Source organism: Schistosoma haematobium, chromosome 3 (genome assembly GCF_000699445.3).
Source record: "Schistosoma haematobium chromosome 3, whole genome shotgun sequence".
NCBI classification, from domain to species: Eukaryota; Metazoa; Platyhelminthes; class Trematoda; order Strigeidida; family Schistosomatidae; genus Schistosoma; species Schistosoma haematobium.
In genome coordinates this window covers 5,364,289-5,436,377 of record NC_067198.1, presented here as the reverse complement: position 1 = coordinate 5,436,377, position 72,089 = coordinate 5,364,289, and the positions used below count along the sequence as shown (strand labels likewise).

General features: G+C 37.3%; 4 protein-coding genes across 5 annotated transcripts; 2 read left to right on the top strand and 2 right to left on the bottom strand.

The window, feature by feature from the left end:
- Positions 1 to 26,175: 26,175 nt before the first annotated feature.
- MS3_00004874 (uncharacterized protein) lies at positions 26,176 to 28,649 on the bottom strand. The gene has a single exon (XM_051212850.1). The coding sequence runs from the start codon at positions 26,997 to 26,999 to the stop codon at positions 26,586 to 26,588; it is 414 nt and encodes a 137-aa protein (XP_051068771.1). The 5' UTR covers positions 27,000 to 28,649; the 3' UTR covers positions 26,176 to 26,585.
- Positions 28,650 to 38,967: 10,318 nt separating this feature from the next.
- MS3_00004873 (uncharacterized protein) lies at positions 38,968 to 47,216 on the top strand. The gene is made up of 2 exons (XM_051212849.1): positions 38,968 to 39,634; positions 45,235 to 47,216. The coding sequence occupies exons 1-2, from the start codon at positions 39,371 to 39,373 to the stop codon at positions 45,364 to 45,366; spliced, it is 396 nt and encodes a 131-aa protein (XP_051068770.1). The 5' UTR covers positions 38,968 to 39,370; the 3' UTR covers positions 45,367 to 47,216.
- Positions 47,217 to 52,653: 5,437 nt separating this feature from the next.
- On the bottom strand, positions 52,654 to 69,347 carry ACN9 (acetate non-utilizing protein 9). The gene is made up of 9 exons (XM_051212846.1): positions 69,207 to 69,347; positions 68,964 to 69,151; positions 68,840 to 68,928; positions 67,797 to 68,799; positions 66,439 to 66,632; positions 66,288 to 66,402; positions 66,121 to 66,255; positions 60,548 to 60,824; positions 52,654 to 53,349 (listed from the first exon to the last, which is right to left on the bottom strand). Exons 8-9 carry the CDS (start codon positions 60,737 to 60,739, stop codon positions 53,131 to 53,133), a joined length of 411 nt encoding a protein of 136 aa, XP_051068767.1. The 5' UTR covers positions 60,740 to 60,824; positions 66,121 to 66,255; positions 66,288 to 66,402; positions 66,439 to 66,632; positions 67,797 to 68,799; positions 68,840 to 68,928; positions 68,964 to 69,151; positions 69,207 to 69,347; the 3' UTR covers positions 52,654 to 53,130.
- On the top strand, positions 62,401 to 63,182 carry MS3_00004872 (uncharacterized protein; the record flags this gene model as incomplete). Of its 2 annotated transcripts, XM_051212848.1 has the most annotated exons (4): positions 62,401 to 62,625; positions 62,668 to 62,827; positions 62,857 to 62,993; positions 63,150 to 63,182. In XM_051212848.1, 4 exons carry the CDS (start codon positions 62,401 to 62,403, stop codon positions 63,180 to 63,182), a joined length of 555 nt encoding a protein of 184 aa, XP_051068768.1. The 2 variants fall into 2 exon arrangements, with proteins under 2 accessions (XP_051068768.1, XP_051068769.1); XM_051212847.1 differs by having other exon boundaries at positions 62,857 to 63,162.
- Positions 69,348 to 72,089: the final 2,742 nt, after the last annotated feature.

The window sequence follows — 72,089 nt, the reverse complement described above, 5'->3', positions numbered from 1 at the left end:
AACATGTTTTATAGGATGAATCAATAAATACGTTTGGTTTTATCATCATTTAGTATAGATATGAGTTCATGTTGACATTCAGTCAACATTAAGAGTAGTCAGTTAGTCAGTAACAACGTAGAACTTCATGAGGACGTACGTATATCAGTTCGAGTTACCATACTACATATTAGCACACAGATACAATCATCAATTCAAATCCCATAGTGGTAGAAGTAGTAAAAGTATAAGCAATACGTTTTTGTGTGAGTAAGCCCCTTCTATATGCAGATGATCTTAAAGAAGTGTATTCATTTTCTCCATATGAGCTGAAAAATATGCAAAATTGAATCAGCATGGAGCATAACAAGATAGCACAATGGTACCTAAAGTGGTGACTGGAGCTTAATACAGCTAAATGTGGATGGATAGTCTTCGGCGATACACCACTCAACCTAGACATTACCATAAATGGAGAAGTGTTATCTAGGTTACATACAGTAGTAGCCTTAGGACTTGGATACTTCCAAGACTTGTCGTTTACAAAACAGATATTGAAACAGACCTCCAAGTCTCAACGTCTAGTAGGGTACATAACTCGAAACCTTTATAACAATGAGTCACATATTTTAATGTACAAAGTTTGTGTTCGACCTCTTCTAAAATATTGCACGTTTACTCTTAGCAGTGCGCGCATAAAGGATAAATTAAGGCTGGAATCAGTACAGAGACAATTTACACTTCGTATTCCTGGGGCTGATTGTACCTTGACTTATAATTCTAGATGTAATAAACTTGGGCTCGACCCTTTATGGAAGAGAAGACTCAAACTAAATCTTATCTTTTTCTTCAAACTACTTCATAAACTATCGTTTACATCCAATCACGTGATTCAATATGAAGAAACTTCTCATTATTACATCCGTAATTCCTTGTCACTAGTGAAACAAACGTATTCTAAATCATCTCTCTATATGAATTACTTTACCTGTACATTTTCTAGACTCTAGGATAAACTACCACAATCTATCCGTACGATAAAATCACTTTCATTATTTGTTCGCTGCATCGATGCATACTGCTCATCTGAAAATGTATTGAATGTTCTAGCACTTGTTAATGTATCTCATTCCACAAGTGATATTATAGGAACTTTAAATATTTAGCCATTTTTATTAATGCATTCCTTAAGTAAAACCACCTACCTACTGTCACTTTACATTAATACTGTCTCTAGCAACTTTAACTAATTTGAATAATATCTAACATGAACAGTATATCACTGTGTCAAATGACACATGCATTTTGGTAGACCTGATTGACATATTCAGGTAATTATTGCTTTGTTGTTTCGTGCTCTCCGTTTTTGTTTTAATTTCTCTAGTTGTAGATAATTATCATTAATTCAATCTGGCACAGGAAATGACCTTAATTACACCACTCATAAATCAACAGACTGTCCACTTCAGAAAAATTTAAAAGTTCCTGGCTGATGCATTGGATCGTTGTAATACATGTACGACCTAGCCAATTACTGCACTAGTATACTTAAAACTATCTTCTATCGCATGTTTGTTCTCTATAGAATGTTCTGATTTATATCAAATTGATCATGCCTGTAAACTGGTGTGAACTCTGTAATTATTATTTTCAGAATATATAAATTATTATCAGAATAAGTTTTGTGGAGATTTTTAGGAAATTTCATAGGTTGAAATCATGAGTCAGTTGAAGCTAGATCACCATTGAAAACCTGGAAGCACTGGATAGCCGTTTCGTCCTATTGTGGGACTCCTTAGTAGTGAGCAACCACGATCCTGCCTCCCGAAATTCCAACCTAAGATCTACTGGTCTTGCACGCGATCGCTTAACCACTAGATCACTGAGTTGGCCGGCATCCAACGGTGTTAATGTCTAACTTCAACCAATCCACGAAGTTGCGCCATCGTACACTATTGTCTTCAGTGAGTTCCTACCTCACAACAGACCTGGTTGAACTCCACTGGTAACGACTTCTCACTAGAACTCCAGGAGTGTCTCCTGAAGTCAGTCACTAGTGAGCAGGTGATTATTATTATCAGAATGGGTTTTGTGGAGATTTTATAAATTTCACAGGTTGAAATCATGAGTCAGTTGAAGCTATGATTTCAACCTGTGATATAAATTATTATCATTAATTGGAAAGATTAGGGTATAATCCAAGGAAATGAATTTGGAAAAAAGAAAAAAAGAACAGGGACATGAAGAATTCAGAAGGTATTAAGAGTAACATTCTCAGTAAGAAGTCTTCTTAGAAATCATTACTGAATATAATATTATACAAATCATATATATGAGATAGCCTGTTTGAATATTTTGGCTACTTATTCCTACCATCTGAATATTTCAACAAGTTATCTGTTGTGTTTTGGTTTGGTTGTATTTAACACATTATTATGCCTATTAATCTTAGAACTTATTCAGGTGCTGTAAAAGTTACAAAAGAGTCCAATCAGAGATATCGTAGTTGTTGGTAATATGCATTGAAAAGAATATACATTATTCATATATCGATTCCTGAATTGCTAACATCTAACTGGTGACCAATCAATATTTATTGCAAGGATCGATCGAGAAATAACGAAAGGAAACTTTTGATGGAGTTTTATTCTCTAAGCTGAATGGTTTGGTCATGGAGCTTTCATCATTCTTCTGAACGACATCATCAGCACAAACTTCAGATAGAAGTAAAGTATTCGAATTGTTCCACATTTGAATCACAGCTTATCCTGTAGACTTCGATATTGATTGGTTCTTGTTGACCTTAAGCTTGTCATTATTTACTTCTCCACCATCTTAAAGGAAACTTGTTGAAATACTTTGTGCTGAGAATTCTATATTGTACCGAAAATATAATAATAATGAATATAACCACTAACAATAATGATAATCAATTTGTCACATAATAGTAATAAGTTTATTTTTCTTCCAAAAAGTTATCAGGTCACTCAACAAAGACTATTTACTTGTGACTCATTTTCAAGGTCAAACTGAGGAAATAAGGTCATGTGTGTGTAAATACTAACCAATCATCATCTTAATTGAAAGTGTAAGGTCAAGTAAAAAGGTTGTTCTAATCTTGAAATGATTAAGATTATCTATTCTAAAGGTAAACAAGTGAATGAAATAAGATAATTAAACATTTAATTAGTCTAGATAGTTATGTGCAAATTTCAGTAATCATTTGAAAAAAAGTGGTTAGTTAAAAATGAAGTTGATGGTGTTTTGTTCTCTTAGCTGGATGGTTTGGTTGTGGAGATTTCTGAACGATATCATCAGCACAAACTTCAGATAGATAGATAGATTGTTCAGAAGAACGATGAAATCTCCACGACCAAACCATCTAGCTTAGAGAACAAAACTCCATCAAAATCATCCACGAGAGTTACAAATCTTCTGCATCATCTAAAAATGAAGTTAAATATTACTGGTTTCAAATGATTATAACTGAACTATAGTCATTAGTTTAGAGTTTGACTTAATGTTAATTTTCTGGTTGACTTGACTATCACAAGTCATTTTATCTCTAAAGGAGAATAGAATTGTCGATGAGACTATAATTTATGGACAACCTTTGAGCAACGCTAAAGTGACGTTGAGAGTGTCCACCTACTAATAACTAGGGCCAAATGAGGGTGATAAACCTGTATGAAGAATTAGAATTATGATTTACAGTTGATTCCTGAGGTTAGGAATTAGATTTAAAGTTTTCATCACGAACTGACATCAGCTATAATACCAAAATTCTATTTAGCCAAATGCATAGGTGAATTTCGCGCTAAAATTTGAGACCTGTTATCTTATATCAGATTGGTTCATCTATAAATTATAGTCTCACCGAATTGTCTGTGTTGTGATGGCATACAATTCATTTTCAAAGTGAATGGTTACTATTTTAGCTATTAATCTATCTATTACATAAAATAAATTTATGCAAGATATTGGATGCCGGCTCAGTGGTCTAGCTGGTTAAGCGCCTGACGCGAGAGTGATAGGTAGATACCTGTATCTACCCGACACAGATTAGCTCCACTGGAAACGGCTTCTCACCAGAACTTTGAGAATTGACTCACTAGTGAGCACATGGTAATTATCATTAGAGGGCTGTGGAGATTATTAAGTTACTGATTGAGATCTTCAACCGATTGATGTTACGTTAGGTATTGGCGCGTGAGACTGAAGGCCCTGAGTTCGAATCTCACGTGTGGGATCGTGGATGTGCACTTTCGAGGAGTCTCACAATAAAACGAAACGGGTATGCAGTACTTCCAGATTTTCAATGGTCGTCTAGCATCGATCGGTTCACGATCTCAATCAATAACTTACTAATCTCCACACCCCTAAACTGATAAAAAGAATTATCATTAAATTTACCTAATTGATCGTATCTTATATTATTGACTTCACAAATATGTAAAATGTATATGTTGAAATACGAATACAAAATCATCATCACATATTTATGTACATACATTATAATGAAATTTTTTTTAATGATGAACCATTACTATAGGTTTGCAACTACAGTAAATATGAAATATGTTACGAGTGAATTATTTTTATTCACCTTACCCTGGAAGCTAATATAGCTTCCTAGTAACCGTATATATAAACGAAATAGTATGCGCGGAGTACAGAATTTATAACCAGGATTCTAATTAGCGAAGCTTCGCTAAATATCGATTAAAGTCTCATTCGTGATAAATCAAACCATCGGTAGTGAAAGTACTAAAGAAAGAAAAATGAATAAAGATGGACGAATGAACTCGAAGTAATGAGAGCCCTAGAATGACTCAATATTCAAGAATTATAAAAGTTTAAGAATCAATCCACCTGATTTATGAAAGAGGTGATTATTTTTAGAATAAAAAATTCATCTTGATGCTCGGTAAATCACACATATATGATTTACAATAAGATAGAGAAGTGTTAGCATTATTGAAACGATTTATAGTTGGGAATAAGGGAACAATTTTCTTTTTTTAGGAACAGAAGCAAAATAGATAGAGCAATTGGTATCGAAATTCGAAAGTTGATAAAATGAAATATTAACGGGAATCAGTTGCAAACACGTTACTAAACATAGTAGCTTGGGATTAAGATGATAATAACGGAGTGGTTAAATTTTTAATACATTAATCCCAAAAAAATAAGTTAACCAAACGTCATGTTTTCCACAAAATCAGATTCTGTGGGTTACTAGTAGCCAATTCACTTTTGGGGCTTATTTCACGTTCATTAACAATCTTCCCATAAGCAGCTGAGTTATTCAATGATTTGTGTTACAAACCAACCAAAAAAATATCATCATGCTTAAATAACTTACCTTCAGTAGAGTAGTCAAGATACCAGCAAAACCATGCGCCGCCCCAAGATAACATTCATTACACCATTCAAATATTAACGGTGGCATGCACAAATCTCGTTTCGATGACTGGTACATCAATCGATTATAAAAACCATTCGATTTGTAAGCACCAGCTGTTTGCTGACCAGACTTCAATATAGCATCTGTTATCTAAAGTAAAACTGTTATCATTAATGTTACTATTTTCATATCACGGAAAAACACATAAATTCATAAATCAGATAGTGAAATGCCGCAACTTTATGCACAAACAATCATAAGAAATAATTCTTGAACAGATGAGTAAAATAGTCGGTCAGTCAGTCAGTCAGCTACAACGTAGAACTAGGTACATATATGCATCGGTCCAAGTTGCCACACCTCATTAGCACAACAAGATGAACACCAAATTCATAGAAGTAGTTACTTCAATGGTAATGATATATAAAAACGATTGCATATAATGATATAATACAAGAAGAAAGAATTAGTTGGTAGAAAGAAAGATATGGAGCGATTTCAATCCCACGGTTTAAGGGAAGACAAAGAGTGTATACAACTACGCCATTATGATCGATCCTCAGCCATATCACCAAGAGTCTCCAACCATTGGTTACGATAGTCACGCAGACCCCAACCAAGTAGTCTGCATCTGCAAACATGGCTCAGACTAGAAGTTAGTGACTTCAAGCACTGATGCCACGTTTTGGTTTGGCCGACCCTAACATTCTTCCAACCATCCTCAACGCTAGTCAGCATTACGCGTCGCGGTAATCAGTGTTCAGGCATACGTAAAACGTGGCCCAACCATCTCAGTCGATGAAGATTCACAAACTCATCGACTGATTCACCATCATTCTCTAATACCCTGTGTCTAACCTCACTATTACTTACCCGGTGATCCCAGCAGATGTGATCAGTATTTCTAAAGCATCTGTGGTCAAATACTAGTAGCTTACGAGCATCATTTACTCTTAATGGCCACGTTTCGCAGCCGTAAAATATAACAGATCGAAGTATACTGGCCCTTTAATCGATACACGCATATCTCGTCTTCGCCATAGGTGACATAATTTGGCAAAAGCTAAACGAGCTTTCTGAATCCGTGAGGAGATTTCGTCAGACACCAACCCATTGGGGCTGATCAGACTTTCAAGATAAGTGAAGTTATCGACGCGTCGACTACTTCACTCCCTATCTTTAGTTCAGGTGTTGACGCAGGTCAGTCGTGAAGCAACAACTTGCATTTAGAGGGGGAGAAGAGCATCACAAACATTCTGTTATTGTTGCTTAGTGCTACCGAAAGACTCTGCATTTTATCAGGGTCTTCACCAAACAGGGCTATGTCATCTACGTATCCTAAGTCAATAAGGGGTTGTTTCGGAAAGAGATCAATTCTCGAAAATTGAGACGATGAGGGCGTTGTTTTCAGTAGTACATCTTTAATGAAATAGTACAAAAATGGAGATAGTGCACAGCCTTGACGGACACCATATATACATATGCATAAAGTTTGGTTTAAATGAATATAGTCTACAAACATGTCATATTTATCAAAGGCATTTACAGATGAAATAGTCTTATTATAATTAATGAGTTGATTGTTTAATTAAACTATATGTAGATGTGATATTCACTTAAATTTGTTTTGTGCAACCGAATCGGAGTCATTTTAGATGTTTCTTTAAATTAACCATACCTTAAATTTTGATTATAACATGTAGTCGGTTTATTATTAGAAGACATCTCTGTTAGTTGCGTACTTACTCACTTACGCCTGTTACTCCTCGTGAAGGAGCATAGGCCGACCACCACCAGTATCCATTCAACCCTGTCCTGGGAAATCCTTTCCGGACCCTTCCAGTTTTCATTCATCCTTTTCACATCTGCTTCCACTTCCCGACGTAATGTGTTCTTTGACCTTACAATTTTCCGCTTCCCTTCAGGATTACAAGTTAGTGCTTACCTCGTGATGCAGTTTGATTATTTGCGTAATGTATGTCTTATCCATTCCCATCGTCTTTTCCTAATTTTCTCTTCAGCCGAAAGTTGGTTTGTCCTCTTCCACAGTAGGATTTTGCTGATGATATCCGGCCAACGGATATTGAGTATCTCGCGTAGACAACTATTCATAAATACTTGCACCTTGATGATGGTTGTTGTAGTTCTCCAAGTTTCAGCTCTGTACAGTAGGACTGTCTTGATATTCATATTGAATATTGTGAGTTTGATATTGGTTGACAGACAGTTGTTATGAGTCCCATCTGTTCTTCAATTGTAGGAATGTGGCCCTTGTTTTACCAATCCTCGCCTGTACATCCGTATCTGATCCTCCTTCATCATCGATGATACTAATATACCCTACTGACAAATGCTAATTAACATGAAATCCAATTTCATGATGTACTTCCAATCAACTCAAACTACTTATCAACAAATTCTATTGTAATTTATATTTCGTAAACTTAGTTTTAGTTAAATTCATGAATTTTTTATCATTTTTATCAGTTCAGTTAGATGGAATTAATTTCAAAAAAAACTTTAAGATTATTCAACTACTTATATTCAGTAAGTAGTATAGAAACACCATGATATTTTTTTCTTGAATGTATACATTGTAAAAATGACTACATTTTGTATTTTTTATACTTTTCTTTTTCTATCATCATTATACAAAACTTTGTCTGTGGGAAGGGGGGGAATGTTGAACTAGTTTGATAAGCGATTTGATTTTACAAAAAAAGAACATTTCAATATCATTATGACAAGTTTGAACAGGTAATAATTTACTGGGAAATATTATTCATGTATATGGATGCCTACAATATAGGTGTGTAGCTGTGTGCCAATGTATTATCATAGGAACTAAATACTTATTATTCTGACGTATTATTATTATGTATTTATAGATAAATAGATGCATAGATACTAATGAATGTGATTCTCTCAACTATCTTTAGAAACTTTAAAAATTGACGTAATAATAGTCTGATGATTGTCTATAAATTAGGGTATATGTTAGTGATAACATAGTTCATTTATAGGAACAATAACGGGGTGGATTTCCATGGATATAGTATACAATTCTCTTTGAACTTAGAACACAACAATAGCATCATGCACTGCCCCATTGCCCTTGACAGATCAGACAACGTGAAAGTTAAGAGAACACCATCAGGGCATACGACAGGCTAGGTACCCCTGTCAAGAAAATAATAACCTCTGAAGCCTAGAATAAATACCACTAAATTAGGGCACATGCAGTCCAGTACGGAGCCATGTGTATGCTATATTCAACCGCTGAAGCTTAAGGTAAATACCATTAAGCTTTGTGGTATTTATCCTAGGCTTCAGAGGTTATTATTTTCTTGACCGGGGTGCCTAGCCTATCGTATGCCCTGATAGTGTTCTCATAACTTTCGGGTTGTCTGATCTGTCAAGGGCAATGGGGCAGTGCATGATGCTATTGTTGTGTTCTAGTTTCAAGGAGAATTGTATACTATATTCATGTAAATCCGCCCCGTTATTGTTCCTAATGTTCATTGATCGATAGTGTTACAATTATTATTATTATTATTATTATTATTATTATTATTATCACCTTGTAGTATATTAGATACGGAAGTGATTTGTGATACAACGTACATGCCAGATTGATAGGCAATGATAACTATCAAGAGGTCCTATGTCTACTTTTAAAGATGATTGATATTTGTCAGTATATTATGTCTGAAGTTCTTAAGGAACTGATGGTTTTTCTATCCAAATTCAAATATAAGGCAGTTAATATCAGAGTCAGAGATGTTACCAAATAATTGCAGGCAACACGGAACATGAAGTTTATATGCATTAGTTCAACTTGTCATATTCATGTCAAATTAGTCAGATCAGACTATCAACATAAATCTTAGAACAGTAGATGCAATGATAGAGGTAGTCTGGAAGATAAGTCATATAAGATATGGTCTGAAGAAGAAAAAATGAATTCGTGACATTAAAAATGAAATAATGAAGATCGAAATGTAAAGGAAGAGTGAGTGAATTTGCTCCAGTTCGACTATCTGGAACCATTGGTTAAGATAACCACAAAAATTCTAACTAGGTAGTCGACGCTTGCAAATGGGGCTTAGATAAACAGATAATAACTCTATGAACTGCTCTAATATCTTGATATAGAGATATTATTACTACCCATATATGAATTCTATAGACATGTCATTGTAGCATATTCCACTATGACGGCTGAAGAAGTCAAAAAACGGTGAAAATTAGAGCTTGAAATATAATCTGTGTAATGACCGAACTGCCAATGTTTGGTTTGAATGCAGGGCTAACGAACCAAAATTTATTCCATTAGACCAGACTACGTTCTTCTGTATAGCGTACAAAGCGTTTTTGAGTTACTCGTATTAAATTAGATCAAAACCAATCATTTATGCTCAATTTAAACAATTCTAATTTAATACAGAGAACAAAAATACAAAATATTTCAAACAATACAGTCTGTGCTATACAATCAAGGGTTTCTCTAACATAAATTAGCATGCTAAACAACAACAAAAACAGTTAATATAAAAGAATTCAATACCTGAGAATGAATAGAAGTATTCCCAACAAGATGGGATCAGATATCTATCTGTAGGGATTCCAGTAATCTATCCAAGTAGACAGTCAATAGTTAACAGTCACACACTGAACAACTCCGTGACCTTGAGCTTAATCAAACACTACCTTACTGTCAATAGCCCGTCAACATACAACAGAAAATTGGGAAACAAAAGACAAGTCTTTAATCAAAATCATATAATAAAAGCTCAGACGAGGAAGACTGAAAAACGCAATTATGTGGTTAAAAGAGATTGGAATAAAGTTTAAAATACATGACAGAGAGAAGAAACAAATAAATGACAATATTATCCAACGAAATGCTGTGTAGGGATTCTCAGCGTTTTCTTTCCGTTACATTCTGTAATAATAAGCATGTTCTTATATGTAGTACTCACCGATCAAATAAATGGAAAACTACTCGTAAATGCTAGGATACTTCATATACACTGAACATTTGTTCCTTCAGGATACTGTATCCCACTGGTTTGTAATCAGGGTTTTCCAACTCCTCTAGGTGTACTTTCCGTGCCAACCAACCCGATTAAAGCGCCGAACATTCACTTCTCATTCTCTCAATTTCATAAACAACACACGTACCACGAGAAGGTATAGAGTAGGACTTTCCTGTTCGTGGCTATATGCATGTGGCCATATAAAAGCATTTGGAGAGGGAGAGATGACTCTCACCACCATCGACTTTACCAGGGCATTTTGTTAAGAATTAGATTTAGAGTTTTCATTACGAACTGATATCAGGTATAATGCCAAAATCCTATTAAACCAGACTGATGAATAATGTTCACGTCAAAATCCAAGTCCTATTATCTTATATCTAACTAGTTCATCCATAATATGGAATCTACATTTGTTTTTCTACAGTTAAATAACTTTACCATTTTGCCAACAACAAAAAATTTAAAAAAATTATATGGCATACATAATTGAAATAACAATTTGAATTTCCGCCTAAACAAAATAGAATGATTCACTTGGTATTGTTCTACTTATATCTTCTTATTGTTATTTAGGACTGTAATTGATCAGTCTCTCTTATCGGCATATGTGCATCTTGTGTGGATTGCTTCGATATAGATTCAAGTCATAAGCTTTTTAAGCAAAGATGGATAGTGGCTAGCAATGGAATTCAGTTTCACGGTGCATTTTGTCCTATTTGAGACTTGTCAACTGGATGTACCTGCATCTTAGAGTTAAAGTTTGAGTCCCAGAGTGAATATTAACTCCAGGAAGCAAATAGGTCGAAACTCGCGTCTTAAATGCTTGTGAATCACGGCAATATCGAGGCAATCCCCAAATGATGCACATATGCTAATAAGAGACTAATCATTTGCAGTCCTAAACATCAATAGAAACATTCAAGTAAAAGAATACGATGTGAATTTAAACTTCACCCCGTTGCACAAGCGGGTGACTATTAGGAATCAGTAGCTAAGTGAAGAACGTGATGGTTTTTGAAGCGAATAGTACTGGGTTCGAGTGATAGAGTGAACATCAATTCTGAGATGCATGTACATCCTGCTGACGAGTCCGAAATAGGACGAAACGTGAGTCAAACTGGATTCAACTGCTAGCTACTATCCGTCTCTGCTTAAAATACAATAATAGTTCAAACAATTCTAGTGAGAAGCAGTGAACAAAAACCCACAAAAACCCCTTCTGATACTAATCAACATATGCTCACTAGTGACTGGCTTCAAGAAATCTGATTCACTTGACAATGAATTATAGATTTTAAACAACATTTGTTTATCGTCAATATTACTTATTAAATTTTTTTTTCTTAATAAGTTAAATCTTTATTGATTATTCACATGGTAACAAAATGTTGATAATTTTGTTGCCTTAGTATTTAACATTCAATTGTTCACATGTATAATCATCTTTACACTATTTAGATTTAAAATTTAATATCATAAATCAATATGAGTATATAGTACAATCTGATCATAGTTATGGAAATATTGATACAAAATCACACAATCAAACGAAACAAAAACAAACACATTCACCAGGTTAATTGTATCTAATCATGTTGTTATTAAAAAAAAATTTTCATATCAAAAGGGTTTTTGTGGAGATTGTAGTGATTTCAATAGTTGAGATCATAAGTCAATTGAAGCTAGACCACCATGAAAAACCTGGAAGCATTGGATAGCCGTTTCGTCCTATTGTGGGACTCCTTAGTAGTGAGCATCCACGATCCTGCCTCCCGAAATTCCAACCTAAGATCTACTGGTCTTGCACGCGATCGCTTAACCACTAGATCACTGAGTTGGCCGGCATCCAACGGTGTTAATATCTGACTACAACCAATCCACGAAATTGAGCGATAAATCCACCATTGTCTTCATTGAGTTACTATCTGACAACAGACCTGGTTGAACTCCACTGTTCACTGCTTCTCACTAGAACTCCAGGACGAAACGGCCGTCCAGTGCTTCCAGGTTTTCCATGGTGGTCTAGCTTCGATTGACTCATGATCTCAACTGTTTGAATTATATTTCATTTAATGACTTTTATTTCTTAGAATAGAATTCTTGATGAGACTATAATTTATAAACGATCTTTGAGTGACGGTTAACTGACTTTGAGAGTGTCTACTTAATAACTAGGATCAAATGAAGGTTATAAAGCAGCAGTGTGAGGAATTAGAATTAGAATTTACAGTTGATGATTAAGCTTAAGGATTAGAATTCGAGTTTTCATCATGAACTGACATCAGTTATACTGCCAAGACTCTATTCAGCCAAACGGATGGATGAATTTCGTGCCAAAATCCGAAATCTCTTATACACGATTGGTTTGTTCATAAATTATAGTCTCACCAAGTCCTTAATTTAACACTGAAACTTCAATGAATAATTTCATGGAATGTAACTTTATTTAGGACGAAATCAGGGATTATATTTGAGATTTAAAATAACCTAGTTGAAGATTCTTTGAAGTTATAAACCTATAAATGTTGAATGGATCCCTTTATCCAAATTGTAATAACTGGTAGTAAACACTACACACTATCCAAGTCTTATTAGTTGACTATATGGTTGTTTAGTGTAACATCATCTGAAGAATATAAAGTTTTTGATTTCCTATGAACTTCTTTGAATTCTTTCAACTTGTATTAATTAAAGATAATAAGTTGGTAATACACTATTTAATTGGTTTGGTAAACAAACAACTGATCCTAGAAGCAATTTAACATAACGATTCCTTCATACGGAGTTGTGGATGTGAACAACCGTCCAGAGATTTCAGGTTTCCAATGCTGATCTAACTTATATTGGTTCAGGATTTTAATAAAATTCTATAATTTCTATTACCTTAAGACATTCAAGCCTCTCAGTGAGAGCATTGGAGAGAAATATCATACTAGGAAAAAGCACTGGCGAGACTCTAATTTATGGACGATCTTTCAACGAATCTTAGGTGACCTCGAGAAATATTGGCCAATCAGCAAACAGTCAGTATAGATTAAAAATATATTATACAACAGCAAAGAATTAAAGTGGATACACTTCTTTTACATGGTTCGAAAACTTGTCAAGTTTAGAAAGAGGTTCAGAGGTTCTAAAATCGTAATGCATACAGTAGAAGAAATCATCCATATGGCTACAGAATAGTCGGCATTTGGAGCCATGATAAGGTCTCAAAACTCTTTCAACCTCGATCGGATGAAACGCGTGTCCTGGATTTCACTGCTAGCCACTATTCATCTTTACTTATAAAGCTTGTGAATTATGGCAATATCGAGGCAATCCTCACAGGATACACATATGCCAATAAGAGACTGGTCAACTGCAGTCCTAAATAACAATGGGAAGATACAAATAAAACAACATCAAGTGGATTTAAACCTCACACCATTGCATAATCAGGTGGCTATCAGGACTCAGTAGCTAAGTGGAGAACCTGATGGCGCTTGAAGCGAGCGGTACAGGGTTGGAGTCCCGGAGTGACAATCAAATCTGAGATAAAGGTACGTCCAGCTGACGAGTCTTAAATAGGTAGAAGTGTCGCGCGTTCTGGATTCCACTGCTAGTCACTATCCATCCTTGCTTAAAAAGCTTGTGGCTTGAAGCTATATCGAAGCAATCCTCACAGGATGTATATATGCCAATAAGAGATTGATCCATTGCAGTACTAAATAACAATGGGAAGATACAAGTAAAACAACACCAAGTGAATTTAAAACTAATATTTGTTTATCTTATCAGATGAATATTAAATACCAAATGTAGAAATGTAATGAAAACATTTAACTCTATTACAAATGTTAAGAATAACATTGGTCCATCAGTTTAATAATGTAAATCTAACGAAGAAGTTATGTTTCTTTTTTTTGGGGGGGAGGGAATAGGGGAGGGGAAAATGTATTATATCTGTCATAACTGACAATTGTTAAATGTAATTTGAGGTCAAAACATTTTAAGGACAAGTACAATTTCTTTTTCAAAAGAAATTTATGTAAATTCTTACTGAATATCCCTTAGCAACAACATAAATATAGGTGTAGATAAATTGTAAAGGAGAATAAATTTTTTGTTACCAATGTACACTTCTGAATCATGATAAACATTCAATCAATAAAGATTAATACTATAATCATTGTATAAATCTAGAATCCGGCATTCAGATCATTTAAAATGGTACAATGAACTAGTAATAATGATAAATACGATTAAACTGATAAATAAACCCATCATAGTAATAACTATGTTCTCATTGGAGACAATTTTCAAGAAGTAAATCATGAAGTTCTAATGTGAAACTATGACTATTAGAGTTCAACCATGTTGATTGTGAGGCAGTTACCTCCTGATACTATTGATAGTTGTGCAATATTACGGGTAAATTGAAGTTAAACTTGTAAACCATTGGATTTTAACTATGTGATCTAATGGTGAAGTAATCGCTCCTGGATTCGATCCTTAGTGAAATAGTAAATGCGCGCTGTTAATAATGAGTCTTATACTAGGATGAAACAACTATCTAATGATTCCTAATTTATAATGGTTGTCGAACTAACATCAATTCTTCATTAAAGCCATGAGAATATTCAATTATGACTTTTCATATTCAGACGTTTACCCGCCACATGGGATCCAGATCATTCCACTGAATTAAACAAAAGGCACTTAACACTGAAAGAAAATAATAATGTGTAGTTAAGAATAAATCATTCGAAAATCTTTTTACATTTATAGCATTAAAGAGCAAACGATTGTTATTTTATGTTATAACCGTTTGCCCCCAAATGCCCTGGTACGGCCGAGAGTGGGAAGAGTTCGCTCTCCCTCTCGAAATGCTCTCACATGGCCACGCGTATATAGCCTCTGCCAGGGAAGTCCTACTCACTGCATTCTCGTGGCGGGGGTGTTGTTTACGAAAATGAGAGGACGAAAAGCGAATGTCCGGCGCTTTAACCGGATTCCAAACCAATGGTGTACATGGGCTCCAGTATCCCGAGGGAACAAATGGCGTATGAACCAATTGTTGGTCACCGATTACCATGGGACTGCATCTCCTCACGATGCTCCACTGCCTTGTGGATCAGACCCTCAGGTCGAAGGCTCGGGGTGTGACCCCCTCTGAAAACCACCTGATTCAGTTTGGGCACCCAGGCAGTGTCACAGCCCTCACACATATCGAATGAGATTTGTGTGGCGTATATGTATTTGGTGCCTCTTTGTACCAATATCTATGTGTTGAAATAATAAATATAACCGTTTAGGAAATTCGCAAAGAGAATAAAGCCATCAACCATTGAACAAATTAAGTACAATAGGATATTATATGGATAGAATAATATTAGTAGCTAATCAAGGTTGATGGATACGTCATCTACAAAAGGGATGATAATCAAACCAACAACAAAAAAAACACTAGAACTTGTCCACTTGAATAAAATGGTGCTATGAATAATACTTCGTAAAATTAGAACGTAAATAGAGATCGTACTGAAATGATGAATTAGCTAAATCAATACAGAAACGAAGTCTCACCTGATGAAATACTGACTCTAATACCTTTACACAGATTTATGATTTGTATTTTGTTTGAACGAATCTGTAGATAAATTTACTAGAAACCCCCTATGAGGCTAAGTAACTACAGTTGACATGGTATCTAGAATTATTTCATATCATTTGTAAATTTCTATTTCAGATGAATCGTTTGTTTATAATAAAATCTAAGAGGATGAGTACATCAAACAATGTGACAAAGTATGATAATTAGAATAAACAGCAGTTGATATGAAATCATCCGAATTGTAATCAATATCGAGCTCATTTAGTACTCGTGCTTCGCATTGAACAAGTTTCCCACAAGAAACAAATGCAATATGAGGACAAATAATATTTGATATGACATCAAGATTTGATTCTTCTGAAATAGTTTCCTCGAATTTATTAAGAATGTCATTGCAGAGCAAAGGATCATTAGAAAAATAAGCATCCATCAAAACTACATCAGGTTTTCAATCATAACTAGGTTCATTCAGCATATTTTCCTCAGATTTGCAAGGAACTTCGTCAGAAATAAATGAGTCATTAGGAAAAGCCAAATCTGGTACAATAACATGAGCATTCTGACAAATTGATTGATTAGAAAACGTTGTCTCACAAGGATTCCGAGTTTTATTTAACTCTGAACTGCTATATGACTCTACACTGTCTTTTAAAATCGTTGATAAAGATAAATCATCATTATAAATACTCAACTTAATAGAATCAGAATTACAAGACTTAATATTAGTTGCAGCAAGATGAACAGTAGTATTACAAACTGACTGAATATGTCCAATATCACCACATTTAAAGCACTTAGAATTACGAAATTTACAGAAACTAAAAGAGTGAAACCTGCAACGGGACAAACATTGACCAAACTTATTCCCATCTTCATGAACTGCATCGCAACTCCTCAATGAATTATCTGCATAACCTTGAGTATGAACTGGGTTGAGATGACGTAATGAAGTGGAATTTTCTATATCCTCATGAATCGTTTTACGAAATCTTCCTCCTTTACCACATTCGAAATTTGGATACTTAACATAGTCTAGCAGTAGTTCCCTAAGAGTTGCATAAGGAAGTGAAACAAGCTTTTCCGGCATAACCAGAGTTTTTAATAAGCTATATGCTTCTTTTCCGATGAGTGTGAGGAAATGTGCCACAATATTAACATCCTCATCATCTTCCTTCAAAGCGGAGAACAGCAATCCAATCACACTTGATGGCGAAACTCTGGAAGATGTAGAGTCCTTCACATACCTGGGAAGCATCATCGATGAACAAGGAGGATCCGATGCAGACGTAAAGGCGAGGATCGGCAAAGCAAGGGTCGCATTCCTACAATTGAAGAACATATGGAACTCAAAACAACTTTCAACCAATATCAAAGTGAGAATCTTCAATACGAACGTCAAGGCAGTTCTACTGTATGGAGCTGAAACTTGGAGAAGTACAACAACCACAATCAAGAAAGTACAAGTATTTATAAATAGCTGTCTACGCAAGATACTCAACATCCATTGACCGGATACCATCAGCAATAGCCTTCTGTGGGAGAGAACAAACCAACTTCCAGCTGAAGAAGAAATTAGGAAAAGACGATGGAAATGGATAGGACATACATTACGCAAATCGTCAAACTGCATCACGAGGCAAGCCCTAACTTGGAATCCTGAAGGGAAGCGAAAAAGAGGAAGGTCAAAGAACACATTGCGTCGGATAATAGAAGCAGATATAAAAACGATGAATTACAACTGGACGGAGCTAGAAAGGATTGCCCAGGACAGGGTTGGATGGAGAATGCTGGTGAGCGGCCTATGCTCCTTCACGAGGAGTAACAGGCGTAAGTAAGTAAGTAAGCATCATCTTCCTTGGTCATAGCCCAGATTTCGAACCTTTCAAAATAATCCTTAAAAGTATCAAAATCTGAATGTATGTCCAACTGTTCCATCACAGGGTACATCGCGACGCCAATGTGATAATCAGGAGTATTTGAATTATAGTATGATTTAAGAATCCCAGAAATAACGTAATCGGATCAAGAAGTACTAGATAACCACAAACGAATCTACTGTATTTAGAATTCGAAATCAAGCATTCAACAGGTACCAAGGAATCACTAGTTCATTCAAACACCACACAAAGCTTAGTATCATTAATTTTTTTAAAATTGTAATTCCATTCTAGTGTAAACTACTTAAACATTAGTGTTGAAAACACTTTGATAATTCTCAAACCCTGAGAAATATCGATGAGACTATAAGTTATGGACGAACCAATCAGATTTAGGATGACAGGTCATGGATTTTGGCTCAAAATCCATTCATCCAATTGTCTAAATAGCGTCCTAGCATTTTAGCTGATGTCAGTTCGTGATAAAAACCATCAATCTAATTCCTAACCTTAACCATTAACTGTAAATCATCATTTTAATTCCTCTTACTAGTTTATAATCCTCATTTAGCCCTATTAAGTAGATGGACATTCCCCCAGGTCGCTCAAAAATCGTCCATAAATTATAGGCTCACCGAAATATCTTAAATAAATAAATAATAAACTATTATGATATGGAACTTACTTACTTACTTACGCCTGTTACTCCTCGTGAAGGAGCATAGGCCGCTCACCAGCATTCTCCATCCAACCCTGTCCTGGGCAATCCTTTCTAGCTCCGTCCAGTTGTAATTCATCGTTTTCATATCTGTTTCTATTATCCGACGCAATGTGTTCTTTGGCCTTCCTCTTTTTCGCTTCCCTTCAGGATTCCAAGTTAGGGCTTGCCTGTAGTATTACAATATTAGTAAACGACCAAATTAGAAAAATCAGAACCGTTAGGAATAAAACTTGATTGTGTTGTTTTTTTAGGAAACTGGGGGATTCTATGTTCTCTGAACCGGAGCTCAGACAAACAAAACTTTATCAAAATCATTCACCTGAGCTATAAATCTCCACTATCTCTATGCTAGATGTATACAACTGAACAATACTCAAGTAGACTAGAACAACTTGACAGTATATTTAGACAATTCATTTATTTACTCTCACCCTTTCTCTTTCTCCTTGTGATCGATTGGATCATGAAAACGTCTACATCTGGAGGGAAGCACGGGATGCTGTGGACATCTAGGATGCAGTTGGACGATCTAGACTTTGCAGATGATCTGGCTCTTCTATCGCATACGCAATAACAAATACAGGAGAAAACAGCCAGTGTAGCAGCAGTAGGTCTCAATATACAGAAAGAGAAAAGCAAGATTCTCCGATACAACACAGCATGCAACAATCCAAGCACAATTGACGGAGAAGCTTTGGAAAATTTAAAATCCTTTACATATTAAGGCAGCATCACTGATGAACACGGGGGATCGGATACACATATGAAGGTGCGAATCGGCAAAGCAAGAACAGCATATTTACAATTGAAGAACATCTGGAACTAAAAGCAACTGTCCGTCAACCAACACCAAGGTCAGGATTTTCAATACAAATGTCAAGACAGTTGTACTGTATGGGGCAGAAACCTGGAGAACTACAAAAGCCATCATCCAGAACATACACGTGTTTAATAACAGTTGTCTACACAAAATACTTCGGATCTGTTGGCCAGACATTATTAGCAACAACCTACTGTAGGAGAGAAGAAATCAGATCTCAGAGGCCGGGAAACGGAGATAGACATGAGAAGAATGAACAAAAATTGGGTAGAACTGGAAAGGAAGGTCCAAGACACAGTGGGTTATAGAATGCTAGTCGACGGCCTACGCTACATTAGGAGTAACAGGCGTAAGTAAATAAGTAAGTAAAGAAGTTCATAATAATAAAAATTTACCTTTAAAATGAACAAATCCTCATTGATCAAATGGGATTAATTTACACTTCATTAAACTATGACAACAATAATTCAGTGAGTTTATATCTTTCGGTTGTAACTAATTAACGATTGTTATAGCTTCTTGATACTTTTATAATGGCAATATTTAAAATTGAAGTAATGAGAATATAGGCTGATATCGATTTAATGGGTATGTGATAAGAAACTAGAATAAGTTGATCAGAATTATTCACTTATTGTATTTCTGATAACTGAACTCTTAACATCAGTAGCTTTCTGATCACTGTGTAGCCTCCAAAAATCACCTACGCTTCAATCTCGGACACTAAACAATAGACGGAAACTTATTGAAGTAGTCTCTATCATAGTGTTAATTTCTAAGCACTTTCGGCCAAATATGAAAGTTGCAAATCTATCTATTTATCTTGTCCTCAACCACACCATTTGTTTAACTGGCAGCATACTACTGAAAATCGTCATCCACTTTCTTCCAAACATTCTTTCCTCAAGAAAGTGTCTTCATCGAACAACAAGATTGGACTTTTTGCTGTAAGGTGTTAAAAACCCATCCATTACTTGATTTGACATCCGAACAACATGTGAGATGTTTTAAACGGTACTACCCACAAATGCCCTGGTACGGACGAGGGTGGGGAGAGTACGCTCTCCCTCTCCAAATGCCCTCACATAGCCACGCGTAAACACCCATTGACAGGAACGTTTTACTCACTGCCTTCTCACGACCTGGGTGTTGTTTACAAAGTTGAGAGGACGAAAGCGAATGTCTGGTGCTTTTATCGGTTTGGTGGATCCTCCGTGTTCACCTAGAGGAGTTGGAAAATGCTGATTCCAAACCAATCGGATCCAGAGGGAACAAATGGCGTATCAACCTATTGTTGAACACCGGCTACCATGAGACTGCATCTCTTGACGTCACTTCCTTGTTATTAGGTCAAAGTCTCGGGGTGTAGTCCCCTAAGAAATCCACCTGCTTCGGTCCGGGCACCCAGGCAGTATCATAGCCCTCCCACGAACCAAAGATAACTGCTACTGGTCTCACCGTTATTGTGTGGGACATATGTATTTTGTGCCTCCTTGTACCAAGTTTGCATGTTCAAATAAACAATAATAAAATAGTACTATAATACTTATGGATAATTTTCGTTCAAGTCAAAATTTCATAAGAATAACGATCCTGTCTTATTATAGTTAAACAATTGTAAGAATATTATGTTAAACATACATGTTTCTTCCTGTTAACTATTGCCTTCGTATTATAATTTGTTTAGGGTAATCTTTATTAGATGATGGTTTGAGGTAGTCAACAGGAAACCGTTGACCCGGGTTTTGTGCTACTTGGCACGAGTCAGCAAGGTGTACATGTAATCTTGAGGGAACTGGTGCTCCCTGACAGATTCGATCCCGTGTCACCCAACTTCACAGTCAGAGACGTTACCACTGGGCTATCTGGGCCGCTGCCTACCTCCAGTAGGACTGAGATGTAATCACGATTGATTGATTGATCACTGGGTGGTGATCAATGTCATGTGTGTCAAATCCCTCTTAGTGCAGATCGATTACTATCGACCAAGTTGCAATGTGGCCACTAGTCTAGATGACTCGACATTGAGTGCACTATGTTGAGATAATATGGTGATTTGAAGTAGTCAACGGAAAACGTACGTGTTTTCCCTTGCTTACTATTGCCTTTGTAATGTAATTTGTTTACGGAAATATTTCTTTTAAATTATGATGTATGGGGAAATTATAATCAAGCTTCTAAACTTCTTGTAAATATTACGAATATCTATTGAGCTACTTAATTAAAAGTTAGTAGTCAGCATGTATGTATCTGTTTAGTTTTCAATACGAAAGGTTTGGATTAATTCAATAGAAAACTATCCTCCATTAAAATGTTAACAAGAGTTACTTAATGTGATTGATTGAACAATTACAAACATTAGAAATTTCGTAATTCTCAGTACTGAGTTTAAACCTGAGTTATATTTATTACTTTGGAGTTAATAAAACTCTGTTAGTTTGATTTATACAAGCTACAGTCTTTCTCAGAACAGATTACTGTTAATCAATTGGTTGAATACATGATTTGAGAAACTAAACATTGTAGATACTAAATATCTTGTTTAGTAAGTGTGTTGAAGCCCACATCAACATTATAAGTTTCTTATTTCCTAAACCACGACTTCCTTACTGAACTTTATTCTTTTGGGTATCTGAGATTATCTAAAATGTTGGACTACACTACATTTAACTAATATCTATGTATGTATGCATTATAATGTAAGACTGATAAATAAGCCTGTTTTCAGGCACAGATTTTAAACTTTATTTTATTAATTCATAACAAATATACATGTCCTGCCAAATGTTGCAAGAATATAGTTATGTTAGCTGATAAATAGCAATATTATCAAGGTAACTACGGCAAAAATAAAAGATTCTTGACCAATAAAAGGGCTGAAAATTTTAAGTGCATCTTTATGATCAATGATATGTCGTAGACATTGGTAGAACATTAAACAGCATTGATTAAATTGATGAATGAAATGACAATCAAGGCATAGTTACAACTAGTTACTAAGGCATAAACATTCCGGACAGACAAGCCCGGATATATGTATATATATATATAAATTAGTCACAAAACAATCCGTTGAAAGATTTCTCTATATTTATACATATATATTTCAAATTCTATCTTAACATATTACTAGTGTAAAAGAGAAACAATGTAATTCAATGACTAATTTAACATCAATTCAGTAACTTAGATGAATCTAGCTACTTGATAATATACCCGTATTGCATAATACATTATGATAGATGATGTGTGGTTGAGAATGATAATGATTGGTTGTCTGCTTAGTCAGATATACAGATAGTCCGACAGGTTTTAGGTGGATTGTGTCGGATAATTGTCAGTTTCCGGTGTGGAAATATATATTTACATTTTAGTCAGGCTAATCACATGTTCGTGATCATCTGATTTGTGTTGAATTCCTGTAGAATAGGCACTGGGAGGGAATTTAATGTAGATATTTGTTTAAGGTAACTTAACATCCCATACATATAGACGAAGTAAAACCAAGAATTATAACAATAGATAAGAATAAAATAACCTTTATAATTAAAAACCAAAATAGTTTACAATTATGTTACTTTTAAAATATTAAATTCCATTCTCATTAACTTTGCTTCACAGTCAGTCAACTACAACGTAGGACCAGGCACATATAAGCATCGATTCAAGTTGACAATATCTCATTAGCACAACAAGATGAACACCAGATCTATAGATTATACTCATTGTTTTGCTTTTTTTGTTGCTATAATTCAACAGACAAAATTTCTCTATTTTAATTAAGTTGTAAAATGAATACACGTAATCAATAATTAAATGTTTAATAATAAACCGTGACCAGTGGAGTTATTCCGTGCCGGGTAGAGACAAGTATCTACCTCAGTATAGTGGCGCAATTAAGTGGGTTGGTTGAGGTTAGACATTAACACCATTGGATGCCGGATTAGTGGTAAAGTAGGTTAATCGTTCGTGCACGGGGCTGAAGGCGCTGGGTTCGAATTCCGAGAGCGGGGTCGTGGGTGAGCACTCCTGAGGAGTCCCACAACAGGATGGAACGGCCGTCCAGTGCTTCCAGGTTTTCAATGGTGGTCTAACACCAATTGGTTCAAGATCTCAATTAATAATAAGTGTTAACTACTATATTCAATTTACAAGTTGCATTAACTAAGGGTGGATGGCCTAACTAAGATGTGGTACCAATCACTGAAGTTGTTTAATGTTGGCCTGAACAGTGTAGTAGTCTGTGTAGTTGATTGTAACCAGCAGTTCAAAAAGGGGTTCAGAATCTGTCTCAATGATGTTCGATCTTTGTATTCCCCTAGTTATTGAGTCTTATAATTATCTTATACTTTTGATTCCTTCTTCTCGAATCATACTATTTATTAACTATATTCCCTACATTGATTATGACTGAGTGAATAGAGTCAAAGTCATTATTAGTTGGGTGGTGTTAGGCAGTCGACAAGTAGCGCTGGTCCCAGGTTACGTTTATTATATCAAGCAACTGGCTTTAAAAGGTAGTCAATCCTATCCGACACTAAAATTAGGAAATATTGGGTTTGGATTGTAAAATGGTCGAATATTTTCACAGGATAAAGATTTAATTAGCTTATTATTAACATTTTAGAAAAACTAATTGGTGATAGACCGGTAATTCCTAGATACATCGTGTGCTGTCTCAAACCTAAATGGTAAGTGAGAAGTGAAAACGAGATGTACTATTGGAGTAGGTGAGTTGAGTATATGGCTATGGTCCTAGTCTACACATCGTTGTCCGAGTCACTAAGGATTAAAACAATTTATACGTCAGTTGTTAAGTTTTGGCAATTAAACCTTTCTACTCATTTCAGTTTTTTTTATTTCCGCAGTGAATCTGATAAGTCATTTGGAAAGTATTATTGTAACTAGATCGGGCTGTAGACCAAGATCGTTAGACAAAACGAGTATATATCACAATCAAAACATAGTATTTCAAGATTTCAGGCACTTGTTGTTGAAGGTTAATAAACGGAAATTTCCTCATCCATTTGTAAAGGTTTGAATCCTTTGTAGTTAATGTTATGGACCACAATTAGTCCATACCTTCTGAGATGACTCACTCGATATTGACTACGTAAATAACGCCTAGAGAGTTTGAAGCGGAAGCCACTGGGCTTGAGTCCCAATGTAAACATCAACACTGGGATAGAAGTTCATATGACGAATAACAGATAGGGCGAACCTTGTGTCTTGGATCCCACTACTAGTCACTAACCTTGTATAAGAAATGAGATTTATCTAAAGTAAATAAGCCTCTAAACATTTAGAGGAGAACTGAATAGAAAATTGCGTTAAAATATCTTATTGAGGAATTTCATCTTAATTTCTGGTAGACAGAATTCTTGATTCAATCCATAGACGTTAAAACAAGGTGATACATTTTACAAGAACTGAATGCATTACGTCTGTTTTAATTGCATTTAGAGAACAGACAATTTTCTTGAAATTTTGAGTTAGTTTACAGAAACGTTTTATAAAGATATTTCTATTCCACTAGGAAAAGAAGACTGATACTCTTTGATTGAAGGCAGGCCCAATACTAACTAGCGCCGAACAAAAGATCAATGACCACCAGTCTAAGATCGTTATTACATTTCATACAGACGTACCTTATGTACAAGCAGATCAGACTGCATCACACCATGAAATAGAGAATGATTGTTGTTTCGCGTTCTCTTTTTCTGGTTTTAGATGATTACATGTAAATTTTAACTGGACTGGAATTGGCCTATTTCATACCGTTTATTTCTCCTCTTTGGAAACATGATGTATCAGTCTTCCTATTACGGAAACACCGGTTCCTATACGTTGTAGCATATAACAACTGATAGCCAGAAAATCAATCACAAATCTTAGTTTCGTCAGACCACAGCATCTTCATTAGTTCTAATTCAACAATCCCACCTCTACCCCACAAATTTAGGGTGTTTTATGATCTTACAACCCACTACATGTCTAAACACAGTAACAACGGCCCCCAGTTAGTGCTGAACAAAAGCATGTTGTGAAAAACCGAACTGTAACACTGGAGAAGAAACTGTTTAGTCTATCTTTCTTGGCGTAAACGTAACATCTATCATTTCAAAACGCTCGTGATATTGTAGTTATGGTACTTACTCAGCTTATTTATGCTCTTCATATATTATCTATTTAGAACAACACTGTGTTTACAATGCTTATGGCTTTCAAGGTATGTATTCAGAAAATAATGATGAACTCTAAGATGCCATCTCTGATTATACATTTCGCTTGCACCTCACACCTCACAGTATTAATATATTTATGACATATTTACTGTCAAAACAATTTATCAATCACCTCTCACATAATTTACCCTCGTTTTTTAAATGTTATTACTATTTTCAAAATATATTATTACTATGTCTTGCTGCTTTGATTTTGGCAAATATCTTCGACCAAATGCATATCTACAAAATTGTATATTGTCCTTATCTACTCTCCAAATAGTCATGATTAATAACTATGTGATAAGATTGCCAAATGGTTAGTCTAATACAACTAGTGTCAGTGAAGCTAATATACACCTATATGTACATAGAATACAAAATGTAGCAATCTTGTCATTATAATTTCAAATGGCAATTTTCAATGTATAAGAGTAAATGATATTGTCTACTATTTTAGACTAGGTAAATTTGAAGAAATAACCTTACTGGTTGACAATTTAAGCAGTAAATTTATATTAAGATTAATCTTTATTGAAAAAGAAAATGCCAGTCAAAATGTGTCACAGTAAATTTAACTTCACTTACAGTAGATCAAGCAAACCGAAATAACGAAAAAAAGTTCTTTTTACATGAGTCTATTGTCAAAATGCAACAAAATGTTCTTAGTGTACATTAATTAAGAAAACAGCATTTCACTGGTAATAAACAAGACGTAAATTATTTGTCAGGAAATTAAAATAAAATTTGAATAAATATAAACTAGTAAATGAAGTCATAAACTGAAGATACAAACCGGAAATCAAATAAATTATTTACATTTACCTAAAACCTGGTAGGAAAAGTAGGCAAATTGAAAAGCAGTATTTATTATAAGCTGGAATGTCTTCGAAAAAAAGAACTTATTATCACATAAAAAAGATTACTTCTTCTCATTCTCAACAATATGTAAACCCTCACTTATAACAGATGACCATGAACTATCGTCAATTTTTATGAGAATAATTTCCACAGCATCTTCACGTACAATCAGTTGTGACCGTTTATTATCTAGTGTGCCCGGTAATTTGTTAACATGAAGTCGATAATTACAGTCTTTTAAAGAATCAAGTCCATGAAATTCAAACAGAAAACCATCATTACTTAGATGAAATACTATTTCACCATTTGATGCTTTTTTGTAAAGTTTGGGAATAAGTTTTTTATGAAATTCTAATATAGTTGATGATTTTAAGCCATGAATTTGTATAGTAATACGTAATTTGTTTGTTGCTAGACTTGTATCTAATGCGTAATTTGGTACTACTGAATTATCATCACGACTTGAATATGCCATAATTTGAATAGATCTAAAAGTAAACCGGTGAGATAAGAACAAAAAAGGTGATTACTAACGAGGTTGATCAATGTAATCATGAAACATTCACTTTCGGATACTATTGATACAATGGCGCTGGACATGCCAGAATTTTGAACACGTCATAGATCCTATGTCACCATGAAAAATTCTAATGAGTGAACGTGTTGTTGAACGCATTAGAATGTTTACCCAGAACAAATAAAGTATGATTTAAAAACGAATGAAATAAAATTCCACCTGCTAATAGATGATGTATGTTCGGAATAATAATATTGAATGCAGTGTAAGTTGTTTTTTATGATCGAGAAATTTCATTTAGTCCGTTTCTTAGCATAAACGTACGCCTAACCACGGATGTGTATAGGTTTAAGTTGCCACACACCACATCAGACCAGTTGTAAAGGAAGCTGATAAGATGAGTAAAAGAACTGAACCTCCTTGGACGAGTATCAAAAATTAGAAGATACAGCACTAAGAGATGAAATTAAATCGAAGAATGACGAATGACTAATCAAAATTGACTCAAGATCCATATCATAAGGAATGCCAAAGCACCATTGCGACTGATCTTGCGGTATATCACAGAACGCCTTCAACCGTGGATCCTGAATAACACATGGGCTTCAACTAGAAAGGTCTGAGCACAACAGCACGATTCACACAGATAGTCAGTGACTATATGAATTCATGACAAGTTTCTATCTGCTTGCCCTGGTTTTAAACCTACTACGTTATCAAGAAGCATTAAAACTAGGGGTGAACGGATACTTTAAGTGGACTCCAGGATATGCCAATCGATAAGAATTTTAGGAAAGTCGTTTAGATCCATCTTGAAATATTAACGTAAAAGTGTAATACAGAGAAAGTGGCCACAAAAGACATTTTGTTTAATCGAAGCTTTCACCGACAAAAGACTTATATTCAAGAGCGACAGAGCATTATAATGCTCTGCAAATTTCATAACATTTCCAAGCTCACAATAGGATGTCTTGAAAGTAGTGATAAGAATCCAAGTGGTTATGAATGGAATAAAAGAAGTGGTGAGACTATAATTTATGGAAGACTTTAAAGCGATATTAAGGTGGACTAGAAAAACTTCAACCAATTACTATGACTAGGAAAAGTTTAAAAATAAATGTGAGGAATTACAACTAGCTGTTTGTGCTTAAAGCCAACGATTCAAGTCAGGTTTTCTACCACGAACCGACATCAGCCATAATGCCAAAATGTTATCTATTCAGATGGATTGAGATTCGTGCGAATAATTAAGTAGTTTTAACTTTAACCTCATTAGTCCCTTCATAATTCATAGTCCCACTATATAAGAGGCAAAATAGAAATATCAGACAAGAAGAATGACGTACTATCTTGAATCCTTGGAATGTACCCAATCTCCCTATTTTGGGGTTTTCCCCAAAGCTTGAGTAAATCAACAACGTTTTGGGGATGTAATGCCAAAACTTGCCAAACATCACAACTTAATCAACCTTTAGACACTAAAGCACTTTATACTTGGAGTTAATTGCAGACTAAAAGCAATTTTAAACCAAATTTACGGTATCTCCTCACTGTAACGCCTAACTATATACAATTTGCGTCCCCCAAGGTTAGGTAATTTCAAAATTCAATAATAAACATGTTTGTGACGAGCTTGTATGAAACGATCAAATCCTTTGCGTTCGCTCTTTTGTGTTTCACTACGATTAAACGTCTTCATTAATGCTCAGTTAGAGGTGTTCAGTCACTCAACTTGAATATTTCTAGTCATTTTAGTAGATATTTATGTGTTTGGGTATTATGTTTGTTCCACAACAGTATGGTTCCTGGCACTATCAGCTACCGCATTTTTTGACTGGCTATAGTTTGAAAAAGAAAAAAGAAGAAGTCTGAGTGTAGGAGAGCTAGGCGAAATTGATCGTTTAAAGAAACAAATAAGTGAATCAATTAATTATGCTAAAGATTTGAGAAACCCGAAGTGTAACCACAGGTAGAAGGAGTTGAGGGTTAAAGAGATAAGACTAAAGTGATGATATCTGATTATGATGAAAGCAAATAAGTTACAAGATATTCATTAGGGACCGCTTTTCTGAACAGGAGATGAAATTCCGTGAGCAATCATTATCAAATATCCTCGTGAAGCAATAGCCTTAGGTTGCTGTGATCCTTTCTGCCAGGGCAGCATGCTAAATGATCAAAGCTGTCATCAAAATAGGCGGAAGTATACCCGAGACTGTACTACGTGATATCCGATAATTTAGGGATCGACTCGTCGACCGTGTTGGTGAGGTTTTTGTAGGATATATGTGTTGGGGTGGCTTGGCTTGCTTAGTATGTTGTATGCCGTCGTCAGTTTACGTCTTATCCTCTTACGACTCAGAAAGGATAACCACAAGCATTGAAGCCTATCTTCATAAGATTTCTTTCTCACTATTATCATGAATTTTCCTATTCTTTAGTATAGTCGATCTATGAAAATTATTACTGATTTGAATTTCAGGGTCAGCTGAGCATCAGCTGAGTTGCATAAAACATTGCTCAGGTATGGAAAGGTGAAGTACCTCCTCTGGTACTTTGATGATCTGGAGAGAGAAAATATTATTCTTGATCAATCGAAGTTATTAAGATAAAGCACATCAAATTATTCCAGTGGCATCGAACATAAGAAGAATATTTCATTATATTGAAAAACGTAAGTCAATTTCTCAGTCTAAAAATGCTACAGATACTTTTTTAAGTCCGTAGAGATGAACTTAGTGAGATTTCAAAGTTGCTTAGGAATTATTTCTTAGCTGGACGATCGTAGAGACCCCTAGGAAAGTTTTCATAGTTGGAGTAACTTGAATAAGCTTGTAAACGAACACATGGTCCTCAATTAGCTGTTGATCACCAACGTAGATGATCTATGTCGAATGACTGAGGACCTAGTCGAGTTGGATGGGAATAGCTTGACCAACCAGCTGACTTCAAAATCACATCTCATGACTAGCCCTTGACGTAGATTACCCTTCCGTCGTACCCAGGTTCCCAGCTCAACTGGATCCATCGGAGATCGAGGCGGCACACACAGACCTTCCTATAGATGTCACTCCACCGACGATCGAAGAAATCAGGATGGACATCAGACAAATGAAGTGTGAGGAAGCGGCAGGACCTGACAATATGCCGGCCAAAGCACTAAAGTCAGGCATAGACGAATAGACAGGATTCCGTAAGGATCGGTTATGTACAAAACAAATCGCGACGTTACGTATCATCGTCGAACAATCAGCTGAGTGGAACTCGTCACTAAATATCAAATTCATTGATTATGAGAAGGCGTTTGACACTGTGGATAGAAGAACAGTATAGAAATTTCTTCGGCACCATGATGTACTTGCTATGGCCGTCAATGTCATATGGAATTTACACAACAAACAACACCGCTAAGTTGCACAAGGAGGACAGGTGACAGATGCATTTTAGGTGAGGATCAGTGTCAGACGAGGATGTTTGCTCTCCCCTTTCCCTTTCTTCTGGTGTTTGACTGGATTATGAAACCTCCATATCTGAGAGGAATCACGGAACGCAACGGACAGTCTGGATTCAACTAGAGCATTTGGACTTCGCAGATCACCTAGCCCTTCTATCCCATACACACGAACAAATGCAAATGAAGACAACTGGTGTAACAGCAGTCTCTGCATCAGTAGGCCTTGACACACCAAAGGGAAAAACAAACATCCTCAAATGTAGAACACCAGCCCAATCACACTTTATGAAGAAACAATGGAAGACGTGGAAACGTTCATGTACCTGAGTAGCACCATCGGCAAACAGGGAGGATAGGACGCAGACGTATAGGCGACGATTGACAAAGCAGGGACAGCATTCCTACAGTTGAAGATCATGCGGAACTCAAAGCAACTGTCAACCAACATCAAAGTTAGAATCTTCAACACAAGCATCGAGACAGTTCTGCTGTATGGAAATGAAACTTGAAGAACTGCCACAATGACCATCCAAAAAGTACAGGTATTTACGAACAATTGTCTACTCAAGATACCCGATGTCCGTTGACCGAATACCATCTGCAACAGTCTAATGTGGGAAAGAACAAGCCAGCGGGAAAAGAAAAGACGTTGGAAGTGAATAAAAAATACATTGAGAAAATCACCAAACTACATCACAAGACAAGCACTTACTTGGAATCCTTGAAGGAAACGGAATAAAGGAAGGCCAAAGATTCCACTAAGCCGAGAATTGGAGGTGGAAATGAAAATGATGAAAAGCAACTGAAAACAACTGGAAAGGATTGTTCAGGACAGAAATGGACGGACAATACTGATGGGCAATCTGTGCTTCACTACGAGGAGTGACAGGCGTAATTAAGTTGATTTAGAGGTAGTATTTGAAGATTTTAAGGCTGATGAGCTGGTTATATGAATTCGGAAGAGATTTTTTCACAGTCCATAATGTACTACTTGATTCAGTCTGTTCAGCTAGTAGTGTCAATTGAGAATAATACAATCGTTATCAATACTGAATCACTGTTTAATTTAGGAAGGGCTTTACAATCATGCATACTTTATTATGCCTTAGAAATCTCTCACTTTTTAGTTTAAAGGGAAACATTTCAAGAAACTTTTCCATCAGTACCCAGAATGTTTGACACTCTCATAGTTCACAAGCCAATTCTCGGTTTGAATACTTTAATTACCTTGTTTATCTTAAAAACTCGTTGTGATCAGAAAAACAATAAATATGTTTTTAATAAAACAGCAATATCATCAATCACTTCGAAGTAACTGCCAGTAAATAACCATTGACTCGACCTAAATATTTCACAATTGTCATTGGAATGCGTCTTTAATGATCAACAATTAAATTGAGTATTTACATAGTCGGATTATGAACGACTGCAAAAAGGAATGCCGAACCATCCACAATACCAATGGAGAACCTCCGGGCTCATATGAGACCTTCAGCTCTACATAGCCATATAGTTTACATGAATATGCTGTAGTTAAATTAAAATATGATTGGTCGTTAAGCGTGGACAAACAGACTGCTAAGTGTGTGATTTTCTTTACTTTCATTGATTTCTACTCGGGACCCACTGAAACTGACTGCGTGTAATTGTATTTGATAAATTAATTATCTAGGTTATACTCTGATTTTCTATTCTGAATCATGAATCCTGGATGTGGTATGACTTGACTGGTCTTATTATTGTAGTATACATGAGAGAAAGAAAAAAAATTAACAACGCGTTAAATCAGAATGTAACGTTCACTGTTCAGAAACTATCTCCTAGTTTGCTTCAAAATGTTAACCATTTTGTAGAAAGGTAATAATGAAGTAATGTTATGTTGTTAATTTCCCATTGAGCAGAAATGTGAATTTTCAACATTTTGTGACTTCGTGATGGTTACTTTTTCAGAGCAAATAATCATTCATTTTCTTCTAAGAATTGGCTTACGTGAAGTCATGAAACGTCAAAAACTGAAGTTTCTACTTATTTGGATACTATAAATATATCATTATTTAATTATTAACGATTTCAGAAGGGGATTTTGCGGCGATTTTTAGTAATTTAATGATTGAATTCAAGAGTCAATTAAAGCTAGACCACCATGGAAAATCTGGAAGCACTAGATGGACGTTTCGTCCTAGTATGGGACTCCTCTCGCGGGGCGAGATCGAGGGTACGCACTACGAAGGAGTCCCATACTAGGACGAAACGTCCATCTAGTGCTTTCAGGTTTTCCATGGTGGCCTAGCTTCAACTGACTCATGAATTCAAATATTAAATTATTAACGATTTGTTTGTCCAAATGACAGTTTTTTTCGATTGTGTGGACATAAATCCGTTACTTTTCTCCATCGTCATGTATTTTAACCACGTGAAGGCTTCTCATTAGAAAATTAGATAGTGAAGACCATTTCATTTTAATTTTTACTGATAATATGATCTTTAAAACATTTGATTTATTCTATGTTAACAATCAAGATATAAACTCGAAAATACGAACGAACCATATGGATAGTAAAGTATATTATAAATCAGTCAATCAGTCAGCTAAAACGTAGGACCAGACACATATATGCATCGGTCCAAGTTGCCATACCTCATTAACACAACAAGATGGACACCGGATTCATAAAAGTAGAGGTGGTAATATATAAAACAAAGATTGCAATAGGGATATAGTACAAGTAGAAAGAATCAGTTCGTAGAAAGAAAGATATAAAGCGATTTTAATCTCTTAGTTTAAGGGAAGACAGAGAGTGTATACACCGACGCCATTGTGATCGATTCTGAGCCATGTCACCAAGAGTCTCCAACCATTGGTTACGATAGTCACGCGGACCCCAACCAAATAGTCTGCATCTACCAACATGGCTCAGACTAGAAGGTGGATGTAAATGCGATTCAACACAAACTTTGAAAGTGTTAATGTTGACAACTTTGACAGTGTTCATAACAGTGACTATCATACCATTTGCCTGTGTAATGTAAGTATTATTATTGTGCTATAGTGTAATAATGTAGGTTGGGTCAAGATAATATCTGTGAGATCTACATGTCTCTCTCCAATAAGTACGATTGTCTTTAAATGTTGTACACAAATTGAATAATTAAAACTCATTTTCAAAACTTACTGATTATTAGTTCAAACTATTTGTTCTATGATTTTGATTGTAGTTACATTATATCGAAACTAGTTTAACATTTCTGCTAGTTTTCTATCGAATAAGATGCAAATTATTGAAATTACACAAGAGTAAATTTCGTTTAATTCTGATATCGTGTCGCTATTTATGACTTCATGGATAATCTAGTAATAGGAAATTCAGGTAGCAGTGATATTAATTATATGTCACGTGCTAGCTGATTGAATGAGAACAGAGAGTGGCCTTAGTAACAGTGTATTCTGAGAAAAATAATCACTATGTCAAACAAACAATGCACCTTGAATTTCAAGGTTCAACTTAAACAGAAGTTTATTAAAGTCCTATATGTATCGTTCTAGGTGGTAATCTTTAATCTAAAAATTTCAGGAATAAATGTCTGTTCGAACATGAGAAGCTGGTATTATCATAGAATGGCTAGTAAGCTCTTTATTTCAGAGGGTTATTTGTCATTATATATTTAACATTATAAAAATATGAACAACTCACTTTATTTCTCCATAATTTTCAACTTCACCTCCTTGAAGATGCCACAGGTATATAGATTTTGACAGCGCTTTAACCAGTAACACCTTCTAATATGAATCGTACCCACTAAGTGAAATCAAAAGACAGAAGCGAGGAGGTCCGAAGATATATTTCATAGGTTATCAATATATCGAGAATTGATTGATCTAGCACCTTCAGCTAGGTAAGTCCATTAAAACTAATATGGTCAGCATCCAATGTCGTAGACTTACAGAGCTATTGATTTTGAAGATTTATTTACCGCTACACTGTAATATTTCAGTAGTAAAATTTCTCATAAAGTTTAAAATGGAGATGATATCGCATAGAAGTTGATGAAAACAAATATCAGCATGGTATTATAAAAATGTAAACAAAATTAGAGATAAATTCATTTTCGTATTGTTTGTTTGAATCTCTCTGTTGATGTTTAAGACTACAATTGATCAATCTCTCTTATTGACATATGTGAATACTGTGCGGGTTGCCTTGATATTGCCTTAATTCACAAGCATCATAAGCAAAGATGGATAGTCGCTAGCAGTGAAATTCAGGACATGCGTTTCGCCCTATTTTGGACTCGTCAGCTGGATGTACCTTCATCTCAGAGTTTATGTTCACTCTGGGACTCCAACCCAGTACCATTGGCTTCAAGCACCATAGCGTTATCCACTTAGCTACTGAGTCTTGATAGCCACTTGCTGATGCAATGGAGTGAAGTTAAAAATCACTTGATATTGTTTACTTGAATCATCCCCTTGATGTTTAACACTGCAATTGATCAGTCTCTCTTATTAGCATATGCGCATACTGTGCGGATTGCTTTCATATTACCTTAAGTCACATTCATTCTAATCAAAGATGGACATATGAAACGCGTATCCTGGATTCTACTGCTGGCTGCCACCCATATTTGCTTAAAATTAGAAATATTCAATAGAAGTCCCTAAAAGATCCACTAAAGCGGTATAAAAAAACAAGGTTGACATTAAATGGTTGTGTGATGAAATAGTTGGCAATAAAGTTAATTAGTTAAAAATATAATAACACACTAGAAATGAACAGTGTAATCTAATGAGTGAATGAAAATGTTGAAGCGATATACAGGAAAAGTTACCAGTGAAAAGAAAGACTAACAGCTGTTCGTTTCTAACCAGGTAAATCAGTTTAGCAAGGATTTTAAAGCGATTTTAAAGTATCCACTTGATTTCACTGGTTGAAATCATGAGTCAGTTGAAGCTAGACCACCATGGTAAACCTGGAAGCATTGGACGGCCGTTTCGTCCTAGTATGGGACACCTCAGCAGTGCGCATCCACGACCCCGCACCCCGCGAGACTCGAACCCAGGACCTATCAGTCTCGCGCCAGGCGCTTAACCAACTAGACCACCGAGCCGGCATCCAACGGTGTTAATGTCTAACTTCAACCAGTCCACAAAGTTTCGCTACCGTACACCATTGTCTTCAGTGAGTTACTATCTCACAACAGACGTGGTTGAACTCCACTGGTAACGACTTCTCACTAGAACTCCAGGAGTGTCTCCTGAAGTCAGTCACTAGTGAGCAGGTGATTATTATTATCAGAATGGGTTTTGTGGAGGTTTTTAGAAATTTCAGTGGTTGAAATCATGATTCAATTGAAGCTAGACCACCATGGAAAACATGGAAGCACTGGACGGCCGTTTCGTTCAATTGTGGGACTCCTCAACAGTGCGCATCCACGATCCCGTCCCCCGCGAGTATCCACTTGATGTTCTAAATTATTTAGTTGCTTAGGTATTACGAAATTAATAGCAATCACTCCCTTTAAGTTAAAATATTTTGGAATCTCGTTGTAGGATCTAAAATAACACTTTTTCCTATTCTTTTTATAGATTAATAAACAGAACCATGTATATGATACTTCAATAAAATGGTTTCCTATACAATTGTAGTGATTTAGTTTTATGAAGAGAATTCAATTGATGTAATGGAAACATTTATTATTATAACCAACTGTACCTTTTTGTTTAATTGTATCAAAAACATACTTTTTCCATTGTTTGTGACCTTCAACTTACTCACGTACACACGGTATTCTCACCTGTAAACTTTGGCACGATCTCGGTATTATTTAGATACCACGAAATCATTATCAATATATCCTAACTACAATCTACAACTGTCCTTTTAATATTTATCCTATGGAGGGACTTGACTTGGTAGTCGATCTGTAGTGGTGATCATAGTCAACTGAAACTTGATACAACTAACTCATTTAATTAGATTGAACATGTTCAATTTTACTGACTTTTATTTTATATTAATGATAATCTAAACATCACCATTACTATAACATAAATATCCTATTCCCTAAGCATCTAAACATAATCAAAGATCAGATGAGTGATCATATGTTGTTTGTTTTTTAAGAATTTGATTTGTACTTCACGTAATTTCACAATTCAAACAAAAGATCATCAACAAATAATGATAAATTTGAATTAGTACATTGCAAAACGAATTAACATCTTCTTAAATAACTAACAATCATTGAATATGAAGAAAAGAAAGACAATAGAGATTCTTAATTGATATGTTATAATAGGAAGATTTGATAGAGAAGTGCGCATCCACGACTCCGCCTCGCGGGATTCGAGCTCAGGACCTGTTAGTCTCGGATGCGGGCGCTTAACCACTAGATCACTGAGCCGGCATCCAATGGTGTTAACGTCTAACTTCGACTAGTCCACGAAATTGAGCGACACATCCACCATTGTCTTCGGTGAGTTACTATCTCACAACAGACCCGGTTGAACTCCACTGGTCATTGCTTCCCACTAGAACTTCAGGATATGCCTGTTGAAGCCAGTCACTAGTGAACATATGTCGATTAGCAACAGAAGGGTTTTGTGGAGTTAGACATTAACACCGGCTCAGTGGTCTAGTTGGTTAAGCGTCTGGCGCGAGACTGACAGGTCCCGGGTTTGAATCCCGCGAAGTGGGATCGTGGATGATACTGCTGAGGAGTTCCACAATAGGACAAAACGGCCGTTCAGTACTTACGGGTTTTCCATGGTGGTCTAGCTTCAACTGACTCATGATCTCGACTGTTGATAAAGAGAAAGTTTGTAAAAATCAAGATTATTTTGTTAGTGAAATAATGAAATCTGTAAAACTATAGTAGTTTTAGAAAGATTATTATTATCTTGGAATCGTTATAGTTAGACATTAAGGCCGTCGGATGCCGGCTCAGTGGTCTATTACTTATGTATTTATTTGAACATATAAATATTGATACAAGGAGGCATCTAATACATATGTGCCATACAATTCAGTTGAGTTGTGTGTGGGCTGTGATACTGTCTGGGTGCCCAAGCCGAAGCAGGTGGTTTTCATGGGGAACACAACTGGAGTCGTCGACCTGAAGGTCTGATCCATAAGGCAATGAGGCAACGTCAGGAGATACAGTCCCATGGTAGCCTGTGTCAAAAAATTGGTTCATATGCAATTTTTTCCCTCAGGATACTGGAGTACATGTGCACCATTGGTTTAGAATAAGGGTTTTACAACTCCCCTAGGTGGATCCTTCATATCCACCAACTCAATTGAAGCACCAAACATTCGCTTTCCTTCCTTTCAATTGCGTAAATGACAACCTCCGCCGCCAGAAGTCAGAGATTAGGACTTTCCTGTTAGTTTGTGTATACGCGTAGCCATGCAAGAGGTTTAGCGTCCGTGTGCGAGTCCGAAGGCAGTAGGTTCGAGTCCTTTTGGTGCAGGATAGTGGATGAGCACTGCTGAATAGTCGTACAATAGAACGAAACGACCGTCTAATGCTTCCAAGTTTTCCATGATAGTCTAGCTTCAACTGACTCATGATCTCAACTATTAAAACTGTGTAACTGTTTAGCTGACATATACTCTAGCAAACACCACTAAACTCATTAGATTTTTAGCCTGAATCACCCTAACCAAATAGTCAAGCTCTCTTGATAATATATACAGTCTAGAAAACGGCTGGACATTCTCCAAGGAAATAGTATTTAGATAGGCAATAAGAGAAAGGATAATGTAGACAAAACGAGATTGAACTGTACAACGGGCTACCTATTCATATATTCAGTTCTTTATATTTGTCTGAGAAAGTCAAAAACTCATAACTGAATAATTTGACTAGGGTTTAGTGTTCGTGGCGAGGCTATAATTTATGAACGAGCCAATCAGATGTAAGATAACGAGTCACGAATTTGGGCGCGGAATTCATTCATCCATTTGACTAAATAGAGTTTAGGCATTATAGCTGATGTCAGTTCGTGATGAAAACCCTAAATCTAATTCTAAACCCTAACCATCACTTGTAAATGAGAATTCCAACTGCTTTATAACCCTTATTTAGTCCTAATTAGGAGTTGTTCACTCTCAAAGTCACTTCAGAGTTGCTAAAAGGTCGTCCATAAATTAAAGTCTCAACGTGTTCGTTTCTCTTCACTACTGTTATAGTTCTAGTATTTTGTGATAAAGTACCTTAAATAGTTGAGATCATGAGTCAATTGAAGCTAGACCACCATGGAAAACCTGAAAGCATTGGACGGCCGTTTCGTCCTATTGTGGGACTCCTCAGCAGTGCGCATTCATTATCTCAACTGTTTAAATTACTACAATCTCCACAAAACCCTTTCTGATAAAGTAATTATTTAATAAAAAGAAGAAAAAAAATCATCAAAGTTCAAAATTACTCAAAATTGTACTTTTTTTCAATTGTACTTTAAATCATTCATTTGATGTAAAATTGTATAAGTCATGATACAAAATAGATATCCATATCAAAACGATACACATAGGTGTGTGTGTATGTATGTATGTATGTATGTGTATCATTTCATTTTTCTTTTAAATATCAACCAATGATAAACATTGGAAGGAAAAAAAAGGAATATGAATTCATAAAACCCTACTAGATTATTTCTTTCTCCTGGATACCACTACTAGTACTATTTAAAACAAACACAACACGCATATTGAAACATTGAACAGACTATTCAACACTTTGAAACATTGAACAGACTATTCAACACTTTGAAACATTGAACAGAATAGTCAACTCTTTGAAACATTGAATTCATTCAAACAAGAAGACTGATTGTTTAAGAAAAAGAAAAAAGAAAAGAAAAAAGAAAAAAAGAAAAATGGTTTGTTGCAAAAAACAAAATAAACTAAATGATAATTATCTTGATAAAATTCATTCACATATTGATTTAAAACAATTAGAATTATTAGAACGTCAATTTATATTAGATTGTATTGCTGTTAGAAAAATCTGTGATGATTATTCTAAAGCAAATCCAAAACATGGATCTATTATACCACCATATAATGGACAATTAGATCCATATGCTAAATCATATTTTGAATCATTAAATATACAAAAATTATTAGAAAAAACTGGTCAGGTTAGTTTTATTTCATTAATGAATATATATATATATATATATATATATATATAGATAGATAGATAGATAGATATATATAGATAGATAAATCATTTATTTTGTTGTTGTTGTTGTTGAAGAAATAGATAGATTGTAGTTAGTGATTGAATCTAGGAATAGCTCTTCTACACAACCCCAAATGCCCTGGTACGACCGAGAGCACGGAGAGTCCGCTCACCCTCTCCAAATGCTCTCACATGGCCACACGTATATAGCCTCTGCCACACAATTCCTAATCATTGCATTCTCACACCAGAGGTATTGTTTACGGAATTCAGAGGACGAAAATCAAATGTCCGGCACTTTAAAAGGGTTAGTGGACATGGAGAGTCCACCTAAGGGAGTTGGAATACCGTGATTCCAAACCAATGGTGCACATGAGCTCCAGTATCCAGAGGGCAAAAATGGCGTACGAACCAATCGTTGGTCACCGGTTACCATCGGACTGAATCTCCTCACGATGCTCCACTGTCTTGTGGATCAGACCTTCAGGTCGAAGGCTCTGGGTGTGGCCCCCTAGGAAATCGCCTGCTTCGGTTTGGGCACCCAGACAGTATCGTAGCCCTCACACATATCGAATGAGATTTGTGTGGCGCATATGTAGTTGGTGCCTCCTTGTACCAATATCTATGTGTTAAAATAAAAATAATTAAGGGGGCACCAGATACATATATGCGCCACACAAATCTCATTTGATTTTTTTGAAGGCTGTGATATTGTCTGGGTGCCTGAACTGAAGCAGGTGGTTTTCAAAGGGGGACATAACCGGAGCCTTTGATCTAAAGGTCTTATACACAACGCAGTGGAGCAATGTCAGGAAATGAAGTTCCATAATATCCGGTGACCAATAATTAGTTCATACGCCATTTTTCCCCTCAGAATACTGGAGCTCATGTGCACCATTGATTCGGAATCAGGACTTTTTTACTCCCCTAAGTCGATTCTGCATAGTCACTGACCCGTATAAGCACTGGACATTCGCTTTTCGTCCTCTCAATTTCGTAAATAATAACCTCCGTTTCGAGAAGGCAGTGATTATGACTTCCTTGTCAATGGTTATATATACGTGGCCATGTGAGAGCATTTTGTGAGGGAGAGTGAACTCTTCTCATCCTCATCCGTACCAGGGCATTTGGGGTCAGTTAACCTGTAATTCAATATTGAACAAACATGTTTCAACATCAAAGTTCTTTTCTTTAGAAAAAAAATAGGTCATACAATAAACCCTTAATTAAGTTTACTAAGAATAAATATTTAGAGGTTTTTTTACTTTAAATATTGATTCGTCATGAGCATAAAACATCTTAGTTTTGAACCGAAGTCATTTACATGAACATATGAATTATATTGTGCTGTGAGCTACTTATATACACATAAGTAGTATATAACGATAGTCACGGATAGAATGTATTACAGCAGAAGATCAAGAAGGAAAAAAACAGGAAAGGAAAGCCATTTGTATGAAAATGCATGAACAATGAAATCTGAGTCGATGGACTGATATTTGCAAAATGAACAGTCAAGTTCGAGACAATGGATTAATATTTGGCAAATTAACTATTTACTGTATGTTTCTCAGATCTTAGTGAGATACTCAGTAATTTCGTGTCAAATACATTCAATTATCCCCACTCGTGTTCTTGTTCATTACAATACTACTGAAGAAAATCATAGTTATTTTCATTATCAATAATAGTTTGAATATTTTACTGGAAAGATGGTAATGACATAACCAGTTATTATAACTGTTTTCCTTCCATTTGGAAATTGAGCTGATAATGTGAATGCATAACAACATAGACTACTTGGTTGGATTCGTAGCTATGATCACGATTACCGGTTGAAAACATTGGACGACAGGATTCAGAACAGGTTACAATTATACAGATGTATTCACTTTTTTTCTATCTCCTTCTTGAGTTTCATTATTTCTTCGAATATACGATTGAATTCTATGTATATACTGATATTGAATGCTACGATAGTTACATTGTGTGAGAAATTTTTGTAAGAAAAAAAATCATCCGATAATGAATTGGGTAATTTGATGATTAGGAGTATTTGAATTATAGTACAAACTAGGAATCCTAGAAATAATACAATTTGATCAAGAATTACTAAATAAACACGAACGAATGTATTGTATTTGGAATTCGAAATCAAGCATTCAACAAGTACAAAGGAATCATTAGTTCATTCAAACACCACATTCGCCACAGTTTAAATTAAAGTCTAAGTGTCTTCTTAAGTTCATTCTGTGTCTATCCAACAGTGTATTGAATGTAGACTCTATATGATCTAGAATATGCTCATTAGTATTGGAATTAACAACCGAAATCGGAACACATTCACCTGCTTCCTAGGATTGTATACAATCACCGTGTCAATTGTATGTCGAAACCGCTATCTACAATTCAAAGCACATATTTCTCAGCAATACCTTCCCCCACGAAATAATGTTGGATCTTTATATCCCCAATTAATGAATAATGTGGCTTCATTTAAAACATATTTCTCACATTGATTGGAGTATACATTGGAAGTGAATTTGTGATAAGGATAAACAGCAGTTGATATGAAATCATCCGAATTGTAATCGAAATCGAGCTCATTTAGTACTCGTATTTCACATTGAACAACTTTCCTACAAGAAACAAATGCATTATGAGGAAATCGAGATTTGATTCTTCTGAATTAGTTTCCTCAAATTTATTATGAATATCATTGGAAAAATCAACATCTATCAAGACTACATCAGGTTTTCGATCATAATTATGTTCACTCAACATATTTTCTTCAGATTTGCAAGGAATTTCATCAGAACTATGTGAATCATTAAGAAAAACCATATCTGGTACAATAACATGAGAACTCTGACAAATTGATTGATCAGAAACTGTTGTCTCACAAGGATTCTGAGTTTCATTTAACTCTGGAGTGCTATGCGACTCTATACCGCTTTTCAAAGTAGAGGATAAAGATAAATGATTATTAGAAACACCAAACTTAATAGGATCACAATTGTAATTTTTAGCATTATTTGCAGTGGAATGAACCGTAGTATGACAAACTGATTGAATGTATCCAATCTCACCATATTTAAAACATTCAGCATTACGAAATGCACATGAATTACGAGAATGAAATTTGCCACAGGATAAACATTCACCAAACTTGATCCCACCTTCGTGAACTGTATCGCATATTCTCAATGAACTATCAACACAACGTTGAGTACGCATTGGATTGGGATAACATAGTAATTTGGTGGAATTTTCGATGTCCTGATGAAAAATTTTATGAAATTCTCCGCCTTTACCACATTCGAAATTTGTATACTTAACATAGTCTAGCAGTAGTTCCTTGAGAGTTGCATAAGGAAGCGAAACAAGCTTTTCCGGCATAATCCAAGTTTTTAATAAGCTATATGCTTCTTTTCCGATGAATGTGAGGAAGTGAGCTACAATATTAACATCCTCATCATCTTCCTTAGTCATAGCCCAGATTTCGAACCTTTCAAAATAATCCTTAAAAGTATCAAAATCTGAATGTATGTCCAACTGTTCCATCACAGGGTACATCGCGACGCCAATGTGATAATCAGGAGTATTTGAATTGTAGTACGACTTAAAAATCCCAGAAATAACGTAATCGGATCAAGAAGTATTAGATAACCACAAACTAAAGTACTGTACTTAGAATTCGAAATCAAGCATTTAACATGTACAATGGAATCATTAGTTCATATAAACACTACAGGTAACCCCCTAAAGAACACAAAAATCTAAAAATAGGTTCAATCATATATGTTTTATAAACAATCTAACAATTCAATTTTGAACATTTTAAATAAAAGTACAATATTGTTCTTATGAATTTATTTCAAAAGTTTTTTTTCCTATTAAAGATGTTACATCTTTTAAAAACTAATTATAGGCTATTTTTTTTAATTATGTAAAATCTAATTTATATTTTCTCATAACCCTTAGAAACAGAAATTACCTTTCATTTTCATTATAATTATAGATTCTATTTTTCCTAATGATCAGTATATATTTTTATATTTCAATGGTTAAGATTATGAGTCAGTTGAAGTTAGATCAATATGGAAAACCTGGAAGCACTGAACGGTCGTTTCGTTCTACTGTGGGACTCCTCAGCAGTGCGCATCTATGACCTCGCCCCCCTGGTCTAGCTTCAACTAACTCATGATCTTAACCATTGAAATTACTCTAATATCCACAAAACCCATCTGATATTAATCAATATATGCTCATTAGTGACTGGCTTCAAGAGGTATTTCCTGGAATTCTAGTGAGAAACCATCACAAGTGTAGTTCAACCGGATCTACTGTGAGATAGTAACTCACTGAAGACAATGGTGGATGTGTCGCTCAATTTTGTGGATTGCTTGAAGTTAGACATTAACACCGTTAGATGGCGGCCGGTTCAGTGGCCTAGTGGTTAAGTGCTCGCGCGTGAAACCGGTAGGTCCTGGTTTCGAATCTCACAGGGGGCGAGGTCGTGGATGCGCACTGCTAAGGAGTCCCACAATAGGATATATTTGTATACTTTAAATGTTTATCCTATTTTCATAATTATTCTACTCATATGTTATCTATAGAAGTCAATTTCCTTTGATCTCTACCAGTAAGTGTTTTTTTTTCAATAGTGCATCTTAGAATAATTGAGGAAGAGGAGCGGGGGGCGGTAAAAAGATCGTGGTATCGATATTTTCATAGCTCAAAGCTAGAAATTACTAACATCCAGGCATATCAATTTATCAAATATTTTCTTCGGGACTTGTCTATCGCACACCTTTAAAGATTGATTCAAACTTGTTGCCAATAGGAATATTTTTTTAATTTAAGAACTGTAGTTCCATTTGCAAGCAATGATGAATAGTGGCTAGCAGTCGAACCCAGGACGCGTGTTTCGCCCCATTTGGGACTCGTCAGATTGATCAATTACAGTCCTAAACATCAATAGGAAGATTCAAGTAAATAATACCAAGTGAATTTCAACTTCACTCCATTGCACTAGCAAGTGGCTATCAAGACTAAGTAGCTAAGTGGACAACGTGATGGTGCTTGAAGCGAATGGTACTGGGTTTAAGTCTTAGAGTGAACATCAACTCTGAGATGCAGAACAACCAACTGACGAGTCCCAAATAGGATGAAACGCGCGTCAAACTGGATTCCACTGCTAGCCACTATCCATCATTGCTTACAAAAAAAGCTTGTGAATTAAGGTAATATCGAGGCATACGCACAGTATGCACATATGCCAATAACAGACTGATCAATTGCAGCCTTAAACCTCAATGGGAAGATACAAGCCAAACGACACCAAGTGAATATAGTTCCATTTATGAAAACATTAGTAGTTAACTTTGAGAAAATATAAGGGAATTTCAGGTAACCACATTTTGGGGAATTACTGGAAAAGTTCAAAGAAAGTGTCGATCTTAACTTACATTTTTCAAAAGTTCGTTACTTGTGAGGTTAATTTTGTAATAATTTAGTAGTTTCATTCTTTTTTTCCTTCTTCTTTTAATTTAGACACCACCTGGAACATCAATTGAAGGTGAAATAGCTGATAGATTTATTATAAACGGTGCACCAACGGATTATATTCGACGACGTAATAAAAATGGTTGTGGACATTCAAAAGAAATATGGGGTGGACATTGAAATGAAGTAGTAACCTAACTATGAATAGAAAATGAAGTGGACCAAAACTTCATATTTCATTCCTATTACAACTAATAGTATTATTACACAAAAATGTCTTTAATATCTCTTTATGTGACATATGACTTTGTATGTATAGTGTACTATAGCATTGTAATGATGAGTATATTAGCTAATTAATAGTAAACACGTTTATTTCTATGAGAATAGATATCTATGGATGAATTAAATGTATGCAGTGAGATTCAATCTTATTGATATCAAAAGGGCTTTGTGGATATTATAGTAATTTTAATAGTTGAGATCATGAGTCGATTGAAGCTAGACTACCATGGGAAACGTGAATGCACTGAACGGCCGTTTCGTTCTACTGTGGGACTCCTCAGCAATGTACATCCACGATCCCGCCTCGCGAGATTCGAACACAGGAGCTATAAGTCTCTAATCCACGAAATTGAGCGACACATCCACCATTGTCTTCAGCGAGTTACTATATTACGATATTATTCAACCATTGTCTCACTTCTAAAATAGAAGTTTATACAGATAGATCACTGTGATTTCTTACTAGAATTATAAATGGATAAATGAAAATAGGTGGATGAGTTGAAGTTAAACATTAACACTGTTGGATACCGCCCGGCTCAGTGGTCTACTGGTTAAGCGCTCACGCGCGAGACTGATAGGTCTTAGGTTCGAATCTTGTGAGGCGGGATCGTGGATGTGCACTTCTGAGGAGTCCCGTAGTAGGACGAAACAACCGTTCAGTGCATCCAGGTTTTTCATGGTGGTCTAGCTTCAAATGACTCATGATCTCAACTATTAAAATTCAGTGTTCTTAATTAATTTCAATACTTTTATTTCTTATCAAGAATTACATTAACTCAGGTAATTCTTCTGAATGTTTGTCTAACTTATCGTGTATAAATCCTGTCTTGCATGATTAAAACTAGTAATCGGACACAATGAAGTTTAATAAGAGTGAACCTGATCTCTGTACCATATCCAAGAAATCCAAGTCTGTTAGGTATTTGTAGATGGTCGACAGGATATCGTGCTATATGACACTTTTCAATAGAGCGTAGTTGCAATTTTGATGGAGATGGTGTTCCCAGTGAGATTTGAACCAGAACCATCAGGTTTCACAGTTTGATATTTTATCACTGAGTTGTTCGGACTTCAGAGTGTGTGAGTGACTTTCCTCAAAGATTGATATCAATTGGTAAATAATTAAAAAACAAGAGAGAACTGAACATTTGGCTGTCACATACTATTTCGAAACTCCTATATAGTTAGCACATACGATTCTACTCGTTATCTTGAATTCAGTCATAATTACTTCCACATTATGTTTTGAAGAAGGCGTGTAGTTAAATAGGTTTTGTGTTCAATAAAGCTTTAGTTTTGTATAAATCTTTTCAAAAAATCTGGCACGTCTATTATAAGTAAAATAATATTGGCGGAAAGCTCGTAAAGAAGGTTATCCATGTAACATCTGGAATTTTATAACGTCATAATTTTTATTGACAAGTTACCGACGTTTGCTCTTTCTACCGGGAATTTTACTAAATACCGTATATAGACATATTCACGTACTCTCTAGTACTAGCCACAACTCAATTTTTTTACAGTGCAGTACATATGGACGGAATATAACTGGTTTCTAGAGGAAGGCAGGGAGAGAGGGAGAAACAAGAAATAGACAGCAGATGGAAATTTATTTCATTATCCAAATAATGTATCAATATAGTCATTTTGATATATTTATTTTGTACTCAGTCAGTCAGTCAGCTACAACGTAGGACCAGGCACATACATGCATCGGTTCAAGTTGCCATTACCTCATTAACACAACAAGATGAACACTAAATTCATAGAAGTAGTTACTTCAATGGTAATGATATATAAAAACGATTGCATATAAGGATATAATACAGGAAGAAGAAATTAGTTCGTAGAAAGGTATAAATTAATTTTAATCTCATAGTTTAAGGGAAGATAGAGAGTGTATACACCGACGCCATTGTGATCGATTCTGAGCCATATCACCCTGAGTCTCCAACCATTGGTTACGATAGTCACGCGGAACCCAACCAAGTAATCTGCATCTAGTGCGAAATAAGTGCTGCATACTTCTAACAGCACTTATTTTGTACTATTTTTTTAGTATCATTTGAATAACAATGATTTAAATAAATATCATACTGAATTGATTTGTAATATCATATTTAATCCCCATTTAACATGAAACTACCAACAAAGCAAGCTTCCAGTGTTCAATGTCCGATGCCTTTACTTGTTCGAGACTACATATTAAAAACCTCACTTAATAGCTTGAAATGGTGGTCAGAACAGTGAACCATGACGATTTAATCAAACTATGTTAGTGAAATCACCCGTTCTTTGAGCTCGTAACATGTCATGAAGGTCAGCACACAAATCCTGTAAACTGTAACAATAATTCTCGTTCAAAACTATTTAAAAGGCAAAACAATACGGTTCAAGAGGAAGTCGGATACGAAAATTATGAATAGAGGAGGCTTTGGCGATTCGACGTATCAAGCCTTATCTCAGTGTTCAAAAGTCGTATGTCCAATATCTTAGTTTATCTTAGTCCTAACATAACTTCATAGTTTTCCAGTTACTCTTGACACATGTTGGCTTTCTCCTCGTACACTTTTCAAGTGGACGATTATCTTTCATATTTCTGTCCTATATTTTATTTTGATGAGTACGCATCCATATTATCTTCCTTATAATCACCTGTTATAGCTCAAAGCCACCAATCAGAAGTAGCGAATTATCGATCGGACCAAGGACGCGTAAAACAGTGGATAGCTCGTTTCTGTATGTCATTTCATTCTTATTAACCCTTGTCTAATATGTAACTTTAAATTCTGACTAGCTTCTAGAACCTCTATTAGAGATGCAACAGTTCCACTTTTATTATAGACCACTACACGTTAGAATAAATATGATTATAGTTCTAGCAAATGATATCGTAGAAAAACATTTCATCTCTGAAACATCTAAATTTTGTCTGAACAAAATGTTTTACGTAATATCAGTTAATATTCCATGTCTAAAGGTAGTTCAGTGTTCTGAAATTTTTGACATCAACCAATAACTCACAGTATGTATCATTACCAAGGTTTGATTTGATAATTTCGAATAAATTGAGCATTGGGTTGATTGTTATAAATAAAAATAATATATTTGTAATATCCAAATGAGTAGAAAATTAGATTTTCTGACGTTTCGTGACTTAGTGTAAGTCACTTCTTCAGAGAATAAATAACTAAATTAAAACTAATCCAAGTTTAATTTAGTTATTTATTCTCTGAAGAAGTGACTTACACTAAGTCACGAAACGTCAGAAAATCTAATTTTCTACTCATTTGGATATTACAAATATATTATTTATTTACAATAACTCACAGGTCTAAACAGCATAAATCTACTTCATTTCAGGCAACCGAACGATATTTTATCATTAACCATCAAGGATCCGAATGTGAACAAGATGATCTCAAGTGCTGACAGAAGTATGGGGGAGGTTGTCATGTACTGGTTGAATGATACTTCTTGAAGTAACTGTAAGAAAAAATAGACTAAAAGTGATCTTGATCGTCTGAGAGTGAATGGAACATCCGACTTTTAAGTGATTAAATGTTACGGACGACCCAACAACGTTTCACAGCAGGTAACTGAGACCCACGGGACAAAGCCTGCTAATTTGGGGGAACTTTTACAAACCTCGTCCGTTGTGAGAAGGCAGAATCGCTGCAGACGTCAAGCAGACACCTTATTGTCGCACGCCTACGCAATCTGCGGTACGACTTCGCCCTCAAGCACTAAGTTGTTGCTTTAGATTTTACCGTTCCCCAAGTGACCTGTCTGATATGATACAGTCTAAAGGAATGACTATTCCTGAGGGTAAAGCTCGGCTGGGTCATTTAGATACACAAGCTTAACTAGCACGCCATGACAGAAGCTACGGCCGGAACTAGCCATCACGTACAAAAATGTATGACTTACAGCCGATTGAGTAAATCTGCACTTAGTGTAAACCATATGAAACCTTACTCTATCACAACTTCTAGTTTATATTATCCGTCTCCGGCGGTAAGGTCTCAAAAAGTACGGAGCTAACACAAAAATTACTCATAAAAAGGTCGTGTGACCGACCTCAAGCAGTTGTCCTTCGTGCACTGCGGTCACGCTCTCAGGTCACTAAGACCACCTCTAATCCAATTTCCTTTTCAGGTACCTCCAGAACAACCCCTCCACGATGTGGGCAACCGGGAAGTGATAACCGCCCTCATACCTCTAACAACACTCAAGGCCACTGTATTCATAATCAACCTCTCTCTTCAATTCCTATTATTCCTCCTACATCGACTTTCACCTCTAAACTTCCTTTTTCGGCTTCCTCCTCAAATGTCACCATAGCCAACGATTCTAGTGCCCAAAACACTGTCCCAGGTCTACTGAAACCTCGCTCCAAACTACACGTTGGAGCCTTCAACGTACGCACCCTATGTCAAATCGGTCAACAGGCTTCCTTGGCTAGAACCCTGAAATCTCGTACCATTGATCTATGTTGTGTCTCCGAAACACGCATACAGGATCCTAGTGTGGTCATCATCCACTCGACTCACCTCGGCAAAACGGAGCCAACGAGATACACCCTCCGTGTATCTGGTGACCCGACGGCCAGTTCTCGTGGACTGACTGGTGTGTGTATAGCACTAAGCATGAGGGCGGAACAAGCACTGTTAGAGTGGATCCCCGTTAACAGTCGTTTATGTGCTGTTCGGCTAAACGGCTCTGTAAGAACCCGGAAGGATAGGGACACACGTCGTTGCCTTTTTATCGTTTCTGCCTACGCTCCCACCGACTGCAGCTCAGATAATGTGGAAGATGAATTTTACAGAAAGCTATCTGAACTTCTTCAGAAAGCTAAACATTCAGACATAGTACTCTTAGCAGGTGACTTTAATGCTCAGGTAGGTAGCTTAAACCAAGCAGAAAGACATTTAGGTGGGCATTTTAGTATTCCGGCTCAGCGAACAGATAATGGTGATCGTCTGCTGCAAATGTGCTCAGACAATCGTTTATTTTTAGCAAGCACTAATTTTAAGCATAAGGAGAGACATCGTCTAACATGGCGACCCCTACACCAAACCAACGATGGACTCAAATAGACCATATTGCCATCAGTCATCGTTGAAGAGGGTCGGTAGAAGACTGTCGTTCATTCTGGAGTACCTGCTTGGACTCCAACCATGCCCTAACACGGTCACGCATCTGCTTGAGACTCAGTAGACGCAAAAAGGCCTCAGTAAAAGACTCATTAGAACTGAATTGAGTAGCGAGAAAACCAAAAGTAGGTTCCAGGAACAACTGAGGTCACACTTAGGTAGTTCTGAAAATGAGGCTGACCCAGATGTTGCTTGAAAAGATATACAAGCAGCTGTGGAAACAGTAGTGACATCTATCAGTGATTTAAACCACAAGGTTACAAAGAACCAATGGATTTCTTCAAGGTCTATTGCACTGATGGATTCTCGTAAACTCATCCCATCAGCCTCTGCACACGATGAAGAGCGACAACAAATCAGATCTAGGTTAAGCACGACCGTGAGCAGTGGTGGGCAGCGAAAGCAAAAGAGATGGAAAAGGCGGCGGTTATAGGAAACACAAGACAGCTCTACAGACTAATAAAAGAAACTGGAACTACGAAGTCAAGTGTAAGTCAGACTATTTCGGAAAAAGACGACATTCTCATCTGCTCTCAGTCCAGACGTTTAGAACGATGGGCGGAGCATTTCAGAGAACATTTCGGCTGGCCTTCAGCTACTCTACAACTACCCTCCATTCCTAGACAGTGTGAATGAAACATTGAAGTAGGTCCCCCAACTCTAGCAGAAGTTCAAAAGACTATAGTTAATCTGAAACGAGGAAGGGCAGCTGGTCCAGATGGATTGGCTCCAGAGGTCTTTAAGGATGGTGGTCCAATTTTATCGATTAGGTTGACTAATACTTTAGCTAAGATCTGGGAGTTAGACGCTATCCCATCTGACTGGGATTAGTTTAACTAATATAGTATCTAAAATACTAGCCTCGATAATTATCGGACGCCTAACAAAGACTCGTGAACTGCAAATACGAGAGAATCAAGCTGGCTTCAGACCTGGTCGTGGCTGCATCAACCACATATTCACCATTCGTTAGGTTCTAGAACACAGGCATACTTATCGGCGTCCGACAATGGTGGTCTTTCTCGACTTAAAAGCAGCATTTGACTCTGTAGACCACGAGATTCTGTGGCAGTGTCTGTCATTGAAAGGTCTACCTCAGAAGTACATAAACCTTGTGAAGGCTCTTTACTCGAACACTACTAGTCGAGTCAGAGCTTATGGCGAACTGTCATCTGCTTTCGCAACCTCAAGTCGTGTCCAACAAGGCTGTCCACTTTCTCCGTTTTTGTTTAACTTCATCATAGACCTATTGATGCAAATAACATTCTCGTCTACTGAATTCTCGGGTATTGATCTCCTCCCATGAGGTCCACTTATCAACTTAGAATACGCAGATGACATAGTCCTGTTTGGTGAAGACGCTGATAAAATGTAGTCTTCTGGTAGCACTAAGCAACAATGCCAGAATGTTTGGAATGCGCTTCACGACTGGTATGCGTCAACATCTGAACTAAGGATGGGGAGTGAAGTAGTAGAACGCGTCGACAACTTCACTTACCTTGGAAGTTTGATCAGCCCTAATGTGTTGGTGTCCGACGAAATCTCAGTACGGATTCGAAAAGCTCGTTTGGCTTTTGCCAACTTTTATCACCTATGGCGAAGGCGAGATATCCGTCTATCAATAAAAGGACGAGTATACTGCGCGGCAGTCCGTTCTGTTTTAATTTACGGCAGCGAAACACGGTCATTAAGAGTAGAAGACAGTCGTAAGCTACTAGTATTTGACCACAGATGCCTCAGAAATATTGCTGGCGTCTGCTGGGATCACCGGGCAAGTAATAGTGAGGTTAGACGCAGGGCATTAGGGAATGATGGTAAATCAGTTGATGAGGTTGTGGATCTTCATCGACTGAGATGGTTGGGCCACGTGTTACGTATGGCCGAACACCGATTACCACGACGTGCAATGCTAACCAGTGTTGGGGATGGTTGGAAGTTAGGGGCGGCCAAACCAAAACGTGGCATCAGTGCTTGAAGTCACTAACTTCTAGTCTGAGCCATGTTGGTAGATGCAGACTACTTGGTTGGGGAACGCGTGACTATCGTAACCAATGGTTGGAGACTCAGGGTGATATGGCTCAGAATCGATCACAATGGCGTCGGTGTATACACTCTCTGTCTTCCCTTAAACTAAGAGATTAAAATTGCTTCATATCTTTCTTTCTACGAACTAATTATTTCTTCCTGTACTATATCCTTATTGCAATCTTTCTTTTATATATTACCACCTCTGAATGAACTACTTTTATGAATCCCGTGTTCATCTTGTTGTGTTAATGAGGTATGGCAACTTGGACCGATGCATATATGTGCCTGGTCCTACGTTGTAGCTGACTGACTGACATACGAAAGGTTTATTTTAAAATGACTGTAGCTTGTTCACATCAACTAATTCAAAAAGTTCAGAAAATCTAAAAACAAATATAATCGCTACATTTTATTGATATAGTTCGCAACACATTGTAGTAAAGTTCATTTGTATTAGTTGATCATTTTTCGACTACTTTTCTAATGGTTTATGACTTTCATCATGAATTTCTTTAGCTAAAGCTAATAGCTGATTAAGTTGTGTTTCAGAAAAATAACTCAATAAAGCTTCATCCAATGGTTTACCAAGCGCTTCTTCCTTGTTCATTTTAATTTCATGCTTTGCGCCAATTTTATTATTCGAATTTCGTATTGATTGTTGAATTTGCATTGATAATTCAACTGCATATTTCTGTAAAATAAATTAATTATTTTAAGTAAAAATTAGCAACTTTATTAATCACTTATAAGTATTAAGGATGTTGAGTTGTAAAAGGCCAAAATTAGATTGGCTATTGATTAACTTATTATGGCTCAGTCAATCAAATAGTTAAAGACAGCTTTAAGGCATTTAGTGAATGCTAAAATGGAAGTCTATACATGGATACAATGATGACACAATATTTACCAGACAAGTTTGGTATTAGGTGGTGGATAGGAGTATGCTTAGGGTCAAAGCGCTGTCAGTCATAAGCAGCGTAGAATAGAGCACATGTATCCATCTGTTCATGTTGCCACATCATTGAACAATGAACTAAAGTGATCAGGAATACAAAAGTAGTGAAAAATAAGAGTATCATTAATGGTAGGAAAATTGTTGTACTGGGTTTTGGACTGATGTCACTGCGCAGATACGTGGACTGAAGTATGTGCAGCAAACCTATAGGTGAAAGCAAGCGATAACGTTGAGCTTATTGCACTATTCGACCAATGGATCAACAACTAAGACTTTAGAAAAGTATCATGTTTTAGCTGGTGCTTAATTTATAGCAACAATATGGATGGATCAATGAACTAGCATCAAGACTGTAGATAGACCTTATTGAAAAATCGTATAAAAACGAAATCTAATTCGATGGTTTTCCCATAGTTGACTAAAAACTAAGAATATATACATCACCATACCCTATTGTTTACCTTTACAGTCGCCTTGGAAAATATTAACTGGAGTATACGAATGATTACGTTAGTGAATTTACAGAAACAATTTAATGATACTGTTACATATGCTGCAGTCCATATTTAATTAAAAACAAAATCTGGACAGAATTCCAAAGACTTTATATGAAACTTTAATGTTAGTATACTAATTAACTGAAATCACCTGAATGTTAAAGGGCAGGATACCGAATACTCTACCTTTCATTTTTAAGAAACCACGCCAGCCGAACACGAGCAGAGGAAGTCAAGGCACAAGCTGAGTACATAGAAGCAAACAAGCAAGTGAAGAAGAGGATCAAAGCCAACAAGCAGAAATACGTGGAAGAACTAGCAACGACGGCAGAAAAAGCTGCTAGAGAAGGAAATATGAAACAGCTTCACGATACAACGAAGAAACTAGCAGGGAGATATAGCAAACCAGAAAGACCGGCCAAAGATAAAGAAGGCAGGCCAATCACTGAAATTCAAGAACAGTGAAACAGATGGATAGAGTACTTTAAGGAACTCTTGAATAGACAAGCTTCATTGAATCCACCGGACATTGAGGCAGCACACACACAGAGCTTCCTATAGATGTCAATCCACCAACGACGGAAGAAATCAGGATGGCCATCGGACAAATCAAGAGCGGGAAAGCAGCAGGACCCGACAATATACCAGCCGAAGCGCTCAAGTCAGACATCGAAGTAACTTCAAACATACTTCACCTTCTATTCAAGAAGATTTGGGAGGAGGAACAAGTGCCGATGGACTCGAAAGAAGGACACCTCAAGATTCCAAAGAAAGATCTGAGAATATGTGAGAACTACAGAGGCATCACACTACTGTCAGTACCACAGAAAGTCTCTAACAGTGTTGCTGAACCGGATGAAAGACGCAATAGACGCCCAACTTCGAGACCAACAGGCTGGATTCCGTAGGGATAGGTTGTGCACAGACCAAATTGTGACACTACAGATCATCGTCGAACAATCAGTTGACTGAAACTCGTCAATATACATCAACTTTATTGATTAAAAGACGTTTGACAGAGTAGATAGGAGGATATTATAGAAACTTTTTCGACACTATGGAGTTCCTGAGAAGATTGTCAACATTATCCGGAACTCATACGACGGACTACAGTGCAAAGTAGTGCATGGAGGACAGCTGAGAGATGCATTCCAAGTAAGAACCGGAGTCAGACAAGACTGTCTGCTCCCCCACTTCCTCTTTCTTCTGGTGATCGACTGGGAAAACACGGCATACAATGGACAGCTCAGAACCAATTAGACGATTTGGACTTCACAGATGACCTATCCCATACACACGAAAAAATGCAGATAAAGACAGCCAGTGTAGCAGCAGTCTCTGTATCAGTAAACCACAACATACATAAGGGGAAAACCAAAGTCCTCAAATTTAAAGCGGAGAACAGCAATCCAATCACTCCAGATGGCGAAACTCTGGAAGATTAAATCCTTCATGTACCTGGTAAGCATCATCGATGAACAAGGAGGATTAGATACAGACGTGCAGGCGAGGATTCACAAAGCAAGGGCCACATTCCTACAACTGAAGAACAGATGGAACTCAAGACAACTTTCAATCAATATCAAAGTCAGAATCTTCAATCCGAACGTTAAGACAGTTCTATGGTACGGAGCTGAAACTTGGAGAACTACAACAACCATCATCAAGAAGGTGAAAGTATTTATAAATACTTGTCTACACAAGATACTCAACATCCATTGGCCGGATACCATCAGCAACAGCCTACTGTGGGAGAGAACAAACCAGCTTCCAGTTGAAATGAAAATTAGGAAAAGACGATGGGAATGGATAAGACATACATTACGCAAATAATCAAACTGCATCACGAGGCAAGCACTAACTTGGAATCCAGAAGGGAAACGGAGAAGAGGAAGGTCAAGGAATACATCACGTCGGGAAATAGAAGCAGATATGAAAAGGATAAATAACAACTGGAAGGAGCTGGAGAGAATTGCCCAAAACAAGGTTGGATAGAGAGTGGTGATGGTCGGCTTATGTTCATCTATGAGGAGTAGCAGCCAGTCAGTCAGTAACAACGTAGAACTTCGTACGTACGTACATCAGTTCGAGTTGCCACACCACATTGGCACAGAGATGCAGTGGTCGATTCAAATCCCGTAGTAGTAGAGGTAATAAGAGTATAAGCAGTAATCGGGGAGATTAGTGTTTGGAGATGTTACTTAAAGAGTATAATACAGTGAAATAAATTTGAGAGGAGAAAAAAAGAGACAAGGAGGAATAAGGAGATCAAAATTTGGGAGAACACAGAGAGTGGATGCACCTGCGCCATTGCAAACGATTTTGAGCCATGTCATTCAGGGTCTCTAACCATCGGTTGCTATCATCTCGCAGTCCCCAACCAGGGAGTCTACACCTACCGACATGACTCAGACCACTTGTCAGTGACTTCATGGACTTGTGCCATGTTTTGGTCTGGCCGCCCCTAGCTTTCTTCCAACCTACTCCTATACCACTGAACATAGCACGTCGAGGCAGTCGGTCGTTGGGCATACGTAACACGTGTCCCAGCCATCTCAACTGATGAAGTTTCACTACTTCATCAATTGATTTGCCATCCTTACCTAGTACCCGTTTCCTAACAACTGCATTACTTACTCGATGGTCCCAGGACATACGAGCAATATTTCGAAGACACCTATGATCGAATACTAGTAACCTACGAATATCCTCTACTCTTATCAGCCACGTTTCACTGCCATAAAGTAGGACGGAACGAACGGCTGCACAGTAAACTCGTCCTTTGGTTGATAGACGGATATCTCGCCTACGCCATAAATGACGCAAGTTGACAAAAGCTAGTCGAGCCTTCTGTATCCGTGCTGAGATTTCGTCACACACCAGACCACAAGGGCTGATGAGACTTCCAAGATAAGTGAAGCGATCGACACGCTCAATTACTTCACTCCCTATCACTAGTTCGGGTGTCGATGTAACCCAATCCTGAAGCAACATTTTGCATTTCGAGGGAGAGAATCGCATCCCGAACATGCCTGCAATGTTGCTCAGAGTGGTCAGAAGACTCTGCATTTTGTCGGCGTCTTCACCAAATAAAACTATGTCATCTGCATATTCTAAGTCAACAAGTGAACCTCCCGGTAGAATTTCAACCCCTGGAAATTTAGATGAGGAGAGTGTTATCTCTAAAAGTACGTCGACCACAAAGTTGAACAAGAATGGGGAGAGTGGACAGCCCTGACGAACACCACTTGAGGTAATCAATTCTGATGACCTCTCGCCATAAGCTCTCACTCTACCAGTTGTGTTCGAGTAGAGAGCCTTTATAAGGTTAATGTACTTCTTTGGTACTCCTTTCAGTGACAAACACTGCCATAGAACCTCACGATCAACAGAGTCAAATGCCGCCTTAAGGTCGAGAAATACTACCATTGTGGGGCGTCTGAATGTGTGTCTGTGTTCTAGAACCTGACGTAGTGTGAATATCTGATCTATACAACCACGTCCAGGTCGAAAACCGGCCTGGTTTTCTCTAATCTGCTCTTCACGAGCTTTGATTAGGCGTCGAAGTATTATTGAAGCTAATATTTTAGACACTATATTAGTCAAACTGATTCCTCTGTGATTGTCACAAGAGGACTTTTGTCCTTTCTTATAGACAGGCACAATCAGTGATTGAGACCAGTCAGATGGGATTACTTCCAGTTCCCAAATTCTACCTAAGACCTCGGTTAATCTCATTGCTAATACTGGACCACCATCCTTAAAAATCTCAGGAGTAAACCTGTCAGGGCCTGCTGCTCTCCCTCGTTTCAGATTTCCTATGGCTTTTTCAACTTCGTAAAGGGACGGAGGACCTATATTAACTCGCCATTCAGGTTGACTAGAGATCGTGGGAAACCGAAGTGTGGCTGAAGGCCAGTTGAACTGATCCCTGAAGTGTTCTGTCCATAGACCCAATCTCCTGGATTGAGAATGAATAATATGTCCATCTTTCTCTGAGATTGTTTCGCTAACGGTCGCGTTCCTAATACCGGTTCCCTTGACAAGTCTGGACAGTTGTCTGCTATTACGTATTGCCGCTGCCTTTTCCATCTCTCTTGCATTCGCTACCCACCACTGTTCACGATCATTGCGTAGACTTCTTGTCAGCTTGCGCTTAAGCTGACTCCGCGCTTCATTATGTTCAGAGCCAGGTGGAATGAGTTTCCGAGCATCTATCAGTGCGATAAATGCTGCTGAGATCCAGTGTTGCTCCCTAACCTTCTGGTTTACCTTACTAGCAGATATCACTGCTGTTTCCACAGCTTTTCGGATATCATTCCATGCTGCCTCGGGGTGGGCATCACATACATGGCTGCCTAACTGTTTTCCTAGTTGTTCCTGAAATATACTCTTAGCTTGACTATCATTAAGTAGGCCCCTAAGAGGTTTCCTTGCAGCGTCTTTCCTACGTCCAGTAAGACGCAGACAGGTACGCGCTCGTACTAGAGCATGATCTGAATCCAAGCATGTGCTCAAGAGTGAGCGACAGTCTGCTATCGAGCCCCTCCATCGGTGGCTGATAGCGATGTGATCTATTTGGGTCCAACGTTGGGACGAATTAGGGTGTCTCCATGTTAAAAGATGTTTTTCCCTATGCTTAAAGTTAGTATTTGCAAGGAACAGGCGGTTATCTGAGCATAGCTGAAACAGACGGTCTCCATTATCTGTTCTTTGAGCCACGATGCTATAAGATCCACCCAGGTGTCTTTCCCTATCGCTTAGTTTATCTACTTGAGCATTAAAGTCACTGGCCATTATTACTACATCCGAACGCCTAGCTTTAAGGAGGTCGGAGAGCTTTCTGTAAAACTCATCTTTTACATCATCTGCGCTGCAGTCAGTGGGAGAATAGGCAGAGACGACGAAGAGGCAACGACGAGTGTTCCTATCTTTTCGGATCCTTACTGTTCCGTTCAGTCGGACAGCGCACAAACGACTGTCTACTGGGATCCACTCTAAGAGAGCTAGTTCTGCCCTAGGACTCAATGCTATACCTACGCCGGCGAGGCCACGGGAAGCAGAATCAGGGCTTCCAGATACACGAAGTGTGAATCGAGTCGGTTCTTTATTTTGGCATGGTGAGGTCAAATAGATGACGCTACTCGGATCCTGTATGCGCGTTTCGGAGACACAGCACACATCGATGGCGCGGGATTCCTATTTGACAGTGTTCGGACGTTAAAAGCTGCTAAATGTACTTTAGAGCGTGGTTTCAGGAGGCCAGAAATAAAGTTCCACGTACTCGAATCGTTTGCCCTAGCGGTGCGAGATGATAAAGAGACGTGAGAAGGGTTAGTCATGGAGATAAGAGAGGTATTAGGAGGTGTAGGAAGGATTTGAATGTGACCAACTTGGTCTCGTGTGCTGTTACGGGTATGAGGGCTGATATCACTTCCCGGCTGCCCACACCGAGGAAGGGTATTTCTTGAGGAACCTGAAAAGGAAATTGGATTAGTGTTGGTCCTAACGACCTGGGAGCGTGACCGCAGTGCCCAAGGGACAACTGCTTGAGGCCGGTCGCGCACGGCCTTTTCGTGGAAGGTTTTTAACGTGTTAGCTCCGTTCTTCAAAGGGCCTAACCGCCGGAGACGGAAATCCGTGAGGTAAGGTGAGGTGTGACATTTTTAGGGTCGACCTTTTCTAACCTCACCCCTCCTTGTGGGAAGGCAGCATCGCTGTCATGCTGGTTGTCCGAGGGAAACACCTTACTGCTGTCACACCCCTCTACAGTCAGCAGTACGACTTCGCTCTCAGACCTTGAGTTGCTGCTTTTAGTCTTACCGTTCTCCAATCGACCTGCCTGGCATGGTAGAACCTACAGGAACATATGTTCCAGCCAATATAGCTCGGTTGGGTCATCACGATAGGCAAGCCCGACCACCGCGTCAAGGTAGCAGCTTCGGTCGGGCATGAGGAGTAGCAGGCGTAAGTAATTAAGTAACACTGAAATAAGCGTCCATATACACATCATGAGCAAGGATTGCTAATAAAAGTAAGTCAACCACCATATTTTATGCCACCCTTTATTCAAACTATTCATAACAATGAAGGCATCGACTATTATGGAATCAAGCTTAAGCTGACTGCACATAATAAATGTCACTTTATTTTATCACTGGTCACCACATTTTGCAGTCGGTTTACGACCTGAAAGTCGACTATTCAAGTTTACACTTTTATGTCACACGATTGTTTAGATAAATAACTTAAAGGAAAAAAGGCAAACGTAATCTGATAAATTTACCTTTAATATCACATACTATCATAACTAATATTTCTGTCACTATTTAAACTTCTTTATGGGATCTAATCACTGGACTTCGAAATTATAAACATACATGAAGTTTAGAACTAGTCCTGAAATACAAAATATGTAGATATTTAAACCTACTTACTGTCCATTCAACCATGAATGGTTGAACAAATTCGGGTTTGACATCCTTATGCTTCTTGAATTCTGTCTTTACATATTTGTCACCAATTTCCCGTAAATGAGGAGGCAGCGAACGATGCAAAGTAAGTATAAATTTGTACAGGAAACGAACACGTTGAGAATGGACAGCAATTTTTAAGATATCTTGGGACATAGAATTCGAAAGAATGTTGGCTCAAACTAATAACTGGAGTCAGAGACGAATGATTATTTGAGTAGAATTCAGTATGAACTGTAACCTGAGATATCGAAATCAAAATATAATGCAATATTCAAAGTAAAGCAGATTTAGGAGTTAAATAAAAAAATAACTTAGAAACCTGACTATACATGAGAGAACGAGATACATATTAATTCACCATCAACAACATTCTATTATGGAAACGCTTTCGCTTAATATGATTTTACCTTTTACTTTAAATCCTATGCACATGCTGTACCTAGGTGTCACATAAAAGCTGACTAATTTATGGATAGATTGAGCACACAGGAAACTGCTGAACTTGAACTCATGTGCAATTAGGGACATTAATAATTTAATATCAGGTTGCGTGGCAAGTACTCCTTCCGACTTTCCGCGTAAATGCCGTACACTAGACTTCGTATCGGCATGGAAAGCTTCTGAATGTAGGTTGTTTCTTCTGTATTTAAGCCCGTTGATTCTTGAAAAAACATTGCCACAACCTTTTTATCTTAATTTCCGGCGTTTAGCGTTATCCATTTATCTGCTTGCACATCCCAAATTACATAATACTGTTGTAGAAACCGCCAGGATAGGTTTACTAAACTTCCTGGAGGAATACGAATGGTGTTATGGGTCTGAAAACTTAGTTTACAATGCGCATTCGTTACAGCACCTCCCTGACGACGTTCGTGCACATGGACCTTTAGATAGTTTTTCAGCCTTTCCATTCCAATCTTATATCAGACAAATCAAGAATTCTGTGCACAATGGGCTTGCTGTAGCTAAGCAGGCAGCTCAGCGTTATGCTGAAAAAATGTCCTTCTACGATAGGCTTCAACTTAGCTGTTCAACAAATACTACCCCAATAGGCGCTGATGATGTCTCCAATAAACAAGTAATTATGTTTAACAATAGTAAAATAACTTCATTTAAGCCTGATAATGTAGTAGTAGTAGTAGTAGTAGTAGTAGTAGTAGTAGTAGTAGTAAACGGGCAGCCTGGTTTAGTCACTGATATAAAGAAGGATGGACTACTGAGATTTAGGTCTTTTACTGACCCACGCAATTACTTGGAAGATCCTTTCCCATCTAGTGAGATAGGAATCTTTATGTGCTCCATAGTTAGCCATGAACACACATGGGTATCGGTTAAGGACATAGATTGTAAATGTATGGCCATAAATTGTAGGAATTATCTAGTTCTAATCCCATTGCTGCATACTTTACTGTAAATGCATTTTGTTTCACTAGTGTTTAATTAATGACGACAAATAATTTAATTACGTCTTATGTTATTTTCAGCCAACTAACAAGAAGTACGTCATTGTTGACGTCCTCAGCAAAAAACAACTGATGATAGCATCCAAGGAGTGGATAGTAGGCAATGACCTTTGCCTTCTTTCGAACGAGCTGGTCGATATACACCTGCAGAAGTGCGACCAACCGAATGAAAATTAGTCACTTACGAAATGTAAAGTTATTATGTTCACGAATTAGTTCGACACAATTAGAGACATCACCGTCAACATCAGAATCTAAGCATATCAGTGGTGTTATAGCGGACCTGTAAGTCACCTGCATCATCAAGTGAACTTTTTCAGGTTCGATAGGTTGTATACAGTGGTGCAGAACATGTCGTCAGCTATCACTGACTTGACTAAAACGATGAACAACATATCGTCCGCCATTACTGACTTAAATGTTAATGTAAACCAATTGCTATTTAAGTGTAATGAACGCGAAAAACCGCATCAATTCGATTGCAGACTGTCGAGTCAGCAGTTCCCTTTGTCATCTGAAGAGGAACTACAGATGCTGGATACTGGTTTGTCGCAGAAAGAAACCAGGGACCGATTTGTAAGTCATCAACATTAATTTAATAATTTGTTACTATTACAGATTGCAATGGTCACTAGGTTATCAAGTGACGATCCAAAAACGTCGACGTGGTTTGTTCTGTCGCATCTGTTGACACCTGAGGTTGCCAGTAAATTCACGTTACTTGGCTCCTCTTCAAAACGAGCACTCCAGAAATGCAAGTTTTACGGCTGCATACGAAGTAACCTATATCTATTACTTAAACTTCAGGTGCCTTAACTAATCGCTTTCTGTCATCCTCTGTCAACGAAAAAGACCTTGGTAAGCTCTGTGACATCCCGACACAAGGTTATTTTCACGATATCCGAGACAAGATGATAAAGCGTAATAGAAGAAAACAAGACCATGTATGTACTAATTTAAAGTGATAACCTCCCTACGGCTCTATAGTTACAGTCAACAATATTAACGAACATAACCGTAAGTTCAGCTTTAAGTATTTGGCTGTGCCAAAGCATGTCATTGAGATATGGTTGTGACTTTTTTTCTTTTTTTTAATTCAGAATTCACAGGACGACTACCTCAATTCTCAATAGCCGAACGAACGTGGCTGAAGGGAATAGTCCGTGCAATTGTTTTGATGTTCTACCTAGATTTCAACAAACATTATTTTTTCAAACAGCTTACTCTTTCGCTTACATGGGAAACTGTTGAAGTGTTGAGGATGTGTGTTTGAGTGTCAGTTAACTTATGGTTAAATGCACATTCCTTATAGATAATACATCACCTGTTTCTTCTTTTCCAGATATTTTCAAATAACAATGAATTAGCAATTGCATTGGATATGCAAAGCAATCGATGCTTAAGCTTCTGCTCTAGTGTTGTACAATAATACGCTTTTCCTTTTAAATAAAATTTTTCAAAAATGTACCGCTTTTCCACTGCATTGCAGATATATTTTGGTCTGTTGTTGAAAATAAAGGGGAACATAGGAGACCTTTGGGGTTCTGTCAATAAAAGGAAAATAGGGGGTTATGTGTGTATTTAGGCGAAAAGTAGACAATTAAGCATATAAATATGCAATTCCGCGGAAATTTAGGCAAAAGTTCGACAATTCAGCGGATATTTAGGCGGAAAGTAGGCAATCCAGCGGATATTTAGGTAAAAATGCGACAATTCAGCGGATATTTAGGCGATAAGTCGGTAATTTGTCGACAAAACGGCGAAAAAAGGGAAAATCCGCATTATTTCTCCCGGACAGGCGAAAAAGGCGACATTCTGGCGCGTTTTCTCGTTTATTTCCCCTTTCGCTACCAAAGCATTTACCCCTTTATTTCCCCTTTCTTCGCCTTTATTTCCTCTTTTTGGGTTGTCTGGGATGGCTCACACTTTTCTAGATACTTAACTGGTACCAAGCCTACGTAGGCCTCAAGTATGGAGACGACGTCGAGCAATCCCAAAAATGGCCGCGAAACCTTAGTCACCTACCCGGCTCAAAATAGGATTACGAGTTAATGTTGGTTGGGATAAGAAATTACGCGGTAAAGCTGTACGAACTACCTTGAGATCATACCCAAAATGACCAATCAGGAGACAGAGAAGATAAATGGGTTATTTAATACGCTAATCTGTCAGACTTCCACTTAAAGGACTCTTGGGGGGTTTTGTTCACCACCCAGTATCATTCCAGTGGGTTAATTTAGGTTGACTGATCTCTTTCCATTCCCCTCATGGTGTTCAGTCAGTCTTCAGTCTTCAGTAATAAGAATAGTAGGTTGGTGAACCTGTATTAATCCTGACACATTGCTTTCCAGTGAAGGTCCAGCTTCTCCTTGAAAATATTCACTGATGAGGCTGATATCACTTGCTCGGGTAAGGCGTTCCAACCATTGACTACTCGATGAGAAGAACGGGACCCCACTTTAAGTTTATTAGATCGTGGTTTATGAACCTTCTTGCTATGACCTCGGAGATTATTAGTGCTGGATGGAGCAAAAAGATAAGACATATTGACACCCAAATCATAATTAACGATATGAAATGCCAGTATAAGGTTACCTCGTCTCCTACGATACGACAAGGGGGAAAGGTTTAGGCGTTTTAAACGCTCATCGTTACGGAGCTTAGAAAGACTCTTCATTAATTTTGTTCCCACACGCTGAACACGCTCAAGGGAGTTAGTGAACTAGCGATTAAATGTTGTACAATCATTATTGTACAACATAATAGCACAATCTTGAGCATCAGTCGAATCGCATTTCCATTGCAATTGCCAATAAAGCGTATTATTGTACAACACTAGAGCAGAAGCTTAAGCATCGATTGCTTTGCATATCCAATGCAATTGCTAATTCATTGTTATTTGAAAATATCTGGAAAAGAAGAAACAGGTGATGTATTATCTATAAGGAATGTGCATTTAACCATAAGTTAACTGACACTCAAACACACATCCTCAACACTTCAACAGTTTCCCATGTAAGCGAAAGAGTAAGCTGTTTGAAAAAATAATGTTTGTTGAAATCTAGGTAGAACATCAAAACAATTGCACGGACTATTCCCTTCAGCCACGTTCGTTCGGCTATTGAGAATTGAGGTAGTCGTCCTGTGAATTCTGAATTAAAAAAAAGAAAAAAAAGTCACAACCATATCTCAATGACATGCTTTGGCACAGCCAAATACTTAAAGCTGAACTTACGGTTATGTTCGTTAATATTGTTGACTGTAACTATAGAGCCGTAGGGAGGTTATCACTTTAAATTAGTACATACATGGTCTTGTTTTCTTCTATTACGCTTTATCATCTTGTCTCGGATATCGTGAAAATAACCTTGTGTCGGGATGTCACAGAGCTTACCAAGGTCTTTTCGTTGACAGAGGATGACAGAAAGCGATTAGTTAAGGCACCTGAAGTTTAAGTAATAGATATAGGTTACTTCGTATGCAGCCGTAAAACTTGCATTTCTGGAGTGCTCGTTTTGAAGAGGAGCCAAGTAACGTGAATTTACTGGCAACCTCAGGTGTCAACAGATGCGACAGAACAAACCACGTCGACGTTTTTGGATCGTCACTTGATAACCTAGTGACCATTGCAATCTGTAATAGTAACAAATTATTAAATTAATGTTGATGACTTACAAATCGGTCCCTGGTTTCTTTCTGCGACAAACCAGTATCCAGCATCTGTAGTTCCTCTTCAGATGACAAAGGGAACTGCTGACTCGACAGTCTGCAATCGAATTGATGCGGTTTTTCGCGTTCATTACACTTAAATAGCAATTGGTTTACATTAACATTTAAGTCAGTAATGGCGGACGATATGTTGTTCATCGTTTTAGTCAAGTCAGTGATAGCTGACGACATGTTCTGCACCACTGTATACAACCTATCGAACCTGAAAAAGTTCACTTGATGATGCAGGTGACTTACAGGTCCGCTATAACACCACTGATATGCTTAGATTCTGATGTTGACGGTGATGTCTCTAATTGTGTCGAACTAATTCGTGAACATCTAAATAATAATGAAACTTACTTGGCGATTGGCGATATGAATTTGTCGAAAACACGGAATTTGGGATATTGTACGCGGCTATTCCCAGCCCGCATCTCAGCCACATCCATGTCGACTGAATTGTAAAGAAAATCTTCTTTACGCTTTATTACACCTCTAGGAAATGTAAGTAAGATTATTGTACAGACCTCTTTGGCTTCTCAGTGTTCTGTGGCAAAGTGTTTTCATCCGTTGAGGTGTTTTTACGTTGAGATTCCAGTATCTGTAGGGCAACTAACAGATCTTTGGCAGACTGCAGAGAATCTATAGTGAATTATACTTTCTGTGTATGTAACCTACCTAATTCGTGAACATAATAACTTTACATTTCATAAGTGACCAATTTTCATTCGGTTGGTCGCACTTCTGCAGGTGTATATCGACCAGCTCGTTCGAAAGAAGGCAAAGGTCATTGCCTACTATCCACTCCTTGGATGCTATCATCAGTTGTTTTTGCTGAGGACGTCAACAATGACGTACTTCTTGTTAGTTGGCTGAAAATAACATAAGACGTAATTAAATTATTTGTCGTCATTAATTAAACACTAGTGAAACAAAATGCATTTACAGTAAAGTATGCAGCAATGGGATTAGAACTAGATAATTCCTACAATTTATGGCCATACATTTACAATCTATGTCCTTAACCGATACCCATGTGTGTTCATGGCTAACTATGGAGCACATAAAGATTCCTATCTCACTAGATGGGAAAGGATCTTCCAAGTAATTGCGTGGGTCAGTAAAAGACCTAAATCTCAGTAGTCCATCCTTCTTTATATCAGTGACTAAACCAGGCTGCCCGTTTACTACTACTACTACTACTACTACTACTACTACTACTACTACTACATTATCAGGCTTAAATGAAGTTATTTTACTATTGTTAAACATAATTACTTGTTTATTGGAGACATCATCAGCGCCTATTGGGGTAGTATTTGTTGAACAGCTAAGTTGAAGCCTATCGTAGAAGGACATTTTTTCAGCATAACGCTGAGCTGCCTGCTTAGCTACAGCAAGCCCATTGTGCACAGAATTCTTGATTTGTCTGATATAAGATTGGGATGGAAAGGCTGAAAAACTATCTAAAGGTCCATGTGCACGAACGTCGTCAGGGAGGTGCTGTAACGAATGCGCATTGTAAACTAAGTTTTCAGACCCATAACACCATTCGTATTCCTCCAGGAAGTTTAGTAAACCTATCCTGGCGGTTTCTACAACAGTATTATGTAATTTGGGATGTGCAAGCAGATAAATGGATAACGCTAAACGCCGGAAATTAAGATAAAAAGGTTGTGGCAATGTTTTTTCAAGAATCAACGGGCTTAAATACAGAAGAAACAACCTACATTCAGAAGCTTTCCATGCCGATACGAAGTCTAGTGTACGGCATTTACGCGGAAAGTCGGAAGGAGTACTTGCCACGCAACCTGATATTAAATTATTAATGTCCCTAATTGCACATGAGTTCAAGTTCAGCAGTTTCCTGTGTGCTCAATCTATCCATAAATTAGTCAGCTTTTATGTGACACCTAGGTACACCATGTGCTTAGGATCTTGAGGAAAAGTTGGCGAGTATTATTTATGCACGAGCCAATGAAAATCGTTTAAGGGATTTTAAGGTCACGGCGCTAATTTCAATACGTGATGCTCACATACGATGGTTTCGCAGTAGACTTCGGAGAAGAGGTGATTGTTGAGCGACTTCAACAGATGGGACTATTAAGAAGTTCCTGCATCTGTGACTGGGGCGATCAAATGATTGCAGCACGATGCGCAGACTACCGTGATGGAATTGTATTTCGTTGTCCTGTGTTGAAGGAAAAAACCTGCTCGAACTGGCACTTTCTTTGCTCGATCTCATCTATTTCCACTATTCTTCCGACTCCCTTAAATGATTCATGTAAGCGTGTCATTTTGATTGCACATATATCACGGCAATATTCGTACCACTGAACAGCTGAAACTTCCGTAAAATCTGCAAAGCCACAGCTAATGTTACTAGAGACTTTATGATCCAATTAGCAACAATTATCATTATTTGTATTAGTCTGAGTCGTGATTAATGAGAGGTTACAAGAGATGGGACGGCGAGACTAATTTAGGGACGAGTCAATGAAAAACGTTTGAGCAATTTCAATTATTGGTCAATCAGAAGACAGTATTAAGTAAAAATATATTACAAGAAAGCAATGAATTACAGTGGATATTCTTCTTTTACATGATTAAAAAGCTTGTTAAGGTTTGATAAAGGCTCAGAAGTTCTGAATTCATAATGCGTACGGTATAGAAACCCGTAAATAAGGTTAGGGTTTAGGGTTAAGGTTAGGATTAGGGTTGTGGTTAGGGCTAGGTTAGGGTTAGAGTGCTAACATGCGATCGGTTTACATCGGATTTTAGAGAAGAGGTGTTTACTGAGAGGCTACAGCCCTAACCCTATGGACGAGTTTCTATACCGTATGAATTATGAATTCAGAACCTCTGAACCTTTATCAACCTTAACAAGTTTTCAAATCATGTAAAAGAAGAATATCCACTGTAATTCATTATTTCCTTATATATTTTCACTCTATACTGTCTTCTGATTGGCTAATAATTGTCAAGGTCATTTGAGATTCGTCCAAAGGTCGTCCCTGAGTTAGAGTCTCGCCTTGCATCCTATAAGAAATATAATCACGTATGAACTTCATTTACATACCCTATTATCTAAAAGCCTTTGATTGATGTTGCTAGTGGATGGTGTTACAGTTGAAGTACTGTCATTACGAGTGGTTTCTCTATTTACTTCTATCAATTTAAAAAACACTGTTGAACTCAGTTACCTTTTAAGGTGCTTTCATTAGCAAACCCACTGAACGAAAGAACGTCATATTTTTTCATGAAAGCGGCTCGCATATTATTCCACCTTGTTATAAGTGGATCTATGACAGCGAAGGGAACGTGACAAGTTCACAGTGGCCCTACGTCTACGAACATTCTCACTGACTTCAATGAAATTCATAGTATTGAACTAACAAGGTAATCAGTTATAATGAACATGAAAATTCCGAGAGCACACCTCTCACCTGCATCACATTAGTTAATTGCGATGGCTCTCAAGCCCGTCATAACACTGGCTAAACAAAAAACGAAGTCAGTGTATATGCATCTCAACCGAATGCCTAGTTCCGTATTTTTTACTTTGTTTTTATGACAATAGTTTTGTTTTATTATTAAGCGGTGCATTAATTTGTCTACATTTATGAAAACGTAAGTTTGGGACGCGGTATATTCAAACACTGCACGTTACGTAAAATTGTCGACAAATTTCCTCCAGCTGCACGACGCAAAGAGGAAAAATCGATATTTGTCCTAAATAACCGACGTAAAGGCGGAAAATGACATTTCCTTTTTATTTACGCTGTCGTCCACTTTATTTCCCCTTTCTTCGCCTTTATTTCCTTTTTCTTGGTTGCTTGGGGTTCTCAGAGTGTCTTGTTTTATTTTGAATGAGTCAACTGAAAGGAACGGACGCCAATTTTTCGGGTAACAGGTTTCAATAACTTATGACTCGATGTGAAAACCTGGGCGTCATGGTTATTTTATTCGTTATTGACTATTTTATTCGTTTACTATGTCCTCTGAGTTGGTCTGATCTGATAAGAAGAACGAACGAGGATACTTCAGGTCCAAAATCACTTCTTAGAATTCTATACAATAAGATTAGATCACTTCTTAATCTGCGTTAGGATAGAGAATAAGAGATCTAGCTTCTGGAGCCGTTCGTTAATCATCAACTTAGATTATCTATGTCAGATGTTTGGAGGCCTACTCGAGTAAGAAGGGAATGGTGTGACGAACCAGCTAACTTTGAAGTCGCCCCGCGGTCAGCATCTAACGTGGATCACCCCTTCGACGTATCAAGGTACTGTGGTTGCTTTGAAGACCGGATAACACAAAGGACGTTATTATTGAAATACACTGGTGAAAATGAGTACAGAGAAGATAGCGAGAACACCACGGGATGCGCCAGCCCATGACATACTGTTAGGGATGCAGAGGAATATACCAATAATTGTCATATTAAGTCCAACGGTGTCCTTGGACTTTGAATGGACATTTCCTATTGGTTGATATTTGTTCACTTGTTAAATATTGTACAAAATGTTGTTTTCTGTTTTATGGCACGATGTGGTATGCTTGATTAGTATATAAACAGAGCATGTTTGAAATATAACGATTCATATCTCAGAGGTTGTGACTTGTGTTCTGGACCCAACTGGCTGGGCTAGACAGGGAGGCGGGACCAATCGGAACTCTAGGTCGTTCGTACATGTTTTACGTGTCACTGATTCGATCTATGGTACGCTGCTCTCTAATCTTTCAGTCAAGGACGCAACAATTGACACGGGGTAAAAATCGACCAAAGTTCAAGTCACAACACATACGATTAACTGATGCGCGATGATTGTCCTTGACCTCGACGAGGATCGATAATCTGTTCGATACTCATTGACTCAACTGCTGGATGATTCGGTTAGGAGTCAGTAAAATTTCACTGGCCCTACATACTATTTGTATGGTAAACCCTAGAGTTCTATGACTGCATGGGTAGTTGCGCTATGTACCTTTTACAAGACGTTTGAGTCACATTTAAAACACAGAATTGCAGCCTCAACGCAATTTTCAAGCTTGGAACTCACAGGGGTTGTGTACACTGTGGTGAACATATTAGTATCTAGATTGGTAAAGGACACTACCTGGAGCCCCTCTGGGGCCAATGCTGGTCCCAAGCCCGGATGAAGTAGGAAGGTTAGTCATGCGGTTAGCGACCCCATCCCATAGAAACTAATTCTCTAAACAAAAGCTAACCTGAAAAAATAATTCGAAACATTTAAACTCCCTACATCAATTTCACTGACTACGAGAAAGCATTTGATAACGTGGACTGGACAACACTATCCAGGCTTCCTCAACATTATGATGTGTCTGAGAAGATAGTCAACACCATACAGAATTTCTATGATGGATTAAACTACAAGATTGCACATGGAGGTCAGCTGACAGACCCGTTCAATGTAAAGACCACCGTCAGGTAAGTCTTCTTACTCTCACCATTTCTCTTCCTCCTCGTGATCGACTGGATCATGAAGACGTCAACATATGGTGGAAAGCATGGGATACAGTGAATAGCTAGGATGCAGCTGGATGATCTAGACTTCGCAGGTGATCTGGCTCTTCTATCGCACACGCAACAACAAATGCAGGAGAAGACGACCAATGTAGCAGCAGCCTCAGCAGCAGTAGGTCTCATTATACACAAAGGGAAAAGCAAGATTCTTCGATACAACACAGCATGCACCAATCCAATCACAATTGACGGTGAAGAATCGGAAGATGTAAAAACCTCTACATATTTGGGCAGCATCATTGATGAACACGACGGATCTGATGCAGATGTGAAAGCGCGGATTGGAAAAGCAAGAGCAGTATATTTACAACTGAAGAACATCTGGAACTCAAAACAACTGTCCGTCAACCAACACCAAGGTCAGAATTTTCAATACAAATGTCAAGACAGTTCGACTGTATGGGGCGAAAACCTGGAGAACTACGAAAGCCATCATCCAGAAAATACAGGTGTTTATTAACAGATGTCTACGTAGAATACTTCGGATCCGTTGGCCTGACACTATCAGCAATCAATCAATCTCCTGTGGGAGACAACAAACGAAATTCTGACAGAGGGACAAGTCAGGAAGAAGCACTGGAAGTGGGTAGGACATACATTGAGGAAAGCACCCAACTGCGTCGCAAGACAAGTCTTCACTTGAAATCCCCAGGGCCAAAGGAGAATAGGAGGACCAAACAGCACATTACACCGAGAAATGGAGACAGACATGAGAAGAATGAAAAACCATTGGATAGAACTAGAAAGTGATCCCCGGGTGAGGGTGGGTTGGAGAATG

Excerpts from the sequence above, each read along its gene's own strand:
- MS3_00004874 (XM_051212850.1), bottom strand. The coding sequence starts at position 26,999 with ATGGCATATTCAAGTCGTGATGATAATTCAGTAGTACCAAATTACGCA.
- MS3_00004873 (XM_051212849.1), top strand. The coding sequence starts at position 39,371 with ATGGTTTGTTGCAAAAAACAAAATAAACTAAATGATAATTATCTTGAT. Across the intron at positions 39,635-45,234 it reads TATTAGAAAAAACTGGTCAG|ACACCACCTGGAACATCAAT; the intron begins GTTAGTTTTATT and ends CTTTTAATTTAG.
- ACN9 (XM_051212846.1), bottom strand. The coding sequence starts at position 60,739 with ATGTCCCAAGATATCTTAAAAATTGCTGTCCATTCTCAACGTGTTCGT. Across the intron at positions 53,350-60,547 it reads CATTCATGGTTGAATGGACA|AAATATGCAGTTGAATTATC; the intron begins GTAAGTAGGTTT and ends TTTATTTTACAG.